The sequence below is a fragment of the Manacus vitellinus genome, unplaced genomic scaffold (assembly GCF_001715985.3).
Source record: "Manacus vitellinus isolate BGI_N305 unplaced genomic scaffold, ASM171598v3 scaffold_67_pilon, whole genome shotgun sequence".
Taxonomy (NCBI): domain Eukaryota; kingdom Metazoa; phylum Chordata; class Aves; order Passeriformes; family Pipridae; genus Manacus; species Manacus vitellinus.
In genome coordinates, this window is record NW_021940737.1 from 2,225,770 (window position 1) to 2,297,858 (window position 72,089).

General features: G+C 39.9%; 2 protein-coding genes across 2 annotated transcripts; both read right to left on the bottom strand.

Moving 5' to 3' along the window:
* Positions 1 to 30,641: 30,641 nt before the first annotated feature.
* GIPC2 (GIPC PDZ domain containing family member 2) lies at positions 30,642 to 55,853 on the bottom strand. The gene is given in 9 exon segments (XM_018083786.2): positions 30,642 to 32,612; positions 40,556 to 40,637; positions 41,573 to 41,682; positions 43,786 to 43,966; positions 48,101 to 48,286; positions 55,606 to 55,632; positions 55,635 to 55,778; positions 55,780 to 55,815; positions 55,818 to 55,853. Coding segments are annotated over 9 exon segments (957 nt in total). The 3' UTR covers positions 30,642 to 32,457.
* A 2,738-nt stretch (positions 55,854 to 58,591) lies between these two features.
* DNAJB4 (DnaJ heat shock protein family (Hsp40) member B4) lies at positions 58,592 to 67,313 on the bottom strand. The gene is made up of 3 exons (XM_008925954.3): positions 67,005 to 67,313; positions 64,189 to 64,763; positions 58,592 to 62,600 (listed from the first exon to the last, which is right to left on the bottom strand). Exons 1-3 carry the CDS (start codon positions 67,213 to 67,215, stop codon positions 62,367 to 62,369), a joined length of 1,020 nt encoding a protein of 339 aa, XP_008924202.1. The 5' UTR covers positions 67,216 to 67,313; the 3' UTR covers positions 58,592 to 62,366.
* Between the last annotated feature and the right edge of the window lie 4,776 nt (positions 67,314 to 72,089).

Sequence of the window (72,089 nt, forward strand, 5' to 3'; positions counted from 1 at the left end):
TGATCCTACCAAGCACAAATCAAAAGAAACAATCCATGAAATCAAGGCCACTGCAAAACATCATTGAAATAGGTACAATTCACAGAATTAAATGTAATACCTGGTGTGAAGTAGGTTCAGCTGTGAGTCTGATTCTGTTTCCTGTGCAACTGAAACACAAAAACAAACAAACAAACAAACAAAAAAAAAGTGCAGGAAATAACTTTATCTCATTTGATTGTACCTGTCAGTAATACATTTAACATTTCACAACATTAATGAGGACATCTTACATAAAAAAAAAGACAGGGAAAACCTAATGAGAAGGTTCAACAGCTCCTCTCATACGAAAAGAGCTGTAATTGAAAATTGTTTTATATTAAGTTGAACTAAATTTAAAGAGTAATATTCTATTGCCAAGACTTTGATATGCCAGGAATGGATCTGGATTTGCAATCAGCCATTAATTACCTTGCATATCTGCACAAGGAGAAATTCAAGTGCTAAGATCTGTTCTTGTGGGACATTTTTAAAATATTAATTTCCCTGTTTTTTAATTCACTCAACCTTTTATTATAGAATTATTTTAATGTGGGGTGCTATTGTGGAAATTTTTGGAGGAAAAATAACTGCAATAGGGCTGATATCCTCTATAGAGACCAAGGGAAATACACTTTGCAGGAGTCATGACTTTTAAGCACAAACACGTAACAATGACTATTTAATAAATTTAATCATTAATTATTTAGCAACACGGGACTATCACACTGAATCTATAATTTTACATTATACTAATAAAGGATTGTCAATGTTTCAAATTTAGTAATAGTCTAAGAAGTGAAAATTATTAAAAAATTGAGGTTTTGGTTCACTGGCTAAAGCTAAGAGCAAAAAAAGCAATTTTTCAGTATTGGTGCAATGATAAAAGCAAATTTTGAGGCTAATTAAGTAATTTAATTCTGTTCAAAGTGTTTCTTTTTCTTATGTTTAAGCCACTATTAACCATTGACATTTTTGACATAGTATGTTATTTCAAAACCAATAAATATGGAAACTTTTTGACACATCTCATCCAGGATTCCTTCCCACACACACACTCTGAAGAAAACTATTTGCAGCATTCAACCCCAAACCATAAATTACCGTGAATCTTACAAAACTGTAACAATTCAAAGAATCTAGGGAATTCCTGATAGGTCTAGAAAGTTATTTGGTGACCCAGGTTCATTGACAGTGGAGAATTTCAGAGAGAAAATTCTAAATTGGAGGTAGTACAGAAATGATGAAAGCAGTGACCTGTACTCACGTCTCCCACTACAGTTTAACCATTAAACTGTAATTTATGCTTCTTTGTTACATTAATAATTTTTTTTCCCAAAAAAACTAGCTCATCTTTATAGAAAAACTAACTTTCCTTGAACTTTTTCCAGGAAAGCTGTTGGTTCGATTGCCTTTATCAAGGAAAAGAACTGAATGTAGATTTATTTTTTTTATTATTCCTGTTTGTTGCTGTACTAAAGTACATTTCCAGGATCAGCACTAATAGGATGCACTACACAAACTCAAGGAGGCAAGTCAGGAACTCAAATAGCCTTTTTGTCCTATCCCTAATTATCTGGCATTACAGAACAGCACTTTGTTGCAATCCTGCATAATCTTCACACAGAGGATATTTTCAAATAAAGACTGAGAACTTCATTTATATAGCTTAGTTTATCTTGTATGATGTAATAATAATAACCTTAAGTCAGAAGCAGGTTAAAGAAAGAAAATATCAAACTGTGCATGGAATATTGACAGAATATATTTATTACTACAGACTGGAAGTCTAGACACCAGTAAAGATAGATTGAAACAATACCTCTCTCAAAGAATAACAGTGTGGTCATAAAACCTCTGGAACCAAGGAACAAAGGTCTTTGAATGAGTTACAGAATGGAGCCACCAATAAATTTCACAGGAACAACAAAAAAAAAAAGAACAAGATTTCAAACCACTGTAATTACTTTAAATAACAAAATAAAGAATTGCAACTATATTCTCAAGGAGAATTGGCCACTTAAACGAGTGGAAACTCTCCCTAGGGAAAAACTTGAAGGAGTGGAACAAATGTAGGATATATTTTTTTAAAAGCTCCTTAAGAAAGCAGGAAGAAATTATTTGGCATTTTCAAGGTACCAACAAGATCTTTACACAAAATTGTTTTGAAAGCTTCAAATTACTGGGGTTTTTTTTCCTCATTGCAGGATTTGCATAAGGACTTAGCAAAATGAGGGCCAAAATGACCAATTAAGCAAGGATGGAAGAGTAAAAACAGGCTGCAAATCCTTTTATTCCTCAGCCTAAAGAATATTTTAAAATAAGGACTCACCTCTGAATTAAAATTCAAGCAGTGAAACAGAACCAATCCCTCTCACGTGAATGAAATGTCTCATGTGCAGCACTTGACTCTTGCAGTCATGCTGGAACCACAATTCTCCATCTTCTTCAGGAAATCATTTTTTTAACTGAAGTCCATCCTACTTTTCCATTAAAAACACCATCGGGAAAAAAAACCAACTGTTAAAAGTGTTTGCAAACTGGCTAATCTTCAAACAGTTAAAAGTTATTCCTAATATGCCTGAGGTTAAATATGTACAAAACATCTGCAGGATTAGGGATTTAGGGAACTGCTGAATAGCTATAGAAAATTTCTTAGCACTTAATGAAAAATGAGCTTTAACGACAAGGTGAAAAAGAACTTTCTGGATAATGGCTTGCTTTTTTGAAATAAGAGAAGATATTTCCCATTATCTTTTCATGAGGCAATGATCTGATTTTTGAGAGCCTGGGTTCTTAATCTGCATCATAAAGCCTCATTGTTAAAGCTGAGAATTTGCTTTCACTTCTTTTCCATTCCCAAGTTTTTTAAAAAGAAAAGATTCTTACTTTACCAAAAGGACTACAGTATAAAATCAAAAATGTTTAGCTATTAGACCATGTTAACAGCAAGTCACTTTTTATCTTTTAATTTTTCCATGGAGCTGCAGTTTGATGGATCCAGAATTTTTCTCCCGGGACATTTCAGAAGTACCAGTGGAAAAAATTACTGGATTCTTCAAGGACTTAATAAATATCTTGTGAATTCAGTTTTTAAATGGTGATCTATCCAAACCATCTGCTCCAGCTGAGACAAATGGCATCATCTCAGACTAGTTATGAACATTCAAAATTACGTTTTAACTCCATTATAATCACCCAATATTTGAGCTGTAAAATTCATACTCTCATTCTTATTTCTTACCATGAACAAATCTTTCATCCACCCACTACATCAAAGAGATACAGCTCACATGTGGAGCCATTTTAATCATGAATGGTTGTAAAACAATATACACAGTGCCTAAGTCCAGAAGTTAATAAAAGGTATTTTCAGCAATTTAAAAGAACTAAGTATCTGATAGCCTTGTATGGATACATACATTACACAAGTGCTGTTACAATTAAAATGTACTTCTGTGGTCAACAATTAACAAAAACAAAACCAACAAAAAACCAACAGCAATAAAAACAAATAAATAATCAAACAAAACCAAACAAGAACAGCAAAATCAATCGAGTATCTCCAGTGTTTTATGTAGGTAAAACAATTGAGAATATTGCCCCAGGCTGGTCTCCAGCCCAGCACCTCCTGACCTGCTATAGCAGGTGGGGTGAGCATTTCCCACCTGCTTCCCTGGAGAGGTACCACACCTCAAACACCCCACAGATGAACTTTAAAGGCTGGTGAAGGGAAATTTAAGTAAAGCCAACTAAATTTTCACAGGAACAGGTGAGAAGCTTTCACACCATCCCCTTGCCAAGATGCACTTATTAAATGTGGTGATCTCCATCTGGCCATTTTATACCATGGCAGATGCTTCCAAGCAATGGCTTTTTTGTAGTTCTCCTTTACAAAGTTAAACCAAAGAACTCCAAGTACAGCAGATGTAATTTATGCATTCTATTTTCCCAATGCAAGTCTGCAGAGAAATATTTTGTTCAGATTAAGCTTTTCCAGTCCTTGTCCACTTTAGTTTAGCACATTCAAAAAAACCCTACATTTTTAAAAAATCAGATAGTATATACAAACTTCACCCACAATAAGAAAATGAATGAATAATAACTGAATACATTAATCTAGGAAAAGTTTTTAAGGAGGACAATGACAAACTCCTAAGACAGTGATGATGTTGAGAATAGCAAAACTTGAAGACTTCTGCTTGAAGATATCAACCTACCAATTCTTGCTCAGAACCGAAAAGTGCATTTACATTGTAAGAAACAGAGTTGTTTGAGCATCAGGCCCCTTTTCCTATCTGTTTGCAATACCAGAAACAGATTTATTGGAGATGAAGGGACAAACTAAGGAGAAAGTAGGTAAAATTCAGTCCATTTTTAATACCAATTTAATACATAGCTGCAGGCTGAACAGCTCACAGTAAACAATGAGCAGTGAAACAAGTACATAGTAAACAATTATAGTAGTAAAAGTAGAATCCAGTGGAAAAATAGGCAACATGTGTTTCTCCACACAACAGCTCTGCTGCTGAAAAGAAACTAAATGTTTCAGAAGAGCAATTTCCCCTCAGTGGAGTTGAATTCAAACTTCCAGAACACACAGATCACAGCTGCAGGCCTGATCCAGCCAGAAGTATGAAATGAATCGTTGCAGTAATAACCAGCATATTCTGCTTTACAGAGTGTATGAAGTTCCAAAAACTGGGGTCTGATAATATTTTAAATTTGAGAAACTCCTGATTCATTTGTATTAACCACAGGCCAGCTTTTTCCTTCCTCAATATAGCCAAGAATCATGTTTCCCCACCTCTCAATTATTTCATAAATAAAAAATAACTCCTCAAACTCTCACCGACAGCAGCTGTACCTGTGACATCCCAGCATTGTGGGGCTCTCACCCTTTCACAGGCAGCACCTCTGACATCCAAGCTGTCTTTCTGTGGCTGCAGAAGTGCAGGAAGGCAGGGGATGGATGAGAACATCCCTCAGCTCAGGGACACGGGCAACAAAACAAGCCCAAGGAAATGGGTGAGGGAAACAAAGCTAACCATAGCTAACATGAGCTTTCATGGACCTTTCCAAGCCTGTCTGAGTCCAAGAAGTGTTTGGACAATGCTCTCAGGCACATGGTGTGATTCTTGGGGTGTCCTGAGCAGGGCTAAGGGTACGAATTGATGATCCTGATGAGTCCCTTCCAACTCAGCATATTCTATGATTTCTCCATCAAAGCATCAAGTATATATTAATTTTAAAACAAAGTCAAAAGTAAGCATATACTTCACTGAATTAAGTTCTTAATACATAGAACAAGACTTTACAACACCGTTCCCCAAGTTACTTTTCAAAGCTACTTCCACAATCGTGGAAAGAATTAGACCCATCAGAGAGGATCCAAAACAACCAGCAAACTACAAAACTGGCTTCTTGTGTAGCCAGGATGAGTTCCAGGAAAGAGCCTTCAGAAAACCTCCCCACACATGGGCTGCATAATAAAATCCATTCAAAGGAAAGGAATTCCTAGGAAGTGATGGTATAAAGACTGAGACCTTTGGAAAACAGCGTAAGGAGATGCAGATGGATCCATCTCCTTTCAGAACGCCCTTATCTCTCCTCCAACACTGTCACTGAGGACAAGGCACAATCAGGAGCGCTCTGCCAGGGCTCTCTGCAGGCTATGACCATTAAAGGATAAGTTGTGTTGAGAAAGCAGAGAAGGTTGTCACCAACTGAGGAGGACAAGAGGAACAGGAGGTGCAGCAGGTGAAGGCAGAGGTGGCTGCTGCTCTGAGGGGAACAGCACATGAGGTGCATGCTGCTTGTTCACAGACTCAGTTTTCAGACATCAGCTTTGGTAAATTCTCCCAGAAGCTGCCCTAAATCAAATTCCAGGACACATCAGTAACGTCCTGCACTTGATGCAGCCAAGGTCCCTTGGAGGCGTGCCCTGAAGTTACTCCACATGTTATCTGTCTAGTTTCATAACCTGGAGGAGAAGCAGTGCTACTTTATCTGGCTAATCAAACAAACTTGTTCCAGAAATGATGGTCACAAGAAATGGATCTAGTCCAGAGCAGCCAATGCCTCCTGTCTGAGCAGCAAACCTGTGAAAGGAGGAAACTAAAAGGTGCAGGTGCAACCATCTACAGGGTTCTGAAGAAGGCACCTACATTCCACCTCAGCCTCATTTTGGGAAGACAAACGTCTGTGGGGGCTCAGCTGTATCTCCTAAAAGATCATAAAATATACAGATATTCCCCAGCACCAAGGAGCTCAGCAGGAATGTTCTGTCAGGCTTCTCCCAGACCAAAGCCAGCCATCCTCATCTGGTAGCATGAAAACTCTGCACACATTCATTCAGAGTCTTGCCTTCAAGTCAGCAAACTGCAGGCCCAGATAGCACCTGAGCCTTGCCCAGATGTGTGAAAATATTGGGTATTTGACACAGCAACATTGTACTTCTGCATCCTAAACAGTGCTTTATAAAAACACTGGGTTTACACTTTGTTGGTGGGTTTTTTTCAGCAGAGCTCAGATATAAATGGTACTGCAGCAGAACAACGTGCATACTAACTTGGGATTGGTTTCCAATAGGCCACGAAATTCCCAGAAATACAATCATTCATCTCAAAGATGAATGATCATAAAACACTATTTTAAACTGGAAGTGTCTGGGGGAAAACTTCAGTGAACCTTAAAGTTTTCATAGGCAAACACACACAGTACTTGTAACAGGGGCCAGTTACAGCTTCTCAAAGCTGAACCCAGGCTCTCTCCAGCACCACAGCAGTGCTCTCCCTCTCACAGGAGCTCTTGGACTGGATCAAGTTCCAGTAGCTCTGAGCTTCTCACACTGCAACACAGTATGAAAAAAACGAATCTCTGAGCGCCCTTCTGAGCTCAAGTGAAACCGTGTCAGGAACTGGAAGGTCTGGCTGATGTGCCAGCCACTCCAAATGTCAAGAACAACAATGCTAATACTCAGAAGTCATTAAAACCAGCACATTTTTAGATTAGATCCCAATTAATTTCTCTAGTTTTTTGAAAATCTCCTCTGGAAGGAGATGATCCCTTTGCATCTTCTCCTCGTCCTGTTTTCCGAAAGTCAGGGTTTGCCCCGTTTAGTTACTCAACATTTTGGCGAAGCTGCTCTTCCCCAGACAAGCTGAATATTTTCCTACCACTCAGATGCATTTATCACCTAGGACAGCATCTGGGTTTTACAGCAGGAATGTTGCAACATCACTGAGGTCACAGCTGATAGACACCCCTGCTTGCTCATTGAAGTTCTTCCACGCTGGTCTCAGAGTGCAAGTCCAGAAATATATTTTTATAAGTTGAAAATAATTTTAAGAAATGCAGAGGTTATTCTGAAAAAGTGACATCTCAAGGATAACTTGTTTACCTTCATTCAGCAATCTATTTTCTTTCCAAAGCAGACTTCAAGATTAAAGAAACAGCACTGTAAAATCTAGTGTGGAGGGAGCAGGTTTTACTAAGTTTTTTTTGCTAAGATCTAGGAAAAAAAAAATCTCATCACTTTAATCACAAGGTAATTTTAATCACTTACCTTGCTCAGAGGTACTGACAGAGATCAGCCACCTCTGCTGTAACTCCTTTATTCTGTGAAGCTTGCTACTCAGTGACATGAAAATGGAATTTAACAACTGTTCTGGCAACGCACTGACAGGGAGTCACTACAAATATTCTTTCATTTTTCCGATTTTTAAAGTTTGAATTTTACAGAGTTGTCTGCTTGCTGCTGTCTTTATTACCCCAGCTGAACTGATTTTACAGTCCCTTGCTGGAAATTTATTTCAGCTCATCTTATCCATCTGCCACTGCAGATTGTCCCCGTGCTTTGTGAGAGTTCTGTCATATTCAATACACATTTTGGTCTGAGCACTGAATGTGAACTTAGTTTTCATATTTTCTTGGGACATTCACAAAGCTGTTATCATACTCACCTAAGCACAGCTTGATATCTAAGAAGCTGGATCAATCCTTAGGCTAACACATCTTTTACCTGCACAAAATAGGAATGACCTGGAGGAATGGGACAAACCTCCTTAGAGAAGCACAGTATAGACATAAGAAGATAGTTTTAAGCTATCAATACAATAAATAAACCTAGTTTTTTCTCTGGGATAGTCTAACAAGGACTTATTAAGAAGGACTACAGCAGCCAAGGCTCAGAGAAGCCTGAACTGAACTGCAGAGCACTGTCACTCTGGCTTCCTAATATTCTAATATTCTTCTGCTGTGGAAACAGAATGGTATGAAATAAAGCAAGGCTGCCATTTACACACAAAGAAAAAAGGCAAACAATAAACCCATTTCTCTTAAAAAAAAAAAAAAAAGAAAAGAAAGAAATATTTCCCTTGCTTATGTCAGCAATACTTAGCTTTTGCCAGCTGTCATAGGCTGTCCTTGAAATAGGCACCTTCTCTCATGATAATTTTGAAATGCCAAAACAGAATCCTAAATGGAAAATCCAACAAGAATATGTAGGAAACCCCAGGAAGCAGAATATATGCTTTTGTACCGTATTTTTCTTGAAGAACAAATATTATTTTTCCGTGACTAGGGACATAGAGGAGCTCTTTCTATCTTCCAGTGTTCACTACACAGCTAGAAAGTCACTTCCCTGCAGAAGTACTAGAGAAGAAAAGGGACTCTGTTCCTCTGATGCAGACTAGATCCCCAGAAGATAAGAGGAAAAATGTTTCTCCTGTGCTTACACTCCCTACAAGTTGTTGTTCTCTTGCTGAAAAATTTAAAGCTGAAAATATGCCCCTTTCTTCATTCCCAGATGCTTCACATACACAGTTTAATGAAAAAAAAAACCAAAAAACCTAACAACCTACTACATTTCACATTTCTGAGCTGTTTTTTCTTAAAAAAAAAAAAAAAAGAAAAGAAAAATGAAAAGGCACATACTGCAGCTTTCAGGAATGGAGGATACTGTCAGTAATAACCATGCACAGTATTATATCCAAGGATTAGCCTATTTGAGGCTTTATCAGGAAACTACACAATAATTAATTGGCCACGATGCCGAGTTTGGAAACAGAGGTCACGTCGTGTTACAGGAAGGAAAGCAGAGTTAGTTACTGCTCCAGAGAGCTCTTAAGTCAGTAGGAGGCTTTAGATCCTTCTTCCTTTAACATAAAACTGATTTCCCACAAGTTTTATATGAAGACTCTTCTGTGAAATCAGCGGACAGTATTTCTGTGTCACGCTGATATTTTCCAGATGCAGGCTTTGATATTCCCAAGTAAAAAAAAAAACAGAAAACCCATCTAATTCAGGGGATCCTCAAACTAAAACAGTGCTGTTTATTTTCTATCACCCTATTTCTTTTGGCAGTGCTACCTTGAACTCACAAACAACAGAGTTGTAACCCAAACAATGCAGCTTGCCCTCAACCACAACTGAAAGCAAGAGGAGTGGAGCACGCTGAGCACCTGGCAAGAAATCCTTCATTAGCACCATTTGGAAAGCCATCACATGAGATCACTCTCTCTTGGCTCTCAAGAAAGAATATGAGGTGGTCCAGAGCAGAAAATGCACCCAAATCAAACACATGTTGACACACACCATCACCCTGCTGCTTTAAATAAAAAGGGTAAGAATGTATTCTTAAAGCCATTCTAGAATTGTCCTGTATTTGAGGTATAATACACTGCTTGTGTTCAGCTGTATGGATTAGAACCATGATAAAAATTTGTAACTAGGTCTCATTCTAAAAAACCCACACTTAATTTGGCATGAATGTCCTTTTTAAAAGTTAATGGCACTGCTTATGTTCCTATGCAAATAGGAGCAAGAAATAAAGAATCACTTGCAGAGTCACTCTTTGCATAAATGAAATGACCCTTTCTTTTTTAAAAAAGGAGAAAAATTATTTGAAAGGAAGAATGTCTAGAATTTCTTCCTTGTAATCAGTTTGTAATTGAAAGCTTCACAAACACGACAGGCTGCCTATATTGCTAAGAAAATGTACATGATTCTAAAACCTTAGAACAGAAACAAAACACCCTGTGATTGTCTAGAGTTTTTAGAAGAAGCCAATCTGCAGTATCTGTAATTAATAACACCCCTCATTGGCATAAGAGAGGGCCAGGTTTTTAAAAAAAAATAAAATTAAAATAATCACATGTTTTTTCTTAATTACATTTTCTAAGAGGAAATAAAGGACAAAAACAAAGCAACTCTAGTTGCAATTTTGTCTCTCTCAAACCTTCAATATAACCATTCTGCTGTGCCATGTTCCTGTTTTCTACTATGACAACCATCATGTGGATAATAAAAGAGTGTTACTTAAGGTAATGGGGTAATTTTTTCAATATGCTGCTTATTTTGCCCAACAGGCCAGTTCCTCTATAAGCTACAGGATGGCTGGTTTCATGCAATAATTAAATGATTCACTGTGTCTCTCTTCCTGAAGCACTTAAAAAATAGAAAATTAAAAAACCCCAAACAGTTCATTTGCCAAAACAACGCTTTCTATGCCATATATTTCATATTATCATATAAATTAAGATTATAAATCTGGCAGAGGGCATTGGCCATCTTGTCTGGATGCAGCCAAATCCTCCTGCTGAGAAATGTTCTCTTACACCTTCACCCTCTGCAACAGCATCAGCAGATCCACCCTCACACCTCAGCTTTTATCAGCTCTTCTCATTAATGTTGACCAGTGTCAACTTTGTTGTTAATGCTGTGAAAAGACAGCATAAATGCATATGGGGTCGGTTTTTTAAAATAAAACTGCAGGTAAGTCAGTTCAGCAAACCATCATTTCAGAGTATAAAATGTACCAATCTTAAAAAGGAACCCGCTCCTGTAAAACCTTCAGTCTATTCAAACTCGGGGACAACATCATTAAAAAAATGACAAAGGTCCCAAAAAGAGGCTCCACACTCCTATTCAAAGGGGTTTTTTGTTTTTATCTGTATTTGATTGGGGTTTTTTTGGAAAAAAAAAATCAATAATCAAATATTGCATGATTCCAATTTAATCAGGAATAATACTGTCACAGTATTGTTGAATCCAGTCTGGGAAGTTACTTTTCATAAAAATACTTTAAAGCTTATTTACCATTTCCTTACTCACTAACTCACTCGGCATCTATTGCATCAACTACTGCAAAAGCAAAAATAAAGCAGGACTTTAAACATCATCATCACCATCTTGGACATTTCAATACTGCTCCATCAACTTCTACCATGTGCTAGTCACAGCCCTACCTAAGAGTCAGCTAAATATTGAACACCCTGGAGGCAGCTGACAAACCAGATTTAATTCTGAAGATGATGTAAGGATGAGGGAAAGGGAGAAAATGGTAAATATCAAATTTTCTGTAATGAAAGAAAACAGTTACCAGATCTATAAACTGATCTTCCTGCAAAAGCGAGGACACAGCGTTCATTTGATCTCTTCCACAGGAAGAGTACAGAGGAAACAGAAGAATATAAGAATTGGTTTATAAGAATTCTTCACATTACTCTGAAGTAAAAAAAAAAAGGTGGAAGAGCTGAGAATGGTAAAGACAATTTTTGTATTAGAGTTATGCTGCTGGACAATTACGACTCTTCAGGACCCTCCAGGCTATTTACTGAGCAAGCCATTAACTGCTGCTAATTTTCATCATGAAAACCAATTTTTTTCTTATATAAACCAGGGAGGCAACTGTTCCTAGCACTGGAAAGTCTAACACACACACACACACACACCCCAGTTGGCTCCGTCGGTGTTTTAACGACGCGACCCCCGGGATCGTGACATTCCTGCCAGGACAGAGCTCCATCAACCCCACACGAGGACCTCCCCAGAATTTCCACCCTCGCACTCCCAGTGTCCCACTCTCAGTCACGGGGCCTTTTCCAACAGGAGGGAATTACTGCTGGATGAGATCATGGTGACACAGCCCCAGAGCGATGCCAGCGCTCCTCCGCTGCTGGGACATCTCGGGCTGGGCTGGATGGTTCACATTTCAGAACTCCTTTTTTTCTTTTATTTTTTTAAGTGAAATGCCCTTTAACAGCGTACCCCTTTCCCAATTGCCTTTCTAATTATAAATGTAGTTGATGGTAGTGCATATAAACTGTGCTGTGAAACATCTCAACTATTTTATAACCAAGCTGAACGTTATGAGAACTCTTGCCAAAGCTGGCTTATACTTTTCTTGACAAGGTAGTTATTGATCAGCCTTGTGTGGGAGAATGCAAATATTAGGCTAAAAATCGAGCTGCTTGGAGTTCCTGCAGGAATGAAAAGTTGCTGTAAAACAGCCCACAAAAGCACAAACAACTTGGAAGTTTGTAAGGATATAAAATCAAAACCGTCAGAAAATTCAAGGTCAAAATAAACCTCGTGAGCTCGTTTTTACCAAACCCAAAGGCCAAACTCTTAAAATACAACTGAAAAGATCTTAAGAGAGAGTATCTCAGAGAGCACAGGATGGTCTTTCTCTCAGCTGAGTGCAGACACGAGACACTGGAACCTGTAGGTAGGTGTGGATCAGACAGTTCTTGCCTCCAAAGCACAAAAGTAAGCAGAGTTTCACCCAACAGGCAGCAGGAGCACATCTTGAGTTTTCTGCTTCATTTTAATGACCTTTCATTTAGTTTGAGAGAAAACACATTAGAGATTCAGCATAACAGGAATAAACATAATGCTATTGCATGAATGCTATTTTCTCCTCTCTAGAGAAAAAACTCAGAGGAAGCTAAAATTAAATTAATTAGCAAAAATTATCGTCTTCAAACTCTCATTTAGTTCTTGATTCCATAAATAAGTTTTTTCACTTGATTACAAATACACAAAGTTGTTATAGAGGTTGAAATTAAGCAAATGCACCTTTTAGCACACTCATAAAGTTTTGAAAACCTTGTGCTTTAAACTGAGAAAATTTTGGTCAGGAGCTGCCAGGTAAGCCAGAAGTTACAGCAAACAGCACTGGCCAAAAAAACCCCCATAACCTAAGTGAAAAGGAAAATAAGGCTTTTAAATGTTACAGTTGGAAATAATTCTGTGACTTCATATTTAATTTCCAACTACTGACCTTTTCCTGTAAAGGGAACACAATAGAGTTGTTCTTTATCTCAGGGACTATCTTCAGAGACCCTATTTTACCATCTGTCTTGCAGAATTCTTTTCCCATTGCAATGATTTCATTGGAGAGGACACTCAGCGTACAGCCAAGAAACCAAGACACTTTCCCTAAGCTCCAGTTTGGTCTTTGGCAAATAATGAAAACTTGAAAGCTTCAGTTGTGCAGCTGTAAAAAAATAATCATTCTGAGGCCTTGGAGAAGAAGTACAAGACATTGATAGTGTATATTGGTTTGTATCACCTGAAAATAGGATTAGAATCTCTCCATTGAGTAAAATAGTTTGTTTCCACTACCTATAGCAAGGACCATTACCTTCCTTCCATCAATTCTCTTCCCCTCCTTTACTTCTTCATCTTCTTGAGGACTCATAATCCTATTCAGAAGTTTAAACTCTGTCGCCACAGTTGGTCCTCATATTCCTGCTCTGGAAATCTCAGTCAAAATGTCTTATTGTTGATTATCTGCCTCCCACCATTCCTGTGCCCAGGAGGAGGTTTCAGTCATTTCTTCCTGCATGTTTTTCTTTTATTTATTTTATTTTTGCTTGGCACTGTCAAGTGCCAATCTCCTGTCAACAGAGATTTTAAACAAGACAGCCACCAGTCCCTTCACTCACAAGGCTGTCTCTGTTAATCAGCAACAAATCAAGGAGGGGCATCTTTTCTGGTTGTCTCCCTCAGGTTCCTGAACACTGAAGGAACAGTAACCTCTTCTCCACTCCATGACACCCATTTATCATAGAACAGAAAGACAAATTCTAGACCTGAGCTCTTCTACTCCAGGCTCTCAGTTTTCCAAAACAATGCAATTAAAAGATCACTGAATATTTTTCAAAAGATGTTTGAGAACTGTTACTCCAGTTCCTCATTTTAAGATACCTTTAGAAATAAATGACTCTTTCCTAAGCCCAGTCTGTACCTGTGACCAAAAGCTGTCACAAAGCTCACCATTCCTTACTCCAGTGCAAAGCAGACATCTCCAGCTCACAGTCTGTAAAAAACCACTCAGAAAAGTTGTATTAAAATCCTACAGATATTTTTCCTAGAGGGGATAGCAGGAGAGAAAGGAGAGAATGATGCAACAGATTTGCTAACTCATTTAAAGTGCCGCTGGAAGTATTTGGTTAGAGTGGCAGACACATAATTAGTTACGTAGGTAATTAGTCTTTTTTTCTCAAAAGGATGTAGCCAAATCCAAGTGCAGATGAACAAAATTAGCTTCATTTTTTTGAATTACAATAGTCCAGTCAAAACCCTTTAAAGCCAATGGAAAGTCTCCCACTCACTTTAATGAATTTAACTTGTCCTTGGACATCCTTTCCACAGTTTGTGAGTGGAAAAGAAAAATAGGTGAATTCAAATCACGTGGCTGAACTAAGTAGACTTCTGAGTCAAAAATAAAAACCTGTCTGCAATTAAAGAAAATTAAAGACAAGCAACAGATAAACTGGAAATTTTTTGGAGCCTGAAGGCTCCAAAACAGCACGACAAAAATATGTGGGGCATTAGAGAAAGAACAACCTAAAAAGACTTGGGGAAACTGTTCTTTCTGGACCAAGAACGTTAAACAGAATTTATAAACCTGTCAATGTGATCTTCTCATAGGACTACCCGTGCAGGTTAGGACTTTTCCTTCAGTTGAGATTTTCATCTGTAGGCAGATCAAAAAAAAATAAATAAATAAAATCTCTGTCCCAGTGAATTTTATTGAATAAAAATTAAATATTTTTTTTTCTAAATTGCCCTATTGTATTTCAGAAAACAAATAAGTATTCTTTGGAAATAAAGTGACACATCATAGTTCGAATGCAGAGAGTAGTAAACAGAACAGGGCAGAAGTTCTGGAATATGGTCTTTGTGAAGCAATTTGCTTTCAGAAGCAACTCAAGTACAGTGATGGGCTGAACAGACCTTTGTCTCTGGAAAAAAATTTGCATGACACGAGTTCAACCCAACCTTGTTTCCCCTTCTAGTCCTTCCATGTCTGACATTGTGAACAGAGCTGCCAAACAACTCAGGCAAGGCAGTGCCCAAGTGTTTTGTTTGGAGCAGGCAACAGGAAGGTCTGAAAGTTCCGAGTGTCCTGCGGGTTCTCCACTGGAATTTGCACAAACCTCAGCTTGAAAATGGACACGGCACTTTATCCAGCTGAGATTCCACACTGTTGGTTTGATAGTTTGCCTTGAATCCTCAAAACATGTTCTTTAACAAAAACCTCAAGACAGGAGTTAGCTGAGAGCACTGGAAGGAAATCAGCAAACAGTGTAAATATGAAAGAGGACAATACAGGCTCGAGCATTTTATGATGGATGGTATCAAAACTTAGCTTTTCTTTACTTCAGTTAGATTTACTGGAAAGAACCCTGGCCTTCATTCAAATTAAACATCTGTTGTATAATAATTCTGCTGCCTGTTAGGTGACAACAGGAGGTGAGCCACACACAGGGGCTGCAGAGTCTCAGAGGTTAAGAAATGCCAGATTCAAGGTTGCCTAATGGAGCTTCTATATCATGATACATGCTCTAACTATGCAATTGCATTTTTTTTTTCCCCCAGACCTCCTGCACATCACAGGATGCACAGTTCTTCTCTCAGAATTTCTTCAGTGTCGTTTTTTCAGACATGTTTTTTCCAGTACCTTCCCTCGTGACTTTACTCAATTATAAAGCCTTCAGATATTTCATTAATTAACCTTTCTTTGCTGCACTCCAGAAAGAGATGTCATTTTACAGTGACACTCACATCAAGAAAGGAAGGAGGAAAGGTTAAACAGCAAGAGCCAGACCTGCAAAGGGATTTCACTCATTTAAATAAATAAGAATTTAAGCAAGTAAAGTAGGCAACTCAAAATTAAAGAAATTATCTATTAAACAACAATAACAAATACTTCAGAGTACTTGGGGACTTAAAAAATTAAAGTTGAAAACTGTGCTGTTACTCAAGGTGATTTATTCTTGCACATTTCTGGAAGAGAAACCATGTTAGCATGTTTTTAAAAGAGATATAAAAGAGCTGCCTCCCCAGTGCAATTCAGTGCACAGAAGTCACATCAATAGCTCATCTCTGGCCCAAGCACTGCTTCCTCTGTGTTTGGTGAGAAAAGGGACAGGTCTGAAGCATCAGGCAGGTTTAACAAGTGCTTTTCAGGCAGCCCAAATGGCCCTGCGATAGAACAGAAACCGTTCTGCTTTTCAGCTGAGATTTTAAATTGTCTTTTTTTTTTTTTAACCCAATGGTCAAATGTAGCCATATCTTGAACAACGTTTAGTACCTTCAACATTTAAATCTCAGTAGCCTTTCAAGACAAAGCCCAATAAAGCAGGAAGAGAGTCAATATTAGCATTTGTTGATCTGGTGTTTCCAGCAGAGAACAGCCCAGCTGGTCAAACACCACAGACAGTGGAGGCAGAGCGAGTGAGGATGAAGCAGCAATGCATTTGTGTTCCGAAAAAGCACATTAGATCCTGTCTCCATCCATCATTTTGAGATCCATCTTACTTCCCACTTAAAAAAAGCTTAACAGAAGCAATCAAATACTATTACATTAAGCATTTATGGCAAAAAAATGAGCCGTCAGAAAGTTGTGCCACCTGCCAAGTTCTGATCTTTTCACTGGTCACGGAAGGTGAAGCAATGAAAGAAGTTTGTGCTCTCTGGAAGGTAAACAGCTCGTTTGCCTTTTGCAGTACAGGCTCCCAAGGCAACTGTATCTGCAGTTCTAAAAGCTTCATATCTTATCAGTAAATCAATGGAATGGAATAAAGCAAGAAAAAGTAGCTGGGAAAATTATAACTTGGGTGCACAGATACAATAATTTGCTGGCGTGCTCTGCTCCTGTAGGAATAAAATCAGAGGTAGTTCTGCCATTGCAGCACCACATGCATGGGAAACAAATGAGAAGAAATCTTCTTGTAGTGAGTCAGCCTATCCACCTGTGTCCCCTTCTTTGCTCTCAAGTAAAGTATATTTGCACGGCAAACTAAATAGGAAGGTCTGATTTATTGACTTTGTTGCTACATGAATATATAGAACCATTAGAAGAGGAAACTTAGGAAGTTATGAAAAGAAGAGCTATGATAGGACCAAGGGAGTTTCAGTGATATAAGTAAGGCCATTTTCTTCATACTAGCAAATTCTGTACTGTACTTAAAGGATGTGACACTGTGGTTCAGTATCACTGCCAAACTGGAACAATTATGCCTCTGAATCACCCATTTCAAAACATAATTCCTGCTTACCTTGAAATGGAAAGAATGGAAAATCTAAACAAATAAGGGCCTGTGGTTTCCTGGTGTTTTTCCATAACATGTAATGCACTGGCAATCAAAGGCATGACAAAGCACAGGGACACAGAATTTAACCCTGAACCCAATTTCAAACGGGCGTGAAGGGTGCAGGGTCTGCTGGCCACAACCACTGAGGAGAACAAACCTGCTTAACAAAAGGCCTCTTATCCAAAATCACAATCTAATGGAATAATAACAAACTGTAAGAAAACTCTCTTGCTCAGCAAGAGAATAGGTTGTTATTCAGAGGGAAGGCAAGGCTGCTCATTGTGTTACTCAGAAGAGATGGACTAACTAACCATTTTAAGAAGAGCTCTCTGCAGATGTTGTAAGAATTGTGGAAGTCACCCTGAGAGTATTTCTGCTTTTGCTCAGCAGAGCAAAAAATGTTGCTCAGTTTGTTTTCAAAAATAAATAAATAAATAAATAAAAAAGCCTGCACAGCTAAATAGAGGAGAAACATGGAAATATGAAGGCAAATGAAAGAGGAAATCTCCCAATTAATTGTGCATGTTGTGGAGTTCTGCATGGATCATAAGTGCACAGACAGAAGATGAGGTACTCACTGTGCACAGATTAGAGTATCTGCTCAGCTTGCACTAGGTACAGAAGGCAAAAAAAGCATGGCTCATAAGAAATGAGATAGCAAATATTGTTTTTTATTTTATAGTACTAGTATAGTATTATATGAACCCTTTATATTAATTATAGACACCACTCTGTGAAATATTAGAAGGCATTGCCATCCAGCATCTACACTGGCTTTCTCAAATTAGAAGATCGGTTTCTCTTAAGTCAATTATCTGTTTAAAATGGGTCTTAATAAGGTCTAGAAAGAACAGACAAGAGCACAGGAACATAGAGAATAATAAAAGACAAGATGGAAAACGGAAAAGATAACAATCTCTCACATCTGGATCAAATTGTGGTGAAAGTAAGGAACAAAATTCTTCCATTTCAGTGACATTGGGACCAAGATGCAAAGTACAGATGAGTGACCACGAAATGACAGAGGATGGGGAGCACATCCCTGACTTCCACCCAGCCCTGCCCAAACCCAAAGTCACCTGGTGTTCATTATTGGTTGCTTGTACAAAAATATGCATAGCTTTAAAAAAAAAGTACAGGGCAAATGATGGTATTTGTCTGATCCAGTAAATCAATACTGTATTTCACATGACTGATTCTGTTCACTAATAAATAAAAACTTCAACCCATATTCAAGGCTAACGCTTTTATTTGAGCTTGTGCTTAACTAACTGAATTGTTCCATCTCTCTCTGTGTCCTGGTCTGCCCAGAAATAATCTACAGGTTATTAAAATTAAAATCTCCACTCAATTAAAAAAAAAATTGTAATCTGTAAGAAAATGAAAATAAACGAAATCCAACACTTCTTGACAATGTATTTGGAACCGTTTTACTGAACTCTTCCATCATCCTGTGTTTTCTTTTGTGGTTTTTTTTTGCTGTCTGACAGCTTTTATTAAAGTCACCTTGTGGGGGGTTTGAAAATTGGGCCCAGAGTCAAACCACGACACCATGTAATTGCCTCTTAAGATGTATGTACAACGTTAAAACATACAATTATCCATTGGATTTAATAACTAATTCACATGATGCACTGTTAAAATAAACTGAATATATTTATAGAAATTTAAGTTAGGATTCCTGCTGCTTTTCATTATGAAAATTTGAGTCATGGTCTGAAGAAGGTTCAAAAGTTCCACATTAAAACTTACATACCTTATGTCTGCTAAATAAACTACTTCATAAGAACTACACAGATCAATGGCAAAGGAATCTCTATAAAGGGTCAAGAAGATGACTCTGCTCTTATTCTTGCTTGACCCAGAATATTTCTATTAAAACATTGGTTCTAAAATTCAGTCTCGACTTTAAAATGACAAAGGGAGAATCCACCAATGTTTTTTTTATGCCATCAGTGCTTGATTAACCTCAAAACTGCCAAGATATGATTTTCTTTGACCCTGAATTCACTTTGATTAATTTTATGCTTCTCTCACTGAAATTTTTTATGTGTGCTTTATACAAACTAGACTGAGAAATTTCTGTTTTCTCTGTGATCAAATTAAAGAGTCTTCACTTCTTTGATCTGCTGAGTAGGAGTTCCTAAACCTCTTAAACAGAGTAATGGGAGACAGACACTCTCCTCTCAGATATTTGACAATCTCTGAAGTACTGAGAAAAGTAAACATATAGCCCATGAATAATTTAGCATTTCTTTTCAAAAGGAGCTAAAGATTACCTAAATAGAAATAAATTATCCAATGGAAAATTTCTGACTGCTGACAAGTGCAAATTCTGCAAACTCACAGCACGTGCACAGATCTGGTTTTAAGAAAACCTGTGAATTCATTCTAACATGAGCAGTTAGATCAAACCAGGCAGCATTATACTGAACTCACGAAAAACATACCTTTTTAAGCACTCACACTCTGTAGCCTTTATAGATCATGGGTTTACAAGCAGCCAGTATAACAATGATCTGAAAACTCTCATATTAGATAAAATGGAAACAACTAGATCAGTACTGTACTTTTGTGTGATCCCAACAAGGGGCAGGCATGGAAGAGCTGGACTGTGTTGTATTCACACCTGGGATTATCCCTGTATTCTTCAAAACATGTTTATGTTTAGGTCTAAAAAAATGTTGCAAAAGAAAAGGGGCAGGTATAAGGAATGTACCTGAATCGAGGACAAAGCCTGAATAAAGACTAAAGACTAAAGAATAAGAATAAAGAATAAAGAAACAGGGTATCCAGTTGCAATAAAACAGGAAGCAGCAGCTGCAGACAACAGTCATCTCCATCTGAAGGGATCCAAGGGCATAGAGAAGACCACAGTCTTCTGGCACAGAAACTGTAAAACAGCTTTACTGAGGGAGAAATAAAGAGAATTCCCTCTGGCTGGGAAATGCCTGGCAGCAATGTATCTTGAGTGCTGAAACACATCTAATTCAGGAGGTTTAGGAATATCCAAATGGGTAACAGTCATTAGTATTAAACATTATTTTTAAGGCAACATGGGATAATGCTGATCTTTCAGAATTGCACTGTACTGTGCTTGGAGTACCAAAACAGAGGTATTTCAAGTAACTAAATTATATGTATTTTTAACCATTAATTAACCTGTTCTAAATGACATTTCTCTAATTAAATTGTCTTTAACACTTACCACTTCTTTTCCAAATTTGCCATGGTTTTCTCTGTTTTGAGGAAGTTTCTCCTACTATCACCTACATTTGAACTCTGTAATAGCAGAGCTTTCTTCCAGTAGCAATCTAGTTTCTGTATTCCAATAGAGAAGCCAAGTCAAAAGCACAATAATTCTCACTGACGTGGATTTTTTTTTTTAATTGCAAAATGAAACTAATAATTGCCTTTTTCATTGTTGCCTCATGCTGGCTTAAGATGCATGAGCAACATTAAACACATTATCAGCTCTTAAGTCTTATGACTTAATGCAACAAGGGAGATAGGGCCACTATTCATTTTACAATAACAGCCAGAATCACAAAAGTGGACTTGAGAGCTCTCTGTTAAATTGATATCCTTGGGGCCTGCTAAAGAAATAATCCTTTCACATGACCAGAGCACACAGACCAACAACTGAGCACTTTTTTTTTGCACAACAGAAGGACAGAGTGGATCACTAAAATCTTCCTGTCTGACCCCCTGAATAAATTGTGCTATAAGACTTTTATGTATTCATCTTCTTAGAAATGGAGTATTTGCTTCAGAAAAGCAAATCCAGTTCAGATTTTAGAATGTCCAATAAGGGGAAATGTATTACAATCTTTATTAAATCATTCCACTGGCAAACCACTCACGCTTTTTAAGATGGGCCTGCTTGGAATCTAAACCACCTAGTCTTAAATTTAATTGCATGGTTCTCGTTTTACCTCTGCCAGCCAGACAGGAGAGATGCTGTTGTTAAATCTGTGCTTCACATATGGGCAAGCTGCTCCTTTATCTTCTCCTTAACAAACTTTGCTGGATCCCACTGCAAAGAAAGGTTTCCAAATCTCAGAGTTCCTCTCTTACACTTCCAGGATGGATAAACTTCCAGATCTGAAGGTGATACTCCAGTAACAATTGTACTGTGGGTAATTACAGCTTGGACAACTTCCTATTCCTTTGTTCAGACAGAGAAAGAATCACCTTTATAATGTTGCACTGGGAACTCCCTCACCCCCAGAGCTCTTTTCTGAGTCATTGCCTCCCAAAACAGCCTTCCTTCATAGAAAAAACACTTCCCTGTTTTGTTTCCAGCAGCATGATTTTAGCTCCAGCCTAACAATATGTACTAAAAAACCACATTTTTTTGGTGATAGCAAGGGCAAAATGCAATCATTATGTGGCTGTGAAGGAGCAGCTGGGCAGCCACATCCACAGCACCTGTATCCAGGAGCACACATCACGCTGTGCTATGGAGAAGCTTCCCAGGAAAGCCAAGCAGGGATACAACCACGTCACCAGACAGTCACATGGAAGCAGGAGACAATTCTCCCAGTCAATCCCTTTGGTGTCATCCCAGCAGAAGGGAAAGTTCAGAGGGCTGGAGATCTCTCTGGTGAGCACAGGTGTGTAATTCAGGACTGCAAACAGCATCTCACACAATTCTACGTCTTAAGCAGAATTGATTGTCCTGACACTGTACTGACCCAAGATGGTTTGGAATCAGCTGCAAAGCCAAAGAAAGAAAGATAAAGCCAAAAGAAATAGTTAAGCAAAGGATGAGCCCACCAAGCTTTGTCTTCACAGTCTTTCAGAGGTGGTAGTTGACAGCTGAAACCACGTCATTTTGGAGCCTTGTAAAAAAAAAAGGAGAAAAAAACTACTCCAAAAATCCCCATTGTGCAGATTAACCTAGCACAGAAGAGTCAAGGTTTGGGGTTTTTTCATTCCTTCAGAGACACAGATGTCATTGGTTTTTTGGGTTTATCAGCCATGTTAAAAATCGATTCAGGCAAAGAGGTAAAGCAGTTTTCCTCTTGAGAGCATGAACTGCCAAAGAAATAAGTAGATTCATAGAGGAACTATAAGCAGGACTGATCTGTGGGAAAGACAAGAAAATGCAAATGAGAACACTGTGGAAAACACTAATGCTTCTTGCACTGAGCCCAGAGCTCACAAAGAACATTCACACGGGGAAGTTCCTTTTTTTAGCCATTTTTGTACTTTGTCACACAGGTTCGTTGAAGAAAAAATAAAGGCCTGCTTTTTAAAAAAAAATTATTTGTTTCCTTTTAATAATGCTGGTTTGTTCCTTTGCTCTGCCTGGAAGCAAGACAGATATTCCACTGTGAAAAAAAAAAAAAAAGGCCATAAAAAAAAACAAAAAAGAGAGGTGAGATACCAGACTGAGGTTAAAATAAATGAGGCCCGGGGATGTCAGTGCTGCCACTTGCCAAGTGATAACTGCAGAGCAGCTCTAATGAGCTGAGATATTTTTCCTGCAGGGTATGAGTTACTCTGTGAGTCAAAGGAGTATTTTTAAGTGACAAATAAAATGCCTCAGAGGAATTAATTGTTGCATTGTTAAGTGCTGATTAGTCACACATATCACAATATGTGTCTGAGTGATGTCACCCTTCAAACTCCCATCCCAAAGGAGCATCATGGGGAGGTGATTACAAGAAGCTGCCTGGAAGGAACCCGAGGGAAGAAACAAGGAGCAGAAACTGCTGAAAAGGTTGTTTTAATCTTAACAGAGAAGGAAGTGTCACTCCACATTTTCCAGGAGAATTCTTACCTGTCTCTCCCTGAACTCTGACAAAGCAGAGCTCACTTCTTTGTTCCCACGTGCTTGTGAGCAAATATACCACTTTTTTTTTCTTGTAAATCACACTAAGATTTGATCACACACATGATTTTGTCTATACTAAGCTAGTCCTGGCTTAGATGATATGCTTTTCAGGACAGATGCTTGAGAGGAGACTTATGTACAGACAGTGGAAACCTGATATGAAAATCAAGGTTTATTACACAATAAAAAATTCTTTTGCCAGACAATGTAAATACATTCCTGTTCCATAAATTGAAGTGTGTAAATAGAAATATTTTTTTTCTCCTTACTTAACTCTGTCATCAATCACGACTCCTTTATAAATCACTCATAGAGATGGGCTGTAGAAAATAAACTTCCCAAATTCATAAAATCTGCACTGTCTGTCCACTTAAATATCTCACAGTATCTGTTTTCTATCTACACAGCAACAGTATCAGGTATAAATAATTTCAGTTTGTCTTTTAATGCTTTTGAGCCAGTTGCCATGGATTCTAAAGAACTTACTGTGATGTTTTGAGAGCTGTTTATGATAGATGAGGATCTTACAACAATTCAAAACTCCAGTCCAGCTTAATTTTTTGGCAATTTTTTTCCTACGTGATGAGATTTAAGAAGATAACAATTTCAAAAGATGCATAAAGAAACAGTATGAAATCCTAATTAGTTATAATTTTAGACATTTCTGTTACCCACCTTCCTAGGTAGAGTAGCAAACAGTGATTTGGTAAACAGGGAAGCCAAGGGCTGTGGAATGTGAGACCGTGGGAGATGCAGTGGCACTGGGAAGAAAGAAGACTGCAATCTTGCAAGTTCACTGTCCAAATGGTTCAAGGTTATCCATGATTTCATTCCCTCATTTATTCAGGTGTTCTCAGCAATGGAAGATTAAAATCTTTCTGCAGTAAAACAATTCAATAAAAGGAGTTTAGTGCTCAGAGTAAAATGACTGAATTACACACATAACACTATTTGTCTCATGATAATCCTAGTGGGCTTTTTAGCTGTTAGGTCTTATTACTGACTCTGGATAAGGGAATGGAGACTTATAAAACTTCTCCAACTCCTATTTGCCTTGGAGCTGAAGCAGATGATAATACAGCAGGATGGCAATTAATTTTTTTTTAACCAGTCAGCTTCTGTGCTCTAACATTGACATGATTTTTGCTGTTGCATTTGTGACGGTGGAAATATTAACGTGTACCAGGCAGTCTGTCACTCACATACAAGGAATAACATCCATAAAAACAGTGTGATAAGACCATTCTTTCAGACTCATTGGCAGGAATATGAGGCCCTAAATACAAGAGCCAGCTGGAAAGAATGGAAGGATGAGCTGGAGTGCAAAGTCTGACAAAAGCTGAGCTGGGTGGACAAAGCGACTCCCTCATTGTTCAGCATTGTTTGGCAAAGCTCAAAGGCACAAAGGAGAAGAATGAAAGCTGGAAGCAAACAAAACTGTCAAAGGCATCATTCTGACATGGAGCAAAGATGAAGAAAATAAGGCATGTTAGAGAAAGCAGTTTGGAAACAATGAGCAAAGCAGCTCCCCCCCACTCTCAAACCACCAGAATGAACCAGGATTTTACACACTTCACTCGTGCCATGAATATTTCTTTTACACATAGTGCAGCAAAGCTGCAAATACACATTCAGGGCCTTCTGCAAGCATTAACCACCTTCATACTAAACCCAGCACTTGTTCATCAAGTTATAAACCCTTATTTTTATGCAATGAAAATTGTCCTCATTAAGGAGGATTGCAAAGGGGTCAGGCTGATTATCACACACATTCCACCTGCAAGCAATAAAGCAGCATGGCTGCAACTCCACTCTCACATTTCCAAATGCCACATTAAAAAAAAGGCATAATAATGATTTGCAAGAAGTCTCGAAAAATGTTCTCTTCTCTATAAATACTATTGAGACAGGCTATTTTCTTGCATATGTATTAATGCATTTAATTGAAAACCCAAGGCAGCTGTTACACTGCCACCCATTTTACTATGGCCATAAAAATAATAGATGTTCAACACAGAGCTGAATGCAGATTAATGCCAAAGCTATTTACTAATCCCTTTTGCCCTGATCATTCGAGAGACTAACCACAAATTTGAAAGGCCAGAAATGCAGGGGGGGAGCACATTGTAGTGAGTTTAGCGGGGTACAAATAGCAGACATTTTTTTTTTATTTACTAGGGACTAGAAATCTAGACAATGGAGAAAATAAGTGTCCTGAGCAACAGTATGCAGCATAACCAACAGACACCCTGTTGTCTGCACCCTTTCTTCACTCAGCCACTGCCAAAAGCAGAATTCAGCTCTTCCCCCTCATATGTCCTTGGCAATTCAGTGCCTACACCAGATGAGAGCTGAAGAGCAGCACTTCTCTCAGCTGCTCCTGGGGGTAGGATAAAAAACTTGGCAGGCTCCTTCTCCACACTCAGAAGATGTAGTGATGACTTTAAGCACAGGTCTAGGACAGCAAAATGAGCGTAGTGCACCAAATCCATACAAAAAACTGGCTTCCAATGCCAATGGAAAAGTCACCAGGACCAGTAGCTATTGTTGGAAATGATTCTTCCTGACCCCCAGCAGCAGTAGCAAGCTCAGCACTCCAGAGACATCTCCTCCTCTGGCACAGCTTCCCTGCTTTAGGCAAACAGAAGGAAAGCCTTGTCTTAACCAGCTCCCTCCACACCTTTGCAGCAGCAACATCCAAAACCCCTACCCTACTGAGAGACCTCAGGGAGACCTTGGCATCACATTGCAATCAAAAAGACAAGTTCCTTCATTTCAGTCATAAAAAAAAAACCTCTATAATCCTGCCTGCCTTTTCCAAATCCGTCCACATTTAAACTCAAATTGGGAAAGTTCGACACATCTGGCATTTTAACACACCCAAAATAATCCTTGGGACTGGAAGGAACCTACTGGAGGATCACATCGTTTGCTGGTGCTCCAGCAACTTTATCATACAGCCTCTCTTCATATAGGCTAAAATTCTGCCCTAAAATTAGCTTGGTTTTTGGTCCCATAACTCTTCCCTTGTGCTGTTCCATTTGTGGTGAGAAATCCTCCTTCGTGTTGCAGCCTGTGGCCACATAAAGCATACCTGTATTTTTGGCAGTGCAGTTGGTCAGCTTGAAGAACTCCTTCCTCCAAGATTTTTGCCATCCTAACACACTTTTTTTTGGATGTGTTTGCTGTACCAAAGGATACAGCATCTTCAGTTTGATCTTTAAAGATTCTTGTGATCATCTTAACAAAGCCTTTTCTTCCAAATCCGACTGGTGTTTAAACAGCAGGGGAAGCTTGCACTGAGCACATGGTTGAGAATAAAAACTCCACCATTGCCCTGGGTAGCAAATTACCTCCCAGCTCCTCATGGGCTTCCTCCCTGTGATGCACACCACAGTCATTTGTTCCCCAGATGCAGCCCTCTGCTGGGTTACAGTCATTCAGTGAATGACTAGTGCATCCAGGTATTTTTCATCTAGCACCTCAAATTAAGAACTTCCCTCAGTTATTAGTCCCTGAAGTTATGACCTTTCATTTTAAACTGTTAAAATTCTATTAGTCAAGTTTTAAAGGCCATCTTGTTGGGCAACATTCCACTATTCTTTTTAGTCATGTCATCCTTCCCAGCCTGTGTCCTCAGCAATCTCCTTAACCTAAGCCTGTTGTTTGTGCCATTTTTCATTTTAAAAAAGAAATCATCCCCAAGGGCAATTCTTGAAAAGTCTTCTGGTAAACTCTCCAGCTCAACAGTCTGACAATTAGCAAAGCTCAAGAGAAGAGCTGGTTCCCTCTAAGGCTGCCTTGGACCTTATGGACCAAATCACCAACCTGAGCTGAGTTTCAGGAATCTTTCCTTGGTGCCAATTCACTCCAACCATAAAACTGCCAAAAATTGCATATTCAGTTGGTAGCACACAGTTCTCTCTACTTGAACAGACAAGTAACATTAAAGTACATTCACTTATCCCTGATATTGAAAGGCATTACCTTATTCTTTACCAAATGAGAAAGCATTTGTACTGATAACTTACTTACCTGGACTTCACCTCAATTCACAATGCTTCTGGTCCTGGAAACAGGTCATACTTGTGACTTCACAACATTTGTTCTGCTCAGAGTTGGTCCCTTTCTTTCCTGGTTCACTTTATGGATTAAGAAAACATATCAACCATGAAACAACACGCAATTTTGGTTTGTTAACACAGAAAGGACAAGGTCAACCTCCACTTTTGCAGCCCTACAGTAAGGATTTGTTCACCACCAAGTTTGTACATGCTAATGACAAACATCCAGTGGGTATTTCAGGTATTATCACCAGCAGAGCTGAAATTTAGGTAATTCTGTTGACCAGTTTCTGTATCTGATAATTAAAAATTCAACTCACCTGTAGATATTTCAAAAAAAAAAAAAAGGCTTACTGGTTTCAAAACAGAAGCTCAGCAAATAAAATCATCTGTGACAACACTCATTGGAAACAAAATCCACAGGGTGAAAATAAGGCTGTTTGGAAAGGATGTGTGAAGGGTTTTGATAGAGATTTCAATATTATGATATCAATGCCTGGAGACCACGACTTGCAATGGATTTACCATGTTTGCTTTCCTGTTTCAGGCCAGAGGGAGTTTATGTGTCTGAAGTACAAATTGGTGCCTTTACTGGAAGAGCTGTCAAGTGAAAGGATCACACAAATTGTTTTTAGGGCATCTGTGTCACAAGCACAACTTGGAACTTGAAGTCTGCCTTTAAAAGCTTTTTCCTCTAAATGAATAGTTCTCCTCCCTGGCTGTCTCACCATTCTGTGAAATTATTTCCCTATTAAAAGGACAAAGAAAAAAGATTTGGGAATACTTAATAAAACAACCCTTTTAGTAAGCAGAAACTTGGATTATTAGATATGGTCAGGTATTGTGGTGCAATATGTTTCTCTAATTAGAGCTCATCTGAAATTCAAGTACCTATGCAGTTAATTAATGCAGTTCATGCTCAAAAGAAAAAAATTAATTATTCATCCCAAAAGAAAACAGGAAAAAAAAAACAAGTCAATATAAACAAATTCGGCAATCAAAATTTCAAATATTAGAGTGAATTTATTTTCATTCTTTCTGCCTCCATGGAAAATTCAGGCATGCAATGGTTAGAGAAACACAACTGAAAAGCTTTGGGGACCACTGTTTGTAACCTTTAGGTTCAGACAAACCCACGTCCCTCCCAGGAGAAAAAAACTACTCTGTGTAGTTCTATTTAAAGCCAGTGTACGTGTTTCAATTAAAAAAAACCCTAAAGAGATGTTTTCTTTACATTTGTGCTGTCTCAATCCTTTTAGTTGGCATTGACTGAATCTCACACATAAACCAGCTTTTTCTGAGGACAAAGTCTGTACTGCAGGCTGCATCATTTTTAATCAAAGACTTTGACTTCCAAGCCTGTAAATTTGATTTTCATAAACTAAATCAGGGATCTTTCAGTGTACACCAACATCTAAAGGCAAAATGCCTTACAAACATAGTGAGTCAGAGAATTGCAGAAAACAATACTGAATATAAATTTCAGTTGAAGCTCTTATTGCCTGAGTTGAGTTCTGAAGTTTGTGGCAAACATACATTTGATTTCAGGAGGGGAAATAGTGAAATAGTCAACACCCTGACTTCTAATTGTTCTGAAAGATCTCCAGGCAAAAAAGAGAAAACTAAAAAGAGTAATATATCATTTTACTACAATAGTCAGACTTTGGAAGAGACATTCTAAGAGCTGTTTTCATGAAAAACAATATGTAATTTGAAAAGCAGCAGAAGTTCACATTAAAAAGCAGGAAGAAAAAAAAATCTAACGAAATATTATAAATCAGGGTGATTTTAACATTAATATTTCACTCTCAAATTCACAAAGAACAAGATTTGCAAAGCTTTATATTACATTTCGCTCAAAAAAAGATGTAATAGACTAATTGTGAAGAAGATAATATACAGAAGTATGAATACATGCATTATTCAAATCAAGGTGCAAATCTGAATAGCAGACAAGACTTTCCTACATATACTGATTATATTAATAGCTCTTTGAATAGCAGCTGCATGAATAGGGTTACATAAAATCAAATTTAACTGAAGCATAATTTGGCATACTAAAGGTGCCACAAAAGAGATATCTGTAATTTGCAAAATTTTTTCCTTTAAAAGTGTAAAATATTCCTCTCTCATCATGTTTTTAAGATTATGAGCTCAGAACTTTATGAACACCAGATTTCATTAAATCCCCTAAAGACTACCTGAAGTCTCTGCATACAGAGAAAAATGGTGGTGTTTTGTCCTGAATAGAGCAGTAAGTCTGAAAGTGAAGTAATTAGTGAAACCACATTAATTTACTACACAAATCACTGCAGAAAGTGAGAGGTATTTACCATGCTTTATAAGGCAGCGTGATTTTCATGTGACAAATTATTCATGGCTATCAGGAAAACACAAATAATGCACTAAACTGGGTAGCAGAACCACTGGAAATAGTGTATGCTGGGAGAACACAGAAAAAATTAAGATATATTGACGTACTTTATTGCAGCAAAAGCCAGTAAAATTGCAATCACTGTTTAAATCTTAGGTCTGAAATAAACTCCACAAAGACAGGTCATTATGGCAAAAGACAGCTCTGTGCAGAATTAGAGCTTCAGAGATTACTTTTATCTCACTATTTTATCAGTTTAATGAGACAAATTATCCCTTGGGGATAAATTGATTGAGCAACATTAATTTCTCAAAATAAAATGAATGGCCCAAACAGCAGGGGTTATCTGCTACAGGCAACATCTCAGGTATTATTTTATAATACAGCTCTTCCAGAGTACTTTTTGATAAAGAAGGAATTCTTTATAAATTATTTTTTATAAATAATTTCAATTTATTTTACAATCAGTAACGTGTTGGTTACTAACATCAGTGTACATAAACATTTCCACAAAATTTGATATTTGACTTCTATATAAAATAATTCGAAACCAACAGGGAATTCTTGACATTTCCTTTTTCCTTTTCACCTGGAACTTTAAAGAATAAACCATATGGCTCCCAACATTTTAACCCTTCATTACCTTGAATATATCAGTTAAAGTAACTCTGTACAAGAGCTGAGTGTGCTCAACTGCAATAGAAGATTGTGGGCTCAGATTTGCAATTATCAAACAATAAGAAATGCCAGACCTTGTGCTCTCTGTCCTAAAACTACACTCCCTTCACAAAATAATATATCCTCAAGGCCCCAAAAGAGCAATGTATAAAATTTAACCACCTCCTTCAATTTCTTTACTTTCAAGTTTTACAGAAAGTGACGTGTTCTTGTAAAATTATACAATTTTACTTCTCATAATGGGGTTAGTCCAAATTTTTCTGTCTGTATTTCTATTTCTATATATTTTCTATCTAATTTCTGCATACAGAAATTGATAACAATCACACCTGTTTGAAGATAAATATAGATTTCAGCCCACACTGGTGATGAGGTACAATGAAGAGAAATTCTGATACCTTGAACTTCTAAAATACCCTAAAATGTATTACCTCCATATTGCTCTGTACCACTCATTAAATAGGAATATCTATATTATGTGAAAGCTTGTCCTTAAACCAGAGATAAAAGAGCAAAACATTCACAGCAGCATTTATAAAATTGGAGATCATCCCCATTCAAAGATCACTGGATGGTATTTATAAGATCTTCAAGCAATAATTTCTAACTAGAGAAAATATTCACTAATTGTTAACAGGTGCAAAAAACTGAAGGGGAGTTTGGAAGCCTTCCTAAATAACCTAGTAAAGTGAATGAGGACCTGTTCTCTCCATGATGCTTCAAACTCTCATGGTTTGAGACCCAAAAATAATCACTGACATAGAACATGTGAAATTATTGGCATAGGTTTTATTTTAAAGAGATGTCTGCGAGACAGTGAAAGACATTTTCCTCAGAAGAAAAGTAACTAGGAAGTGACTTAGAAAACAAAGTTTTGTAATAATTATTATTTTATACTCTTATGCAAATATAAAAATACTAAAAAGCTAGGACACCTTCCCAGGTCAGACCCCACATTCTTGTTTAGTTTCATTTTCTATAATCTCAGATTTATTAGTAAGAAATTAGCAGTTAAACGCTTATGTACAAATATAATTTGAAATCCTAACATCTAAAAGCAGTTTAACGTATTTTTCAGGCTTTAGTCATGCACTGTCATCCAAACCACGAGTGTCTGTGACTTTACAAGAATTATCTCTAGGTCTGAACACCTTCAATCCCTCCTGTGTTTCCACATTGAAAAAAACACAGAAAAGAGGGGAATTCCATAAGATTTCAAGAAATCATTTAGCATATGCAAAGATCAACTAGTCCTAGACTGTAGTCTCCAAAGCCAACTCACAGATATTATTCAAATATATTCACAGGAATCAAAATTAACATTTATTTCTCCATCCACAGTTCCTATTGCAATAATATGGCATCTGAATAAAGCAGCAGCTTCCTACTTTAAGCATTTCTACCCTACTCACTCACCTCAGTAATATCCAGACAGAATGTCCTGTGGCTCAAAGGCAAGTGAGTCTTTTCATTCCAAGACTTTAGTTCTCATCTTTTAGAGGATTTTTTTTTTTTTTTTTGCTGAATTTGCATCCTAAAGAATCAGAGTAACTTATTCCCAGCTTTGTCTACACAGCAAAGACAATGTCCAAGCCAAACTGTAAGAAAACCTGAGGCTTTGGGTTTTTCTCAGCTTTTTGTGTACATGAATACACAGGGACAAAAGGAAAACCAGGGAACTGCAGCATAGAGCTAGGTAGTTCCTCAACAAGTTTATAAACCTCTCTAAAGAGATAAAATAATCCAAACTCCTTGTTGAGTTCTGTCTAAAGCTTTTCAGAATATGGATATATCAAAGTGTCTGTACAATAAAAAATACATCATTTTCATAAAATTTCTGTATAAATATATCACCTTGACACGTCCCTCACAGCGATTTCTGTGTGCAAATTAAATTTTTTAAACGTGCAGCTGTCGAAACTTTGGGTTTATCTTCATGTTTTTATCAGAAACCTTCCTTTGCAAAAGGAAAGTCTCAGACGAGAACACTTTACACAGAGCACCCTGAACTCGTCTCGATAAAGTTACTGATGGAAATAGTTGCAAATCACTTTGTATTTTCAAACAGGGATTGATGGAGTTGCACAGTTCTCATTCCAGTCGTCCCTGCTTGGCATCTCCTATCGCTCCCCACACGTCAAAGACAAATTCATCCGGGAAGGCAAAGTCTCCAAGAGTTTCATCCAAGGCCACCGCGAACTCGTCGGGGTTTCTCTTGTCTCTTCCAGCTTCCACAATGGTTGCAGCTGAAGAGCAACAAAACAGAATAATGGAATCAGCATCAAAGTGGCAGCTAACACACAGGGCCAAGGCAGGTTTTGAACGTCTGTTTTCAGAACCTGGCAGGGTCAGCTTAAGGAGAAGCAAAGTTTACCTGCTGAATTTGGGATTTGAGGGAATTTATGTGCTTAATTCCCCCCCCACTATCTACTAGCTGCTCTGATTGACAGGAGAGCTTCCTCAGAGTGCTCTGTATACATCCTTCTGTTTGTTTGGCAGAGATTTAATTTTTAATTCCATGACCTTTCATTTTAATGTTATTAAACTGTATCCTGTATTCGTTACAAGAAGCATGGGCCTAAAAACAAGGTTAAACTCAACCCCTCTGTGACAATGAGACCCATGCCAGGTCATCACCAACTTCAGCAAGATACGACCTTGCTGATCTAAACCAGAAGATCAGAAGGCAAACTTGAGTGTTTTTCTCCTCTAAACAACACAGAACAGATCTCAGCAAGTTAAGAGTTTAAAGTGGCCAAGCTTTTCATAGAAAGCCAAAAGGTACAGGGTTTAAACATGGAAAACAACACACAGCCTGCAAAACAGGCACATGCAACCAAGCCAGGATGGGTTTGCTAGCAACAGACCATGTTTTACAAGTCTAAATGTTCAAATGTTAAGCATGACCTGCATTTAAAAAGGAGTACTGACAAATGAGCCTAGAGAAAACACTTGAGCACTTGAATGTTTTAGGAAAAGAGAATCCAAATGTGGCTCAACTAATGTGTTGTGTAGAGCACAAAGAATATTAAAATCTGATTTGCTAGGTATTGGACACAGTGTTTTTGCAACTGCCTGAAAGAGGTTGTGTTCTCAGGAAACTATGGTACAACCTCAAGCAGATTTGCTTAATTTTTCAACGTAATTCCATTTAATTTTTAATTAGCTTATTTTTGTCAACAACGAAAATCCCCCAACCAAACCAAACCAAACCAACCAAATGCACAAAATAAAGCCACAGCACCTCCAGGTAGTAAAGAGGCTGAGGCATTTATTGTGGGTCACGTTATTGTCCTGCTTGGACCTACATTTTTCCACATCATTCCAAACTAAGGAGCAATTAATTTCAGTGTACGAGTTTGCTTCAGTTATTATTACCTCCAGCTTCGAAAATCATATTTAACTTATAGTACCCTAGAGGCTGGGTAAGTTTTTGCTTTTGCCTCTGGAAAGTGAAAAGGTTATTTCTGAAAGTCTAAATCAGGTGGTTCAAACTGTGCAAAAGCAAGGGAAAGGCCTTGCTGCTGTAACCAGAGCCAGCAAAGACCAGGAACAGCCTGGTATCGAGGAAAATGAAAGCAGAGGTCTGATATGACAGAGCCAGACTGTGATATCTTAATGCCTTAAACTGCAAAATGTCCCCAATCTTTTGTTATACACCAAGGAACCATCACTTTCTTCATGAACGTATCAAATTCAAGTGTCACACTGAAGGATTTGATAACTTCTAGCCTTTTTCCAGAGGGATATCCAAATGAAAACCACGTATTACAGTGCCTGAGAAAGGGAAGGGAGTCTTGAAGTCACAGGAAAACATCTTCACTGGGACAATCTGCCATCTACCACATGCACTGTATTGAATCCACACAGCAAAGCCTCCCTGATAAAAAGGAAAATAAACTTTCCCTACTCTGCAGTTTTAATAAATTTATTTGATGTTATTTTGATGACCTGAAACTCAGCTCATTGACAGTTATAAACTTCTGCTGTTGTGCAAACTTGTAACAAGCTGTAAGCAAGCTTGAGCCATATTCCACACTGTAAACATCAACAACAGGAGTTCTGAAGAAACCTGAAGTTTTGGGTTTAACTGTGTTCAGACATGAGGCTCCAACCACAATCACAGTGTGTCAAACTACACAGAGCAGTCCAAGGAAAATATCTGTAAATCTTGACAAATAAACTGCTGTGATGGAGACAGTTCAAGTGTAACTCAGCTTGCCAGGCACCACCAGTGGTTCTCAAGGACTCTCAAGATCTCTTTCCCTGCCAGATGAAACCCTACCCCTGTTGCATTGATTCTCTCTGTTCCCCCTGGGAAGTTCCTGGGACTCTTGATTCAGACAAGTCTGGATGGGAAATGGGCATTAAACAAGGGACTCTTGTTCCTGACAAGAGGATTTGTCCCATCAGCTCATTATTGTCCTATCAGCTTATTCCCTGACAACATGGCATAAAAAGGTACTTATAGAGGAGAAATCCTGGAGATAACGAGGTGAAGGGTGTAATTGAAACTTCACAGATTTCTGGATATGAGGCAGGATATGAACTTACTCTGGATAGACAGTGGGAGAAAGTCAGAGAGAGAAGAGCCGTGCAAGGTGACACAAGACCAAACATGGCAAGATATAGTTACACAAAATACTTAAAAAAGCTGCCGTGAACACAGTAAGCATCTAGACAAGTGTTTAAGCAGAGGGGGAACAAAGAATTTAGCCAGTTTTAAGATAAACTGGTCAAGAGACATGAAAGAGCCACATAACAGTGACAGCAGAGATAAAACAAGACCACCCAGCATTGCATCACAGTCCAACTGCCCCAGCTGAGGCCTCAGAACTGCACAGTAAAAAACTGCCATTAACAGCAAGTGTTACTTCAAACACAGTATTCCTTTAAAGGCTGAGCTTCCCGAACAGAAAACCAGAATTTAAAAACTAGCTTATACTTGAAAACAAAAACCACTAAACACAGAAAATCAGGACAACTTTCAACTTAGCCAAGAAAGAACCAGAACATCACTGCCGTGCTAAAGCCTCAAACCAAAACATCTTCATCTCCAGTGCTGTGTCCAGCTCTGGGCCCCTCAGCTCAGGAAGGACATTGAGGTCCTGGAGCAGGTCCAGAGAAGAGCAACAAGGCTGGGGAAGGGACTGGAGCACAAGTGCTGTGAGGAGAGGCTGAGGGAGCTGGGGGGGCTCAGGGGAGACCTCCTCACTCTCTGCAGCTCCCTGACAGGAGGGGGGAGCCAGCTGGGGGTTGGTCTCTTTTCCCAGGAACCATCAGCAAGACAAGAGGGCTCGGTCTGCAGCTGTGCCAGGGGAGGTTTAAGTTGGATATCAGGAAGAAATTCTTTCCAGAGAGGGTGCTCAGCCATTGGAATGGGCTGCCCAGGGAAGTGGTGGATTCTCTGTCCCTGGAGGTGTTTAAGGACAGACTGGATGTGGCATCAGTGCCATGCGGCTGGAACCACAAGCGGAGGTTGGATCAGGGGGTTGGACTGGATGCATCTCAGAGGTCCCTTTCCAACCCAGCTGATCCTATGACTCTATGATCTGCATTGAGCAGCCGCAACCAGCGCTACCGGGGCACGTCTGACGTGCTGTAATTATCAGGGCACACTCCCATCGCCAGGTCCAGCCGCTGGAACGCGATGTTCATGGAATGCCGGTTCCGCGGGAGGCTGCAGGGCCGTGGCTGCGCGTTCGGCAGCGCGGTGCTGACCCCCAGTGCCGGCGGGGCCGCACTGCCGCGCATCCCGGGAACAGCATCCCTCGGGAATTCCAGGCACCCCGTGCCAAGCTGAACCCCGCCTCACTCCTTCCATGCACCCAGGAGCACTAAAAGCTGACCAGCCTTCTCCATCACCCCCCGAACACGTTCCCGTCTCCCCAGGCAGGTGCCGCAGCCCCAGGGCGGCCCCGCCGTGCGGGACAGGCGCGTTCCCACCAGGACATTGCCCACGCGGAATTCCCGAGGCGATTCGAAACCCGCCAAGGCATTTAGCAGACACTTTGCCAACTTGAAGAAAACTCTGCCGGTTCTCGGGGGGGTGACGGCCTCGTGCCAAATTGTCACCACTCCCCTCCCTCTCCCCCAGTGCTTCTGGTAAGAGCTGCACAATAAGTGATTACAGGAATTTCATTCCAAGAGAATACTTTTCCACACTCAAGAGAGCCCCCAATTGTTTTCAGATTTTCTTTTTTTTTTCTTTTTTTTTTTTTTAATTTCACTTCAGGCAATGTAAAAACCTGATAAATTTCTACATAAAATGTGAAAAGTTCGGCAATCTTAAAAGTGATGAAAGGAATTAGAAGTCTTGTCAGCTTTAACAGAGAAGCTCAATATCAGCCTTTCCAGAATCTGAACAAAGTAGTATGCTGGCTTTTCAAACCTAGTCCCTTCTTTAAAATAACTTCAAAGATCTTTCACAAAATCTTTATTTTCACTTTTAACAGACACATGGGGCACAAGCCATGAAAGCTACCTGCTGCCTGCCACTCTTATTATCTACCTTACACTCTTATTATCTACCTTTTCTGCCTATATCCTACACTGTAACTTCTTAACAGAAGTCTTAACAGAAACCTCAATATTTATTTAGCTGTAATGCTATTGGAAGTTTTGCCTTCACCAAAAAGGTAACAAATATTACTATTCTGTCCTGTCAGTTTAAAGCAGAAAATGAAGCATAACACTGCAGTTTCCAATATTCAGCATTACTTGTTTTAAGCTTCATGTTCAACATTATCGTATCTGGCATTTAAGGTACTATTACAAATATTATTTCTTGTTCCTTTTTTTTTAAGTACTAATACTTCTTGAAGTGGAGAAGTTTTCTCATTTAACTGGACTTGCTGCCTTTCTTTTTTTCTGGAAGTTCCCATTATTCTCTCAGAGTAAATGAACAGCCACAACAATACGCCCCAGAGTGTATACAATAAAATCCTTTGGGAAAGGAAGTCTGGTGACAGAAGGAGAAGAAAACAAAAGATCCAGGGAGAATATCACTCCAGCTAAAGCATTTTGAGATAAAAACATGGATTAAATATTGCTGGGTTGGATTTGTGAACCAAGAGAAGAAGCTTGAGTGACAGCAAGGCCTGTTTGCCATCATTTTTCAACCAGCAGCATTCTGGGGTTGGATTCCATTGATCCAGGCTTCCTCCCACACAGAATTTTTGGGATCAAATACAGTCTATAACAATTCAAGGCTTACTGATTTAAAAACTAAATGCCACCAGTATTTTTCACTAACACTGTTCCCTGAGTTGCTCCTATTAATCCACAGTTCAAGCTTCTTTAACAGAAAAGAAAGCATAGAATTTAAAATAACCTGAATTATCTCTCAACTGTACATTTATGTTTTAAAGAAGGCTGAAGTCAAGCCTTCACCCAATTTCTAGTGTGCCCATAAAATGGCTGAGGAACACAATTCCAGAGCCAACTGTCCCTTCTGTGGATTGAATCCAATTTTCAGTAAAAGAGTAAAGAGGTAAAAAGGTAAAAGTGCATCCAAAAGCAGGTATATAAATCTCAGCAGTGTTTAGATCTCTGAAAATAAAAAACTGTACCAAAAAAAAAGAAAAAAGTGCATGCATTTCCACTAATGATTTCCCAGCATTTTGCTCCAACTTAGGGATTTGTGTATAGATTTAGTCAGTCTTTTTGCAACTGTCACGATACTTAACTATGCAAAAATTAAGGGCTTTATCTCACCTTTAATTCTGTCTGTAACTTGACATTAGGATTTCTTTTTCTTTCTTTCTAACTTATGGTTTGAAACTTGAGCACTGTTTTAGAATTCAATCACTCCATGGAAGTGTCATTTTAACGGAGATGAAGGAGCAACACTGACATCCAAGGATTCTGACAAACAGAACTGCATGGGAGTGAGCAATGATTGAGATCTTAATCACTTGTCAGCTGCACATTGTGATGACTTGCATTTTCAACTAATCTGGCTTGAGTAATGAGTGAAATTTTGAGCTAAGTGGTGATTGGCATTCTCTGAATGAATCTTTTCCTCATATTTCATTTTCATGGATGACTGATCACATCCAGTCTATGAAAAACTGACATGTGTTAATTGAGCAGATATGTGACAGGTGATTAGCTCTCCTTTGCTAAAGAGTCTTAGAGCTGTTTAATTGTTTTTAAATTATAAAGTTTTGTCAGCACCATTGGCCGCCGACTCTCAGACTTGAACTTCAGGATGGGGCTTCAAAGGTGCAAACTAAACCCTACAGTCTTTGATTCCTGACAGCTTTTCTTGGTTACACTCCCTTTTGGGGAGGAAAAGAAGAGATGAAGGACAAAACAACCACCCAGTTGGGAAGAAGAGAGTCTCTCTGAGAGCAAAGATCTCTTCCTTCTTTGAGTATTCTTTTAAGGCATTCTTTGAAAGTTTCCAAACTACAGACTGAAGGAGGAAGGGCACTACATCTTTGGGGGGAAAAAAGAAAAAAAAAAATCAAGGAATTCATGGGAAAACTCTACCAGGTGCTTGGCAATCAGCTCAGTCATATGTGTTGATAGCTGAACTTCTCAGTCTGCTGTGCCAGAGCCATCCTGTTACAGCCCTGAGAGCCAAACCCACAGGGAACAGCAGTTCCCACAGCACTGTTCCCATGGACACCAAAAGCAGGACACCTCCAGCTGGTTATTCCTGTCGGGTGAGGAGCCTGGAGACCTTGGCAGTAACCTGCAAGGACAGGAGTCTCCAGAAGCCCAGCTTAAGCCAGGACTGCAACAGCTGCAGGACAAAAACAGCTCCCAGAGGGACAGCTGGCAAGAGACTCAGGGCTTTGAACCTGGAGCCAGAGATGGACTGAGGCACAAAGGCTGCAGGAGAGGGACAGGCCATGGAATCCTCCCCAGCCTAAACATGGCTCAGTACCACACAGGGATCCCAAGAGCACATTACATGGCAGCAGCATCACATGTTAAAGTTGCTGGGAACAGGAGTTTTGAGAACTTTTATTTTCTGGGAATAAGAAAGTTTAGACGTTACTTAAAGACCAGAACTCACAAGTTTTGGGGCAGCTCTGCCCTCTCTTCTATGTCAGGAAGCTCACCTCTACCTTAAACTGAAGAAAAATAGTGTTTTACCTGCAATTTTTCCTGAGAGAAAACCAGCAGAATCTGCCAATCACATGCTGGTTGGCAGGAGCAGCCACAAAGAACTTTTGGCTATTCAGATAACCTCCTTTTGTTCTCACTCCTCTGTGCTAACTACTGCCTTTCCAACCCTGCTTCTTTGCCCTTAGTTTCATGCCAGACCTATTTTCTCTTCTGCTCTTCCTTCTCCACTTCTCTCTCACAAAAGCTTTCTTTTCCAGATCACTTTCCATTTAGCTTACCCTTTTCCTATTTCTTGGCTGATTTTTTTTTTTTAGGTATTACCATAACAATAAACACCTTCCTCTTTATCTCAGGATCAGCAGTTCCAGAAGATCCCATGAGGAATACACCAGCCACAGCTGGCTACAGTGGCACTGCTTACTCAGCCAGACTGCAGCTTCTTCCCACACAAACAGAAATTCCTACTTAGTTGTTGTCAGATCAACAGAGAAAAGCAAGGACAAGTTTGGGGCACTTTTAAGGAACTTATGACACTTAGTTCTTTCATTATAAATTGATGATTCTGATAACTAGTAAACATTCTGCAAGTTTTCCCATGTTCTTCAGAACACAGGTTTTAGAGAATTTGATAAATTGTACAATTGCTCTGTCAGTTCCCTTGCTAAATAGCTGCCCTTTCACTGATGAAGATCTCAGATTCCAACTTCAGCAATCAACTGTGATGTGTCCAAGCCAAGGGGCAAAAAAGCAAATAAACTTATCCTTAAGAATCCTTAAATGTGGTACACACAAGATCCACTAGAAAACATGTGCCAGAAAGAATACAGTGTGACAGTTATGGCAAACAACTTAAAAATTCTTGCAGCAGTGTGTAGGCAATGTGAAGAATAGAGGATTAATTCATTATATCATAAGGATTGAAGTGGGAGGAAGATTCTTTTATCAGACACACACATTTGCAGAAATACAGGCAAGTTTTTGAGGCTGCATGCTGGACAAGTTTTGCTTCATTTACATCCAGAGACTAAAGTACTCAATAAATTTTAGAGTGCATTCAGAAAATGAGAAATTGCTTAATTTTGTAGTAATGTATTTGCTAAAAACTCACCTAATTCATTATCTCTTATCCCCATGTATGTTTCAAGAAGCTCATCCACTTTATTAATTGCGTTTTCTTCAACTTCAGTTGGCTTTATTGAAACAAAGGGAGAAAAAGAACAAAAGTATGATTATACCAGCAATTTGGCAGTGATTACCCTTACTCCCATCTTGGCCACCTGGATTTACAAAGTCTACAAATAAAATTGGTTATTCCACTCTCTTTCCCTCTTCTCATAAACCTGAGCCTACCTCCTGCCATCAAAGCCAGGCAGCTCACACATTCAAACTAAACATCTCCTGGCAATACAGATCTTCCTCAAACCCTCAACAGATTTAGGAGAACCCAGAATAAATAACATTTCTTCACCAAACTCTAATCCTGGTTTTACACATATTCATGCCCATGTAATTAGTCTCTCCTAACAACAACCCTTACACTGGTCCCACACACTTTGCAGTGTCAGAAATGGAAACAATTCTTCAACCACCCTCCCTTTTTCTTTCCCCTTTCCCTCTTTGGTCTACTCTACCTTAAATCCATCCATGTAATCCATGGATTCCAAAACCTAAACTTAGGTTTTATGCTTCCAGGTTCCTCAGCCCCATCCTATCCCTGATAATCTTCAACTTCCTATAAGCATTTCTCCATGCAGAAGGCAGTCTTTGTCCCACAAGCTTTTCCTTCCTATTTTGTGACATCCAGATTTTTCCTTCCTATTTTGTGACATCCAGATTTTTCCTTCCTATTTTGTGACATCCAGATTTTTCCTTCCTATTTTGTGACATCCAGATTTTTCCTTCCTATTTTATGACATCTAGATTTTTCCTTCCTATTTTGTGACATCTAGATTTTTCCTTCCTATTTTGTGACATCTAGATTTTTCCTTCCTACCTGGTAACACCCAGATTTTTCCTTCCTACCTGGTAACATCCAGATTTTTCCTTCCTACCTTGTGACATCCAGATTTTTCCTTCCTACCTTGCCAGATAACTGAACCACTGAGGGGCCCCAAGGTAACCATACCATCTCCTCCACAGTAGCAGAGCCTTTGGTTCTCAGGCGAAGTGTTTCTCTCCCTTTGGAGATTTTTGCCTCTGTCAAAGCTCCACTTTTGGACCTCGGTTCCAGCTTTTCTAAAGGCAAAAACAAACAACAAAAATAAAACAACACCAAGCAAAACTAAGTATATGGTACATCAGAATATGATGTATTTGCTTTGGTTATTACATTATCTTCACTGTTTATTCTAATCAAGATGTAGAAGTATGTAAAAATTATAAATTAACTATATTTTAAGTATTGCTTTGCTGACAGTTTCTGGTCTTCAGACTCCAATATCTGCTCGACCTCACTGAAGCCAGGACTTCCACTGACCAATGTATCTAAGCAGGCCTATGGCATGCACTTCAATACATGCACCTTGTGCAATTTTATTTCCCTATTCTACAGAAAACTGTGTTTATTCCTTAATATTATATAACAGCTGCAAGTCACCAGCCAACTGCTGATTTATTCTGGTCTTTACATGGCAGGTTTAGCACTGCAACATTCCCATCTTCCAGTGCTGCAGTGGTGCAAACACCCCCACGAGCCACACTGAGCTGAGCAAACAATTTGATTCCCAGCACTCACACAGGGGAAACCAACAGGAATTCAGCACCTGCTTGTCCAGCAGGACCTGGATCTTGTTCCTCATCTCCTCTGGGGCTATTCTCAGCAGCTGCAGCTTAAACACTATCTTGAATAAATTTGTGCCTAAAGCCCAACTGCATCTCAGGCTGGAGGCAGGATGTTCTAACCTACTGCAATGTGCAAATTGATTTATGTAGGGTAAAAAGGTGACATGCACCTTCCAAAAATCTGCCCACAAACTCTGATAGCCTCTTAATTCAATGTCAGATCAAAGGTATTGCCATGAAATTAGCAGGTCTCCTCTACATCACAGGCAGACTAAAAGGTATCTTAATCACCTGATCGAAGTAAATACTATTAAATAATGGCTGAAGTCATCAATCAAATGCTGATTTACCCTGGCCTTTACAAACAGACTGTGGAACACTTTCAGCATTGAATACAAATTACAGGCTCATATTAAAAAAGGGTATTGCTGTGTTACTAATTGCAATAGAATACACATGTAATACTACTTTAGCATAATGTATAACATACACATTTAAAGTTGATACAGGAGTATCAGCTGATATCCAAACGCTTTAGAGATAAACTCAGAACCCCCATTCTTCACGGAAGCACCAGAAGCAGAAAGAAATCATTGCATTTCTCACATTTTCAATTTCTGCTGCTATTCTGACACCAAGTGTCAAGACTGGTGTATGACATTAGCTGTAAAATATTAACACATAAAAGAAGATTTGAAAAATAAACATTTAAAACTTTGGCTGCTGTAGGGAAGATGGTGATTTTGAATTTCCCATTATTGCAGCTGCACAAAAGGCCTCATACAAACTTATGATTTAGCACTATTTTGAAGTTCTTATTACAGGAAAATGCTACAAAATTTGAGGGGATATAAAAAAACTGAGATGATAAAAATGATAAGTCGATCTCTGTTTTGATTCCCTGAGTTAAATATACCGGGGGTTTTTTGTTTGCTTATTTACCACATTGATAGAATTAATATACATAAGAATTCACAGTAGATATGCATTCCTCTTATATTTAAGTATAACTTGCTCATAGTATGCAGGTGGCAAGTAGAGACAGAGTTTTGCCATGTTGCTTCCTTCCAATTCTGAGTATCCCTGCTGTATGATTAGAGATCCACAAAACAGTTGGGGAGAGGGAGAACAGACAGGCAGAGAGGCAGCAGAGGAGGTGCTCTGGGGAATCTCAGTGTTTTCTGCAGCCTGGAAAAGTCTGACACACAGATCAACAGGGAATATGTATCAATAGAGGAAAAGAGGAGTTTTGAGGGTCAGCATATTAGTGAAGTGATCCACACTTTAAAAATGTATCTGTGATACAATTCCTGCACTTATTTTGCAGCTTCATGCAGTGGCAAAAGAGACTGAGACTAAACCCTCAGGAGGATGACTGCTGGAGAAAGCAAGGTGGAAGAAGATCCATTCATAAATTTTCCACTTCAAAGAAAAAAAATTCATGCACAGCTAAAAAAATAACATGACAGCTACGGTACCTTAGGGGCACATTCTGAAAACAAACTTACAATGCAGTGCAACGTGGGATTTTGCTATCCAGTGAACAAGGGCACTCACCAAATGCTTTCAAAGGCTCTATCAACTCCAGCTTGAACATCTGACCTTTCTCCAGGTCTTTCAGCATTTTGGCGACTTCATAATGCCGACAGTCCGACACGTTTTTGCCATTTATAGTCTCTATGTGGTCGCCCACGCAGACAGTTCTGGTTTGGTCCATAAGGCTGCCTTCTTTGATTTTCTAGGATTTAAAAAGAAAAACAAAACAGCATTAGGAACATTCCTTTAAAAGGTGACACCTTTTCAGAGGTGACACCACAGAGTTTCGAGAATGTCAGTGAACAACATCAGTAGCACTGAGCTTGTTATTCCAGCAGGGTGTTTGGTCTGTAAGATTTTCATAAAACGTATTTTGAAAAGCATTATTTTTCAAACTAAGTATTTTAATAAGCACTGAATAAAAAAAAAAATCAGCAGAAAAAAAAAGAATGCACAGATACTTTAGAAATTAAGGGTTCTGAATAAGCTAATATCTTTTGTGCTTTAAAACTGAACATAGGACATGTCACTAATGTGAATGTTTAATCATTTTTTTTGTTTTATTTGGATTTAACAGCTTGACAAGCATAGGAACACAATTTTTCTCTTAGCAAGTATGGTCCAGGGACATACAATAGGTGTGTTATATATAGTAAAAAATGACATACTAGAAAGGGTAAATCTCAATGAGTTCCACCTCTAGTGGTAAAACTATCATTTTCTTCATCAAGCTATACAGCTGTATATCAAATAATAAAGAAATTAAATAATAAAGAATAAGAATAAAGAATAAGAAAATCTTCTAAATGCCACCTCATGGAAAACACACACGGTCTAAAGGTCGTAACAGAAGTCAGCATTTATAGGTTTTGTGAAGTGGAATGTAAAAAGTGAGGGGGAAAAAAAATCTTTAAAATAATTTATCACACTTAAAATTTCAGTGATTGTTTACTGTTGTTACGTACTTGTTATGTATTTGTTCCTCATGTGCATACATCACATAAGCCGTTATTCTTTGGCTATATAAGAGAAAAGCTGTGACACAGTAAAATATCTTATATTTAGCAGAGATACGAATTCCATTTGAATGTGTTCCTGAATAACAATCTTTTCAACAAAGCCTGACGTTGTTCAGGCTGAGTTTGACTGAGGTAGCAGGGAGACAAAGCACACAAACATGTTGCCACCTACTGCAGTGACACCCGGCCCAGCTGCACAACCATCCCCAAACCTGCTCCTGCTCCGCGTGCGCGTGTGTGAGCCCACACATGTGCCTCCATCTGAGAGGCAGTGGGAAGTGTGAGAGCATTGCGATAACGCACTGCCACAGTTTGAAGCTTCAGGATGAGTTTAACTCTTTCCAGCAGTTTTTTCTTTAATCTAGATCAAAACCAAACTTGTGCGCTGTAAACCACCTGCGACTCCTGGAACGCTTCCATCAACGCTGTCCCCGTGCAATCCTAAACATCCACTGGTCAGATTATGTGACCAATACATCTGTTCTAGAACAAGCAGCAGTCACAAGTATTGAGGTCATGTTGCTGAGAACACAGCTGTGCTGGGCAGGGCACATCTCCAGGATGAAGGACCAACCACCGCCTCCCTAAGATCCTGCTTTATGGTGAACTTGCCACCGAAGAGAAGATACAAGGACTCCCTGAAACAACATCTCAGCCTTGGCCATATTGATCACCATAACTGGTCTACTCTGGCCTCCAATCAGGAGGTCTGGAGACACACCATCTGTAATGCTGCTGATGCTTTTGAGAACACAGCAGGATCACCCTTGAGGAGAAAAGGCAACGCAGAAAGAATCGTGTCTTGCAGAATTTACCACCTAAGGAGTCTTTCTGCTGTGCCTTTTGCAACCAGACGTGTCTGTCTCATATTGGCCTTTTTAGCCACCAGCGTGTTTGTAACAAACGTGGGTAGAGCCCTTCCCAAATCTTGGTTTGCGAAGCCCAGCCATGATGATGATGATATCAAAACCGAGCAGAAGCCTCGTGGTGAATGAAGAGGTGGGTGTTGCACACACGCCAGAAACCAGGCACCAAATGCATTTCTGTTACCAGAATTACCAGGATTCAAAAGGGTGCCCACCAGACTTCAGTTAATGTTTAGTCTATGTGTTGAACTCCTATTCATTTAGCTGCTTTCTTTCCTGGGATCCCAACAATAAAACTGTTTCAGCAATATTCACTGGCTGTTATTTGTGTCATATCAAACATTTTTTCCCTATGGCTTAGTTTTTATCATCACTCCAAGTGACCTGAGACAGCAGAGCAGCATTGTCACAGCAGTTAAGGTGCAACTGCTAGGCCTGTATTTCAAGTGCTCTACAGTCCAGTGAAAAGCTGTGAGGATCTACATTTCCTATGTAATGTCTACCCTATTTGATAATGTCTCCTTATACACCTCTCAGTCACACTTCAAGTTTTCTGCTATTCTTTGAATGCTAATTTGATTCCACAATACTTCTTCCCATCTGGCCATGTACCCCAAAACCAAATTTGAGAAAGTAGAATGACACCAAGTTTTGTTCTTGGCATGGCAAAAAAACCCATCAGATTTCATAGGAAAAGAACCTGCAGTTCAGTGTCAGGTTTGAAACTGGCTGGGTTATATCTCAGACATAGAAAGTACCCTGTTGTTCAAAATGCAATAAAACTACTACAGCCCATAACAACTTTCAACAACCCACCAATCAGTAAATTTAATATTAACTTTTAAGTAAGATTGGAACATAGTAAATTTTCAAGGAAAATATTTTTATATGAACAAAAACAATTCTATCAAACTTTAGAGTAGAAACAGCTTAGCCTCTGCTTAGTCATTCACCCAGACAACCAAGTATAACAAAGATGCAGCTTTGACTTTTGCATATGTGTTTCCTATGCTGCTTTTAAAGATCCATTCTCTACATGTGCAACAACAAAGCTCCTGGAAACTTCCTAAAATTGATGCATTTCCATGAAGACCACACCATTTTCATGGCAATGCTTATTATTAAACCAGTACGAGTAAAACCGTGTTTGTTCAGAGAAGTTTTACCCGATTTACTGGAAATTACAGCTTGCCTTGCTTATGTGGTGAGGGTTTTCCAGTCTGCTCCAATTATGCAGCATTCTGTGTGCTGGCTGCTCTCTCCCTGTGTTCCCAACCAAGCACAGAGAGGGTTTCACTGCACAGTGCTGCACACGTGAATGCTGAGCACCGAAGCACTGCTGTCAATGCCTCCTTTTAAAATGCCACATAAGCAGCAGCACGACTGAATGGTATGGGCTGCGTGGATGCCATCACCAGAAATTCACACTTCTCTGTCTTTAAACATAAAAAAGGAGGCTGTGGTTTTGCCAAAATGCTCACTGAAACCTCCACTGCATCTTGACTTTCTCAAACACGATCAAATTTTTCCACCACAACGACAAGTGAAGCGATTTCTAAATCGTGTCTTGTTTTATATCCATGGCAGTGAAGGAATGAACAGAAAATACAAGCTCTCCTCACAAGAAGTTCTGTTTACAACAGCAATGAGAACAGCAATTGGGACAGCAGTGACCGAAGATAATTGCCAATGCCTCGCTAATAGTGGATAATTGGAGTAGATTAGAGCAAAGAATCTAAAAAAGGCAGAAAATGTGATTAAGGTTCCTAACACCTAGTCTAACAAGAAGGGTAGCATCATTTCCTCAGCCTCTACTTGCCTCAAAACATACTATCTGTAGGTCCTCCAGAAGAGGAGAAGGGAAGCAATTATGATTAATATATTGTGCATGTTACTGCCCATAGTTGCTACTCAAGTTAATTGTGGTAAATTGTGTTAATTCATATCCTTTTAATTCACACTACCTAAGGCAACACTACTGGAAAGCTGAAAAAGCACTATACTTGCCCCTATTCTAGTGCAGCACAAAGGCTTCTGCCCTGTGAACAGGCAAAGACTGAAAGAACATGATCTCATTATCACATGAGCGTTCTATAAGCACCTAATCAATGACATCAGGAAATCACTTTAAAATAGGAGGGGGCAGATGCAAGCAGGATCTAACACCCACCACCTCAGGGTAGGTCGGGAAACACAATGGTCACATTGTAAAGCTGATACACATTACAGAAGCAATGAACAAACGAACTAATTTTGAATGACATGCTGCACAGAAATAGCTGAGCTAATCTTGAATGATGTACCTAAAGGAAAGCAACTTTATCCTTTACTTACCATATTTATGATAATAAAAGATTTTATAGTCCTGAAGGATCATTAAACCAATAATCACCTTTTTATAGTAACAGAAGCTTCTACAGAACAAAGGATTTCACTGGTAATTCAGCTTACCTTTATAAATGCACAGCCAGTCCCATTGTCTGTAATAGTAAGTCCCAGCAAATCCTCAGTTTTAAGAATTTCCACTTCTTTCCGTTGTCCCTTCACGTGGGCAAATATGAAATCTTCAAGGCCAATTTGTGCACCTAAGAGCTTGTCCATGTCAACTTTATGAGTGTTCAAAGTGCAAAACATGATCTGTGTGGGAGGAAAGCAAACACATTAACAGTATATTAGGTTTGATGAGTTTGATAGGAAGATAAAATGAGAGCATGGTGCTGGCCTCTGACAGATCCACAGGTGAAAGGAGGATATCTGTCCTTCTCCAGCTGTCCCAGGAGAGGTGACAGCCTCCACACATGACACGACAGAATCCACAGGATTCAAAGATCACTAGGGACTACTTAAAACACGATTGCTTAAAAGCAGTTTAATGGGAAAAAAAAGAGCTTATCAAAACCAAACGGCCATGAGAGAGCACGAAATGTTTTGTATTGCTCCATGTGTTCCCCCATGAGCTCAGAGCACATTGCCTTCAATGGGTTTGCTTAGTTCCTACCCTCCCTCCAGCATGACTTGGGGTCATCCCTGTCCCAGCTTAGTAAAAGCAAGGCTTAATAAAAAGGGTAAATTTCTTTTTTATAAATCAGCTTTTCTGAGGGATTTCCCTTCAGCACTGGGTACCAGGCACTTCTTTTTCTCCCTGCATTTATGGCAGTTCTTCAGCAGGGAGGCTGATTGTCCTGGGCACAGGGAGGGTGAGAGCAATCCAGCTGTATTGCTCCAGGACAGAGACGATGCTTTTGCCCACCATGGTGTTGCACAAAGGAATTTGGCCATTCCAGGCAGGCTTTGGGCTTTCTGCTCTTATAGGCTGCCCTGAACAACCCAGCCAAAACAGAAAAACCCAAACCCAGCATCCCCCTCACAGCTCTAGTAACTACACCTGCCCAGTGCCTTTCCAAGCTGGAGTGGGAGAGGAGTGAGGGCCAAGGGATTCCACAGCTCCTCCTGCACAGCAGCCAAACCAGAGGAACTCTGTGCTCCAAGAGAAACCTGGAGAATCCCTAAAACCTACTTGACCAAGGCAAAGAGTACCCCCAAAGATCATCTTTTACATGCAACTGGAAGCAGAGGAAGAGGAGGAGACTTGCCACTCCGTTTGTCCCTCCAGCACGGGTGGCAAAGGCACAGCAGCAAACCATCCCACAGAGGCTCTGCTGCCAGCAACGTGCACACGGATCTGACAGGACAACAGATAAGGGCAGATACTTTTCCACTCCCTGCCTATATCTGCTGGATGTTATTCTCCTTCAGAGTGCACCTTGGACCCCCCTCGCGCTCCAGCGTCCGCTCCAGCCCCAAATTAGGAAGTGGAAAAAGCAGTGCCAGCACATTAAAAGGAGTACACAGTGGGAAGCCAGCCTAGCATTCAAGAAAAACAGCAGCAGGGTGTCACCCCGTGTCCTTCATCTGTGCCACCACGCAGGTGGCAGGCCCTGGGGAGCAGTCAGCTGCCCAAAAAACCAGGCACAGAGCTGGGCCTGTGGCCTGCTGAACCCTGCTGTGCCTTGCTGGAGAGGGAGGGTCTCTTGCCTTCCCAGCTTCCCTCACCATCCTCATAAAACATACACATTTTCCCACACTAGAACACTTCAAATGCCTTTTCTTTCCTTCTGGCATCCCCTGGATGACAGCAGAAAAATCGAAATGAAAGTCTTGTTTAAGTTGATTCCAGGTCAAATGAGGGGTGGATACTTTTTACTAATGTATTTCACTGAGGGCATTTAAGTTTCTGGAGCTTTCTAGAAATTAAGATTCTATAATATGGGGAGTTTGGTTTTAAAAACTGAAAGTTTAGTAGAGAGATGGTGTTTCTGGAGGGAGGTCTTGCTTAGTTTTTAAAAACAAAATAAACAAAAAAACCCCCACCAAACAGCCTGGCTTCAAAGGCTACTTGCTTATCTCACCTAATCCATCCACTGCAATCTAACACCTTATTTAACAATGAAAGTCGTAACAGCACACCCCTAACACACATTAGTTTTATTTGCTTAGGCAATGCAATGTTTTTCAGTCAAACAATAGTGAAGCAGTAATAACACCTAGAGAACTTAACCTAGTTTTAAGTAGGAAGTTGCATTCTATTTTGTAAATAAGAATAATCTCTAAGCATAAGCTTTTTGTAAAAAAGAATTCAATTCGAACAGATAATATCAAGTTCACACGCACATCTTCTCTCTCAAGCTACGTAACTTCGCCAGTTTAAAACGGCAACTCAGTTCTTTGTTCATTGTTCTCACAATGAACAACAAGCAGCCTTTACATTTTAGACATTAGCATCCTTCATCTGACCTTGTCAAACAGACAATCATCTAGTAAATACTGTCACACCTTTGAATAGATAAAATTGGCAACAGAGTGGAAATGTGATATTTAGAAACTCGATCCAGAGCTTCTCTTTTTAGACTTTCATCTGGATGGCATTCCTACTACAGCCTATAAGTCTGCAGAATTTTTTGTGAGTCAGTTCTGTGCTAACCACAAGGCTGAGAGAGCATCAGCCGGTCAAAAATAAAACTTAAATCATTCTTCATCCTCTTTAGTGAACAACTGCTTTTTCTCAGAACAAATACATGCAAAGAGTAATGTACTAAAGATGTATCTCTCCAGGATAATACACCATTACACCATCTACCAGTTACAGCACAGCTTTATTCGTACACAACTGAGACCTGTAAATTCAAAAATTATATTTTTGGTGGATTTTACATAAGTTTAATATTGGTACCTAATAACAGATTATATACTTAAATACTTAAACAACAGCTTCCACTCACTCCAATTTTGGCACAATTTAACAGTAATTTTCTCATCCAAAAACGATGCAAGAAAAAATTCAATGTGCAATTTTCATTGTTAAGCCTTTCCTCTCCTTACCCTAAACCTTCATATGCATTTGATCTTTAACTCAGCATACCAGTGCTGTGATATTTCATGCCAACTTTAGCAAGATATTATAAATCAGAACTGTTACATCAGTCCCAGAGTATCTAGGATACCTCCTTCACCCAGAGTTATCTTGTGCAGCACACAGAACAAGGAAATTCCATTCAGTGACAGGATCTGGGGGCTTATGCACAACCTTATAAAATAGATTATAAAATGGATTATGTCCTGCATCAGTATTTTCAATTGGAAGAGACCACATTAGGCAGTAAAAACCAGGGTTACACTGTGTGTTATATAAAGAAACTGTATTAGCTCAGAAAGAGAGGGTTACATGATGTGTTATATAAAGTATATATGCAGCACCATACTGCATATCCTATGTATTTATTATGTTCTCATCTTCCCTATTAAGCCTACACCTTGAGATCTCAGATAGCTTTACAGAGGAGATCATAATCTTCTTCTCTGTTTAAGAGCTAGGGAAATGGGAAATCTAATTCTGAGCAAGATGTGACACCCACTGACACCAACTCCTCCAAGTTCTACTGTGCTTTTGGTACTGCATCAGGTCTGCAACTTTGCCTCCCCAAAAACATTCAAAAGTTTTATAAAATAACCATTCAGTTTGGGGTTTTTTTAAACCCAGAGCACACATATATGAGTTCTTCTATACCATTATTTCCATACTCGTATTTCAAATACTTTCAATTAAACTGTTTGAAAAAGACACTGTTAAAACAGCAAGCATCACACCTAATACATTTAAGTGACATTTAAGCACTGCTTAGGGAAACAGCAAGCAAACAATTGCTGCTATAGGGTTGGGAGGAGGTGGTTTGTAGGGAGTGTTGTTTGCTCACAAAAGCATTCAATCTGTAGGCGAGATTGTGAGCACAATTTGTTTCAACGGATAAGCAGATACAATAAAACTTCCAACACTGTGGTGATGGGGATGAAGATTTCACAAGCTGACCCTTTTCTCTAAAACACACTTTAGATTTAGAAGGGCAGTTTTGTTCAGAAACCTAAGTTTCAGCTGTGGCTTGTTGCTTGGTCAGCAGTCTTCCATAAAAGCTTAAATTGAACAGGTTTAAATCAAACACTTTCAAGAAAGTTGAATGTGGCACAGCCTCACAGTGTACTTGACTGTTTAGCATGAGGAGGCAAGGCCTGTGGAACAACAGCCCACACATAAGCTCAGGAGCTGACTCTTATTGGAAGAGACAGAGGGAGCTGCATTTCTGCCCTTAGGGCTGCCAGAAAGGGCTCTCTTTTCCTGTATTCCCCTTGTGAAGCAAAATTCCTGCCACTGTGAAAGAAACTCCAACCTCCACTGGCTCTTGAGAGACACCCCCACTGAGCATTCAGCTCACCTCAGCAGCCCCACCACACTTCACCTTTCCAAGCACCCAAAATCATCAGAAGCACCAATTAGGAGTACACAACCCAAAAATCCATATAGCTCCTGTGGTTTACCATTCCCTCCTCATCTGATCAAGAAACAGCCTTGTTACAGCTGCACTTTGATATCCAGGTTCTCAGTGCCTGATTAGCTACTCTGAATGCTTTAAAGCCCTACCATGTGCTCTCATAGGAGCACACCATCACCAAATGCTTTAACAGACCCACATTGTCCTTCAGTCAGTGCTGATTATTTATCATACAGGCTGCACTTTAGCACTTTCACCCTTACAGGGAACATAACATTCCCTGTTACATTTCCCAATAGTCACAGTGCAGTGGTAATCCTAAATGGCCAAGACAAACGATAAATACTTTTTCCAACTACTTTTCCTACTTCATCCTTCATAGAAAAAATAGAGGCAGATACTTTTATTACTCATGCAAACAGAAACATGTGTAGTTAGTTAAGAATTGCATCTATCCATATAATTTTTTTAGATCTGTGCTTGCTTGTTGAAAGCCTGTTGAAGCAATTAAGTTAAAAGACAGGAACAATGTGATCTACCTCGAACAGCACTCATACTAATGATAGAGGTAATCCATTGCTAGAAACTACATCCACTCCTCCTCCTCCCTGTGGAAAGAACATTAACATTGCACCAGGAAAAGAAGAAATGCTGGTCATAGCAAAAGACAGAGAGGTAGGCAGAAAGGCAGGCTAAATATCAGATTCAAGAGGAATAAGTGAGATATATTCACCTAGGAAAGTGGATGAAGAATAAAATACCTAGACAAGAAAGGATGAGTAGAGGAAAAGCCTCAGAAAGCTGCTGTTATGTCTCACTCCTCCATAGACATCCAGCAAACATCACAGGAGTGAAGCAGCAACCCCTTTGAAGCATCCCCTGTCTTGCCCTGTCCCCATCTGACCCTGCCCATGATCCAGGTCTGCACAGAAGTTTCTGTCAGTGTCTGTGCAACAAAAACCGTGTTTTATATAAACTTCTCTCTGTCATCGTTGGCAGTCAACCACAGAACCTGGAAAGGATTCTCCAGCAGAAGCTGAACTCAGCTGGTCCTGTGAGATGTGATCCAAAGAGGGAATGAGGTGCTGTAAACCATGGGAAGTCAAAAGGAAAAGTGACAGATTACAAGTGTAGCTCGTTCTCAATCTTATTAAAACGCTCAGGCAGGAATTTATCCGAAAATGCACACCCTTGCCTACACTCCACTGAACTCACAGATCATATTAAATGTATTCACTTCTGCAAAAGTTCTCTGAATGGTCTCCATACCAGCCTCTCCTCCTCCCTTCCCCCCCACTATTCCCACCTCAGTCACTCCCAGGCAGAGATCCCTGTGGTAGTGCCTGTTTCCAAAGGCAGTGGGGTGGGCACTGCCCACAGGCTCCAGCACAGCGAGGTCACAGAACCTGCCCTGCACAGGGAACACCTACAAACAGCACCTGAGCAACTCAGTGTCTGTCAGCTTGATGAGATGTAGCTTCTGGCATTATTCTTTACACCAGACTATCTGTCCAAAAGAAGCTTTACCTAACAGAAAATACCATTTAAAATAAATTCTAATAAATTCACACTCCAGGGCAGTTCTTGCTGTTCACTGATCTATTCTATTTTATCTTGTCTGTCCAAACTTCTGTTGCAAGACCCTCTGGCCTAGGTTCTTCACTCTGCTGAGCCACCTTCACAACATGAAATATTTTTGATCATGATTTGCATCTCGTACAACTTAGTTTCTTAAAGCCAACTGAATTTACAGAATGAAAGATTTAAAGTTCAGTGCCTCCAGGAATAACTCTCCATCAATTTCTACCAGAAACCACATTAAAACAAAATAAAACAAACAAATCAACCACAACAGAAAGACCCAAAAAGCCACACATAGCAATGGAACAGCGGAGAGGAAAAAGAAATAAGAAACTTCTCTAGTTTGGCACAAGGCTGGCAATACATGCCCATGAAACATGTGGTGCTTCCTCTAAAACCTTTGAGGGTGTCAGATTATACATTTAGCAGGAGAAACAGGAGAGCACCATTCATACAAAATTAAGTTTCCTTATGAATGAACACTGTTCTTTCTCCAGTCAGTGGAGCCGAAATTTCAACAGTGAAAGGAAGAAAACTAAAATAGAAGACAATCTGGCAATTAGGAGAACTGGAGAGTAAAAGGTCTGAGATGGAACAGAACAAAAGGGGAACAGCAGCTCAGTATGGAAAGAAAACAAAGCAGCAGGTCAGAAAGCAGCTGGGAGGATCTGGAAAATAGGTGCATTGCCTGGCAATGGCACTGGTACCTCTTAATTACTTAATGCAACAGCGACTGGTTAAACTGTACCCACTGCTACTGCCACTTTTCCTTTACAATGTACTGTTTGAAATGCTGCTACCTCAGGCCACAGCAAACTCTCAGAACTTTTAAAAACGCCAGTGACAAAGAAGGGAACAAGTAAAGCTGTACAGCCACACGTAGGCGTAATGAAATGTTAGCACTTTGTTTCAGTTTCCCACTCAGAGGTCAAGGTTCACAGAACCACGTAGGAAGAACTTGATAGGGCCACTACCTTTTAACCAAGAGAAAACAATGCATTTACAAATACAAATGAATCATTATCCAAACAAATGTTTAGAACGTGGCTCAGGAAAAAAAAAAAAAAAAGAAAAAAAGATCAAAAAGGCAGCAGCGTTAAAAAAAAATGAGTTTGTTACAGACTCAAATGAAGATCTCAGAGGTCTTTTCCAACCTGACTGATTCTATGATTCCGTGAACCTCACTTGAACAGTGAGGTTAAAAATAATTACCTGATAATTATACACCTGATAAAGCAGAAAATTTTCTAAACATCACACTCAGCTGAAGTTTTAAAATGTAGTGAGATTTAGGGCACTTATACCCCCTCCCGTTTTGCCTCCATTCTGGGTATTTACCCGCAGGGCCCCAGTGCCCCTTCCCTGGCCCCGAGCGCAGCAGTGCCCGGGAGCTGTCACACCGGTTACCCGAGACACCGCAGACCCTTCGGTCAGGAGGACCACTGCTGTTTCCGCCTGTGTCTTTTCCCGAGCGGTAACTCGGAACAGCGAAGGGAACGCCTTTCCTCGCAGAAGACGCGAAGCAGCCGAAGCTGCCCGCGGGGGCGGCCGTACCTGCGCGGGGTCGATGCCGAAGGCCTGGGGCCGATGCTGCCGTACAGCTCGCGGGCGCTGCCGAAGCCCTCCACGCGGCCCGTGGGCTGCCCGTGCGCCAGCTGCGTGTGGAAATGCAGCCGCGACGGGGACGGGGCCGGCGCGGGGGACGGGGACGGGGCTGGAGCCGCCGCCCTCGCTCTCCACCAGCTTGAAGGTCTCCTTGGACTTTGTCCTTGCTTCTTCTTGCTCCGCAGCCCCAGCGGCATCTTCCACGGCTCCGGCCGCTGCCGCCCGCGCTCCGGAACTCTGCCCCCGGCGCGGCACCGCCCCGGCCCGCGGCCATCGCGGCCGCCAGGTGCGGCCCCCGCCCCGGCACACACGCCGGCCCGCGGAGCAACGGCCGAGCCCGAGGGTGAGCCCCGGGCCGAGCCTCCTGGCCGAGCACCAGGCTGAGCCCTCCCCGCCCGGCCCCGCAACAGCTGCGGCCGAGGAGCCCGCCCGAGCCTGAGGGTGAGCCCCGGGCCGAGCCCTGCCCGCGTTCCGACCCTGCAGCCGCAGCGGGGGCGTTCGCCACCTTCCCCCTGGCTAGTTCACGAATTAGCAAAGATGTTCACTTGACAGGAGACAGCTGCGCTCCAAACTACACTCACCTCCGTGGAATCGCCCTGTTTTCACTGGAGTACTCACTAGTTCAGGAATTAGCCAAGCACTGGGCAGGGTACGTCTCAAGGATGAAGGACCAACCACCCCCTCCCTAAGATCCTGCTTTATGGGGAACTTGCCACCGGCTGCCGCAAGAGAGGAGCCCCAAAGAGGAGATACAAGGACTCGCTGAAACAACATCTCAGCCTTGGCCATATTGATCATCATAACTGGTCTACTCTGGCCTCCAGTCGGGAGGTTTGGAGACACACCATCTATAACGCTGCTGATGCCTTTGAGAACACACACAGGGTCACCCTTGAGGAGAAAAGGCAACACAAAGAATCGTGTCTTGCAGAATTTCCCACCTAAGGAGTCTTTCTGCTGTGCCTTTTGCAACCGGACATATCTATCTTGTATTGGCCTCTTTAGCCACCAGCGTGTTTCTAAGAAACATGGGTAGAGCCCTTCCCAAATCTTCGTTCCCGAAGCCCGGCTATGATGGATGACTTACTAGGTTCAGGAATTAGCCAAGTACTAAGTATTTACTAGTATTTACCAGGTTTATATCCAGGATATAAAAGAAACCATGTATTAAGCATTTAGGATATTAAAGAAACCATGTACTATAAGGACTTCACCTAAACCCTGCTTATTTACCACAACTGTACACAGAATATCTATGAATCTTTAAGGGTTAATAAAGCAACAGCCACATAAGCAAAGTTTAGGAGCCTTCTTATTTCCAGCTTTGACACACCAGGAATTAACACAGAAATATTGGAAAAGTGTAACATCTAATAAATTTGAAATGTTTCCTTTTCTACCATGGAATACAGGAACGTATTGTTCAGTTAGATGTTCACATCACAGGAGACAGCTGTGCTCCAAACTACACTCACCTCAGTGGAATTGTTTCCACTGGAGTACTGAATCCACTCCAGATGTGAAGAGTGCAAATTTCATGAGGTGACATCCAGCACCTCTAAAGGAATCGGCTATGAAGCTGCACAGAGAAGCAGCACTGCCTTACCACATCATCTTTCAGAATAAAAAAGACAAACCATTGCAGAGAAGAAGGATTCTGGCACATGGAGTCAGAGCAGGCAGGCACAGAGAATGAATTACTATGAGGCAACCCAGAGTCAAAAGTTCTGACCAGATCTAATCAGAGAGTACTTAGAGCATAAAAATTTAGTCTTGGTTTTGGAAAGAAAAATAAACCATGTACTAAAAAAAAAAAAAAAAGAATCAAACAGTCACGTTACTGGACATGAAATGCCACTATCAGCACATAAAGAGTGTTTCACTATACATGATGTATCTATCTGGTATCTGAGTGCTGGCTGGGTGGGGTTTGGAGTTTTTTGAATGTAAGGCAGCAGGGCTGTGAACATGGTAATTTGCCCTCGATAAAGCAATCAGGCTTGACTAACAAGATTGTTGTTGCAGAGCTCCTCCCTTGGGGAAGCCAGTAATTCCAGGGAAACAAAACAAGCATGGGGCACTTATACCTTCTGTGCCCAAGGGGATCAACAGTAGATCTCTACTTTCACTCCTTAAATAATAGAACAATTAACTGGAGAAGCCTGAAGGAAACAAATCATGCCATCTAAAAGTCCATTGCTGAGCAATTTGACAAATGAAGAGCTGAGATTCTGTACTTCCTGAGGAGATCAGTGTTGCTGTTTGCCCAGTTTGTGTGCCAAACAGTAAGGGACCTTGTGATGAATAGCCTGGTTCTATAGGATTTGTTCAGTAAGCAATACAGTAAGAACTATTCAAGTCAGCTGCAAAGGAGGACTAGCATTTAGTGACTGAAAAGCAAAGTTGACTCAATATTTACAGTAGCATGTCCATCTATTTTTTAGGTCTAGCAGATGAATTCCTGTGCACAGAATTTCACCCTAAGTTATAGAAAATTTCACTGGTAAAATCTGTTTTTCCTCTCAAGTATGTTACCAGTGAGTAAGACTAGCACATAAGATGCACCATGCTAGAAAGGAACGGAGTAAATTTGTTCAACAAGCCACAAACAGGCTTCAACAAGCTTTCAGCATAGCTAATACAAAACTGGCTCAGCAGGAGAGGGGAACACCAGTCCCCTCAGGACATCAGAAACCTGCTGTGGAGCAGTGGGAGTTGCACTGCACGGCTGTGGAATGGCTGTAATGGAGCTCTGCCCTACTTTCCAACAGCTTGAGGTTACCCTAAAGACTGATGATGGGGAGATTAAAAAAGGATCTTTAGAAGCAGAGCTTTTCATAGCTTTGCTGGATGAACTTCAAAGCAACTAAATGACTTTTACTTTCAATGGCACCTAAGCAGCCTCCAGGAGACCAAAAATCCTCCTCATCCCAACTTCATGAATGACCATTTTATTTCCATGTATTTCAGTAGTTACAAATATAGCAGGTGACTGAGTACTTGCTTCCTTCTCCCAAGTAGCCTTTATTAAATAATCAAGTGGGTTTTAAAACATAGCTTTTAAGCACATTTTTGATTAGAAAAATATTATTTTTTGTGAATCCTGGATTAGATAAGATATTAATGCTTCCTCTCATATTTTGAAGTAGTTCTACATGCTGTTTTCTGAAACATATACTTTGTTAACTCTCCATAAGAAAAGAAATACAAGCATTTATTTCATACCAGTCCTACAAGTTTTATATTTTGAGCTTGAAAACAGTTGGAAAAGTTTAGTTTGCTATACATATATATATATAATCTATATACACCTCTAAATACACAAGATACTGCAATTCTTCAATTTAACACTACTCCTCTTGCCTGAAGATAATTACAAAAAATAGTCCTAGTTGCTGTAACTTTTTTTTTTTTACAATTTGGACTATCATTACAAGATCCTGGATTACAAAATGCTCGATTCTATTAGCTTTTAAACTGACAAACAGGTATTTTAGGATGATACGCTTTTGAAGTCGTGTAGCTCGTAGCGTTTACCATCATAACAAAATATAAGAGAATGTTAAAAACCAACTTTACATTTTTTTACTTAAAAACCACATAAGAAATGCAATACGGAACATACTGAAATGGAAATTTTTTGAACAAACAATATATAGTGTTAACAATATGCAGAAGCACTAAGCAGCAATTTTTTTTTTCTTTGTGATACTGCTCCAGCAATTGTTTCCTTCCTGTAGGATTTAGAACTACAACTAACTGATATGACATGGAAAGATCTGCAGTCAAAAAATTGATTTGAACAATATCTCCCAGAAATTCTATTCCTTTGAGTAACAGAAATGGGATTCTTCTTGTGCTCAATAAGCAGTTATTGTAAATTAAATCCCAACTTCCATATGATCTACTTTCCTGCAGAGAATCACATATGTAACACTGCTATTTCTTAAGCTACTTAAGAGAGCAGGTAACTTCTAAATTTCCACAGGCAAAAGGCTGACAGCAAATCTTACATATTTTCTTATGAAAAAAACAACAACAACAAAAAAACAACCCCCTTTGAAAGTATTGTTAAAGCACTGTATTATGGTTTTAAACTCAAGTAATAAAGCATGCCCACAAGGCATTTCTTTCAGCAATACCATGCCACAATCAAGGGAACCAGCCCTATTACTGTATTATAAAACTAGACTATTACAGAGGGCTCTCCATCTCTCTATGCATCTTTTAAACTATAAAGACAACTAACTCATTTTGTATTCAAAAAAGACTCAGTTCAAGCATATGAAAGTTTATGGGCAACCCCTATCCCACTTTGTGTTTTAAGCAAACTCTCCTTAGGACCTGGGCTCTTCCTTCTTCTTCAAGGGAGTAAAATTTGGCCTCTGAAAATAATGAATGCTTGAGATCAGCGTGATCTTTGAACACCTGCCCAAGCCAAATGCTTTTAGAGGGTCCTTTGTGCAGCTTTCCACTCCAGCACAGACCTGCTCCCCAGGCCCTGGTCACGAGTACCCCCCAGCTTGGGGCCAAGCCTCCTTTGCAGAACATGGCTCAGAGCACCGGCTAGTGAATAAAGTGCCAAGTCCAAGGTCACAGAATGATTTAGGAGGCAAGAAACCTCTTGGCATGACGTAGTCCAACACCCCAGCTCATGCATGGTCAGCTGGAGCAGCTGCCCAGGACCATGTCTGCTCAGGTTATGAGCATCTCCAGGGATGGAAACTCCTCAACCTCTCTGGGCAACCCATTCCAGTGTCTGACCATCCTCTCGGTGGAAAGGTGTTTCCTTGTGTTCAGATGGAATCCCCTGTGTATTAACTGGTGTCCCTTTAGTCCTGTCACTGAGAGCTACTGAGAAGAGCCTGGCTCCTCTATCTTCATTCCCTCACATCAGGTACCAAGATCTCCTCCAGGCTGAAGAGCTCCAGCTATCTCAGCCTCTCATACATGGTTCTGTGCTAGAGCCACTCCACTAAATTTGTATCTTCCAAGGACTGGGGAGTCCAGTACTCGAGCTGTATCCTCCTCAGGGCTGACAGAGATCACCTCCCTCCATCTGCTAGCAAAGCTCTGGCCTTTGTTGCCACAAGGCTGCACTGCTGGCTCACAGTCAGTCTGCTGAGTTTGCTGGTCAGCTGCTCCTCAGGGAGCAAGACTTTGCATTCCCCTTTGCTGAACTTTGTGAGAATCCTCTGTCCAGTTCTCCAGCCTGCTGAGGTCCCTTTGAAAGCCAGTACATCAGCCACTCCTCCCACATTTTATATGGTTTGGAAACTCCATCCCATCATTCAGGTCATTAATGATGCTGAACAGTATTGGCCCCAGTACTGAGCCATAGGGTACACCAGGACTGACTTGTCTCCATCTGGACTTTGTGCCATGGATTACAAGCCCCTGTGCCCACTTCATTTGGCCAGCTTTTAAATCCACCTCACTTTCCACTTCATCTAACATGTACTTTATGAGTCTGCCTCCAGATGTAAAAGGCAAACAACGTGGACTGTTCTCCTGCCATCCCCAAAGCTCATTGGGGATGGCAATGAGATTGGTAAAGCAAGATTTCCCGACTGTACATTGATGCTGAATATTCCTGATCACCTTCTGGAAATGCATTCCAGGGGGATTTTTTTCCATCACTTTACCATGGCTTGAGGTGTAGCTGACTAACTTCCTTCTTGTTCCTCTTGAGAAGTGGTATTTTCTCTTTTCCAGTCTATTGGAACATCTCTCAATCTCCATGACCAAAGATAAGTAAGAGTGGCCTTGCAGTGGCATTAGCCAGCTCCCTCAACACTTGGGGGCAACCTGTCAGACTCACAGGCTTCCAGTTCAAGTGCACCCTAACCTGGTCCTCCACTGCCAAGCTTCCAGACTTCCCCTCTGGTCTCAGGGACCTGGAATTCCTCACAGCTTGTTTTACTGGTAGAGACTGATGCAAAGAAGGCACAGAGTAACTCAGCCTTCTCCGTGTTGTCACCGGCTCCCCTGCCCCATCTGACAGCAGGCCCACTTGTTACTTGTGGAATCCCTTCTTGCTGTGCTGCCTGAAGGCTGAGGAACTGTCCCACAGCAAATGGCTCCTCTGGCTCCTCAAGCCATCTGCCCTTTGCTAGACTCACAATGCAGTCCTGACATTCCTGGGGCAATAAAGAGAAGGCTTTCATTGCACTGGGGGGAGGTTCAGGAGTCCAACCTGATTTTTCCAGCCTATGCTTTGTGCAGTGGAAGGCAACATACTAAAATGATCTCTTTCATGTTTTGCTCTTTTAAATGTTTATATATTTGTGTATTTCTACTACTATCTCCAACTTTTGTATAAATGTGTAATGTTACAGACAGGGTAAGGATATAAGAAAGAAAGTACTTGGAGGCTCAAGTACTGTATCAGAAATATGCACTGGCTTTGTAAAAAATTACTGCATTTTATATTAAGCAAAATAATGAATAAATTTTGTTGATTAGGAAGATTAAAACAAAATGAGTGGTTTTCCCTGTAAATTTTACTGCAGAATTCACCTGTATGACTTGTACTTGAATCCTTTTCTTCTCATGCAGCATTACAGTATTCCCCCCCACCCATCCCACAAAACAAAAAGAAACAAAGATTCCACTAGTTGTTACAGATTGCACTTTTAAAGCACAGACTTGCCAGTCTTCTGCATTTCCAGTGTCCTATTTTAATCTGTTGACATACACAGTCTTCCATTTTATGAAACTGGAAGATTTCGCCTAAGTACTTCTTTTGATGCTGGAGAAATGTTATCTGGGAAAATCACTTCAAACTCTATAATTAAGTCTCCACGTTGGTCAGGATTTTTGGGAAGTGGTAAACCATATCCTATAATTCTTCTTCTCATCCCAGGCTTTACCACTTCGTTTACTGTCATGGGTATGGTTCTTCCTTCTATGGTTGGCACGTTGAAAGAGCTGCCACACAATGCCTAAAAAAAAGATCATAACAGGAGAAAAACAAATTGGTCAGAACTTCTTTTGTACCTTCAAGTGAATTTAGATTATTTAGAAGTGACTAAAATCCTAAACAGTGTTTCTAGTGTGCACTACTGAGATGCCAAAATTCAAATATAGTGTTCCTTTTTTAAAAAGAGAAGGTTTCAATCGCTGAATTTACAAATCTCACACAATGTCCACTGGAGGGTAATTGAGCTTATATGTCCTTCAGAGATTTCATCAAATAATAAGGGAGCTGAGCAGAGTGGAAATCCTCACTCATACTTCTCTAGAGATGTCAGTCTTCTAAGTTGCCATTGGAAATTCAGAATCCCATTTCATTTTTTGTGTGTTTACATTGCACAGGGGGTTATTCTAATACACTACCAACCTGTATCAAATTGCAGAAAGACATCTGAGTGTCTATAAGCAATAGCATATCCAATTTCAGAGCTGTGTTCAGTGAATATTTGTGATACTCAAACAAAAACTAACTATTATTTTGGTGAACCAAAATTAAAACATTAAACCTCCTGCTTAATCCAACAGTTTGTTTTCAGTACTAGGATCTCTGATAATAAGATTTTGATTCCTCTAGCTTCACTTGATTCAGCACACTTAGTCTACACTGATAATGTCCAATTTACATAACAATGTAATGAGTCTAAATAGGTTTTTATCTATGAAGAAACTGTATTACCCACATTAACATTAAATAGTCTCTTCTCCCTCCCTCATACTACTTCAAGTGCTTCACCCTAGTTCACACTTATTTTAGTTCAGAATCCTTTAAGAAGGGAGCCTAATGTACACAAAGAGCTTATAATGCAAGCAAGAGTTTACTTCTTAACCTGATACTAATTAAGAAGAAAAAATACATTACACGCAGCCACATTATCTTTTAAATGATGATTATGTTGAGGCTCCAGACTCTTAAGAACTCTGAAGTTGCCTTTCTGACTTTTCCTTCAGAAAGCCAGTATGTTTTGACTTGGAATGGAATTTTAAAAAGCTATACCATTTTTGTTGTTATACATAGCTCCTCTTACACCTGTTCACAATTATTTATCTTCATGAAATCAATCTCTGTGTAGTTTGAAATCACACTGAAATGAATGATGACATAAAAGGGGAGACATTGAATTTGCTGGAAACGAAAATACTTAAGGCATTTCTGCTTTATCCTCCAGAAATAGCAATCATATCCCAGCAGCAAGGAGCATACCACATAGGATTTGTTAATGTGTCTGTCACTTCTGCCTAACACATCATTAGCTAGAAAGGTAATGTCTGAAGATTTAAGACATATCACCTGTGCTCTTACCCTTCCACCTTTGTACACTTCCACTTCTACAGTAAACAGCTTGGAAATAATACCCCATTTTTATCAACACAGTTATTGCTTCCACTATAAATGACTGTGCTCTTAAGCCACACATTGACAAAAGCAAAACTCTAATTAAAAAAAAAGACACCCAAACCCCAAATCCTAAAACTTCACAGCTGCCATGCAGCTTTTAGCCATTGTATCATTTGTTAACAACTTCAAACATTTAGAGCTCTTCCAAAAGAGAAACTCACCTCCCTTAAATTGATCTTAACAGGATAGATAATATTTGATCCATCTCTCTTGAAATGAGAGTGAGGTTTATCTTTAATGATAAAAACAATATCAGCTGGAATTGTGTTGGGGGTTTCATCGCCTTCTTTTGGAAAAGTGATTTTGGTGCCTTCTTTCCACCCCCTCTTGATCTCGATGGTAAGAATTTTGTCCTCTGTTCGGACACTTCTGCCATCTGGGTTAAGCCTTTTCCGTGAAATCCTCATTCTTTTCGTGCAGCCGTGGTAGATCTCTTCCAATGACACTTTGAGTTCGTGGATCACAGGGGGATCTTGTTTACGACGTAACTGGCTGCCAACTGTATTCCTTTCCCTTGGAAAACCATTCATGCTGAAGGTAGTGAAGGATCCAAAGGGATCACCATCCACCTCCATGTCTTCAGTGTCTCTGCCACCAGGCATCCTCCTTCCAAAGAAGATCTCAAAAGGATTTGTGCCCCCAAAGAAAGCTGCAAATGTGGCGTGTGGGTCGCCGTGGAAGGAGTACCGGAAGGTACCGCCCTGTCCATCAGATCCTCCAGCTCCTCCTTTCAGACCTAAAGGAGACAAATAAGCAAAGTTAAAACCAAAATGAGTATTAGTATAAGCTTTTCTACTGTAGAGTGTAATGACAGCAGAACTGATGAGTCAAAAAGATATTCACAGTAGAGTCAAAAGTCTCCTTCCAATGAGGACTCACCATAAGAATATGAAGTACCAACCAGTAATTCAATAGCTTGAACAGCAGCAAAGTTTCTGAAGCTCTAGAAGGACTTCAGAAGAGCAGGTATTCTGACACTGCCAATTTTATTTCATACGATTCAAACTAGTTATTTTAACGAATTAGCAGAGGACAGGTCTGCTTGACTTGATCTCTTCTTGTTCTGCAAAGTCTGTAGGGAACTGCAACCTTCCACAAGATCACTTCTGGGGAAAATTATGCACTCTCACATATGCAACATTTAGCACAGTCTCTATAGTTCAGCATTAGTTCAGTGTTAATTAGTTTTACCTCTGTTTTCCTGCAATGCATTTTCAGTATCAAAGCAGCTACAAACCACTTGGGTACAAAAATCTTATGTACACTATCACTGTCTCCGTGCAAAAAATCAAAAGGTTCTCAATAGCTTTGTTGTATCTATTTCATCTTCCGCAAGGAGAGATCTACATCTTGTTCCTTCCTGCTAAGACTTCCTGTACAATTCTGTCTAAACACTCCCTTGTACTTCCTGAGCTCCCATTCAAAACCCAGCTAAAAATCAATTTTCTTCAATGCCTCTTTCCCAACAGGCAATCAAGTATTTTATTTCCTCGTAACAGTGCTCTTCTACTCTGACCATTTCACGATACTTTCTCAAACATTTAAGATAAAAAGACTGAAAGTCTTCTTACGGGACTTTTATTTCTAAACTTACAATGTTGGGTTTTTTTGTTTGGTTGGTGGGTTGGTTTTTTTTTAAATCTTAGACCAACTCAGAACTACAGCTGCTCTCCTACCTCCACAGCCACAAAAATGGGAAGGCTAACATTAATGAAGCAGGATTCCCTAAACCTTAAATTTGAAGGAGGAAAGTTTGTGGGGTTTTTTTGTCTCAGTGTTCTAGACCTTTTATGCATAAGTTAAATATCAGGTACCAAGAGTATCCAAGTAAGACATCAGAATGCCTTCTCCATCTCACACCAGATCATATCAGAAGTCCTTAGCACCATGTAGTAAATCCTTCTGTCACAGCACTGTTAATGTCAAACAAGTAGATCAGGGATTCAATCTGTGACAGCAGAAGGACACCTCCTGGAATAGCTGGCCAAAAGTTCTTGAAGGTACATCAAGTTCTTGGCTGTGTAAACACAGTCTTTCCTCCTTCCCACAAAACCCAACCCTCTGCCTTTCCCTTACAACTACTAATTACACTCTCAGATGCAACTGAAGAGCTCAGAGAGCAACTGAGGCATGAGGAGATACCTCCAGATACACCACTCTAAAAATTCACACTTTGTACCTTTCTTCAAAGTGCCTTTATAATGGTAACAAATTACTTCAGTGTCCTCCTGTATAACAGTAAAACCCATGGCCTTGAGTGAACAGCAACAAGCAGACAGTTGTCACAACGGAAGCCATTATTCCATATGGAATTTCTGATACCATACATTTATGGCAAGGGATGTTAATGACTTCCTCTGTTGCTCAATCATAAGACTGAAAGTCATGTTGGTCAAAAATAAAAAAAAAGCCATCCTCTCCAGATAACCATTTTAGGATAAATATGACATTTCTGAGGCCTCATTCTCTTGGCATGTTATCACTGTTTACAATTAAAGCTAAAAAATTGTTCTGGTATTTCGTGACATCAGCCAAATTCTTTCCTCTCCAGGCACAAAGCCAAGGACAACTACAGACTGGACACCTGGGCTTCTGCTCAGAAGGACTGCCTTGCCTGGATCAAGCAGACTGCCCTCAGGCAAAAATATAAAAAAAAGAATACATCTCTTTTGAACTGCATCTCAAAAGTGCTCTGGTAGGGTAAAAGATCCAGAAAGCTATTTATGAGTGATACAAACTTTTTCTGTTTAGTAACTTTTTGCCCGTTAAGTACTTGGGATTTATAAAATAAAAAAAATTAAAATAAGAAAGTAAAACTGTATCAGCATTAAAACCCAGCAATGCATTTTACATTTAAAAAAAATTGACGAGCCAAATACACTGCCTAAAAATCAACACATACTGTGTTTTCCTCTATGTTTTGTTTCATTCCACATAATGAAATTAACTGATCAGAGTAATACAGAGACATACGTACCTTCCTCCCCAAACTGATCATAAATGTCTCTCTTTTTGGGATCACTCAGCACTTCATAAGCTTCTGCAACCTCTTTGAATTTTTCTTCTGCGTGGGGAGATTTGTTCTTATCCGGATGCCATTTCAGCGCTTGTTTCCTGTAAGCCTTTTTGATATCCTCGTCAGAAGCCCCTTTTTCAATTCCCAGGATAGAATAATAATCTTTCCCCATCCTGAGTGTCGGAGGAGTTCAGATTTTCCTCGCTATAAAAGAGAGCAGCGTCCAGTGTCTCAGCAAGGTGGAGATGCTGGAGGAGGAAAAACACAAATCAAAGATTTGTTCTTATCCGGATGCCATTTCAGCGCTTGTTTCCTGTAAGCCTTTTTGATATCCTCGTCAGAAGCCCCTTTTTCAATTCCCAGGATAGAATAATAATCTTTCCCCATCCTGAGTGTCGGAGGAGTTCAGATTTTCCTCGCTATAAAAGAGAGCAGCGTCCAGTGTCTCAGCAAGGTGGAGATGCTGGAGGAGGAAAAACACAAATCAAATCCGGAATCCAAACAAACGGCACCGCCGTAAATCAGCAAACTCTCCGATCCATCTAGAAACGCTGGGCAGCTTCTCCCGTACCTCCTTCCCTCCCCCGCTGCTCATTTATAAATGATGACACCCACAGCAGGCACAGCCCTCTCCTCAGAGTCCTCCCATGCCCACGACGTGTCTCGGCTCTTTCTAGAACCACAAATAATCGCGGACGTCACTTCCCCGCTGGCCCAGCTCCAGCTCCTGCGCGCGCACCCCCAGCGCTCCCTGCTATTTTCTCCCTCCCCAAACCTCCAAAGTGTAAAGGTTAAATCAGAGTGACACCACAGGGCCTTTCACCAACAGCGTCCAGCCCCAAACACTGACTGGCCCCCAGAGAGAGAGAGAGAACTGCAGCGGCCCAGAGGAAGTAATTATAGCGTTTTACTTCACTGTTTCTATAGAGACAGCGGTACAGAACCGCCTTCCAAATATATCAACGGGCATTTGTACCCTTGCCAGCAAAGGCTAGCAAGTATTTTACACCCAAATCAACTACAAACTTCATTTCTTTAACAATAAAATCGAGCTGCCCCCCCCACACAAACAGCTGACTGCAGTCACGGACTACTGAGCAGAAAGAATGAATCGGAGCAAAAAAATACCACTTTGTTTAACACAACTCGAACCACTAAATTAAAACAGACCAAAACTCTAACTCCCATCACAGCCTTCTTCGACAGAAGAGGAAACATCGAGACTATTAGGCAAGTACAGCAATACACCAAGCAAATACCTTCCCTCTGATGAGATGTTAGTAACAGAAAAACATTTGGTTCTTATACATTTGTTTTACAACATCCAGTGCAAATTTTACTACTGAAGTATTTCTCATGCTCTGTAGGGAAAACGCTATGAAGTTTTAGCCTGCAAGATTTCTTTTGTATCTCTGCTAAAAGCTATAGGTCAAGAAACTATCCCCGCTTATCAGTAGGGGAATAAACTTCAAGACTGATTAATACAGTTTGAAAAATTACTCCTCCCTGGAACAAAGTATTAAAACACACCAGTTTTGGTCATATCTAGAAGTTACCCATATGAAGACATTTCTAGGCTCAATTATGAAGTTATTACTATGAAGACAACTAAACTCAACTGCCTTCCTTCCAACAATAAAACCCATTAATCCTCTGACTCAGGGAGCACTATATGTGAAGTTGTTTTCTAGGACCTGCTCTAACTTAGAAGGGGCTGTTCAGAAGAGACAGAAAATGTCTCCTTAACCAGAGATTTCTAGAAAAAGATCCGTATCTTTTCTTTCTCTTTTTAAACTTGTGTCATTCCCCCTAATCCTCACATCGTATCTATTGTTTCCCAATTTCTGTAGTAGAATTTACTAGATTCCAGGATTTGCTTAATTATTTATTGAGGGCTTTTTACACTCCCCTTTGGAATAGGGGTAGAAAAGATGAAGATTGAATAAAGCCAAGATTTCACCAGAGTATTTGAGAAAGCAAGAACTTTTGCATATATGTAGATATTATTTCAAATGTAACAGAGGCCAAAGGGTATTGAAAGTAGGAATCAGCTCCCCTTGCCACCAAATCTCTCAGGACTTACTTGCATTTTTGGCACACTGGGAGCCACAAGGTTACAGAATCAATTATCTTTACAGCTGAAGGAGGAAGCTGTTGCTGAGTTCCACATGGAATAAAGCTCTAAATCACCCTTCTCATCTTTATTTTGAAAGTGCTACTTTAGTTAATTTACAGTTAGTATTTCAGATAGAGTCTGCAAACCCCACATCCTAAATTTAAAATTTTCTCCGCTGTGGAGTTCTGAAAGCAACAGGTCAACAGCTGGAATTACAACAAGACTTCAGCAGATTCCATGTGAAGCAAAGAACAACTCCCTCAGGAGCTACTGCACTTGTATGTTTTACTGGGCAGTTTTAAGCTTTTGACAATATTACATTAAACACATGTCTCCTTTTAAGTATCAAAAGAATATTCAAGCAGTGCAATAAGCAGGGTTTACTGACCCATCCTCTCCCCCCCTTTTGTAAAACGTATTATTTAATTTCACAGGCTACATTAAAAGCCACAATAATGAGGATTTCTCCTCAAATCAAAAGTTTCTTTACCTTAATTTTCAATCCTTACAGAACAGAGTCTGTAACAAAGTCACACAGGCACTGCTTGCTGACAATCACAGTGACTAAGTGTTCAGGTATCCTTTCTCTCCCTATAGAGAGGGACATGCTATTCTGGCCCAAGTGCTGAGTTATACCCTAATTATGTAAGATATTCCCTAAAAACTAAATTACTTAAGATTGTGAGTGGGATGTACAGCAATGACTACATTACTTCTACTTCCTGCCCTGCACGAGATCTTCATTGTCAGAATGAATTTATAGCCTGGAATCTCATATCTTCTAAGAGTCAATGGGTAACTGAAACATCTCCTTCCAGAAAGCATATTCCTTCTTTTTCTCCACATTGAGACCTTCCTTTTATCCTACAAGCAGAGATCTTTTGGAAATACATGTAGGCTGCAGTTCCTCTCACATGCTTATTGAGTTCTTTAAACAATTTGTAACAAAGAGATGCGACTCTCTTAGAAGTAGGGAGAACTTTTTTTAATGTTCATTATTGTTAAAAGACTAGTGTGCACAAGATGGACATCTAGTTATCATGCTAATTACAGTTTGGGTATATCTGATCATACCAGCACTTCTTCAGACAGTGAAATCCATCTGCTAAGTGTGGTAAGTTTTTACATCTTCCAAATCTTCTCTCTTTAGAGCAGTTTCAAGGATAGATAATAAATCACAGATTTTCAGAACTCCAAATATCTGATATTTGCAATTCTTTACTGTTCATTTTGTTATTTTATCCCATATTCCTCCTCAGAATTATTATCAAAAGAAAAGGAAAAGCCTTCATGTACTGGCACTGCAGTCCCTCCAAATAAACTCAAGTAAACAGGAAACATAACAGCCTTAATAAAGTACAAGTAAATATTTAGTTTTACTGCTACAGTCATGTCTTCCCTGTTACCATATACACCTAGGAAAAACTCTTCTAGACTGAAAAAAGATTTTGCTTCCAATATGCTGGAATACTTGTTGTTTAAATGCCTGAATAAGCGTCCCCCCAAAACCCAGACAAGGTCATTACCTACTGTGCAACATATGAACTCCTTTATAGGATTATTTTGTTCTTTACAAGTTTCTGCATTTCTACCTTCTTGTCTTCCTCTTTTGCAGCAGAACCTGGAAACCCCACAGGGCATTTTGTCAGTAAGGCCATTTCCAGAGCCCTTGCATTTCAGTCACCCCTGCCTGCAGGTTGGCACCTCATGCCCAGTCCCTGAGGGCCCTGCAGTGTGTGCAGCCCTGCTGGTGCCCAGTTCTGACTGGCACACTGGATGTGTGCCCCCCTTCGCTGTGGACTTTCACCTTTAACTGGAAGGAGGGGTGGTGCTGGGATGTGGTTTGGGCAGCATTACCAGCACCCAGCCCTGCCCTGTGCCCTGGAACTTACTCGAGCCTCCCAGAAGCAAGTCACTGGACTACCAACCTATCAATCAGTGAGCCCATAACCTAAGACTTCATTAAGCTTGCTCCTGAATGAGTGCTAAGTACCTTTTTGGACACACAAATCCAGTTGGCTGTGAAACCACCTCAAAAACAATTATGTTTAGAGATAAAAACCTTCACCATCCAAAAGCTTTCTTCCTAATTCAACTACATCTCTGACTGATATATCAGTTATGACTCAACCATCTGTATCATCAGTTCTTTGTTCATACAGCCTTCAAATACAACAGCTACATTCCATTTCAGCATACACAGAAAAATGTTATCATCAGCACTCCAGTATCAAGTGGTATCTCTGCAGCTTTTACTTATAGTCAGTTCTGGAAAACCATTTTCTGCGAAACTGGGCAGCCTCAGACGTGCCTTCCTGTTCTTAGAAACTACTTTAGGGTAATGTCATGGTACTCTTGTTATGCAATGACAAAGTTTACAGTCCAGTGTTCAATACTTCCTTTAAATTAAGCCATTTCTTCTGCATTCCTCACCTATTAAACCTCAGAAACAAAACTGAGAAGGACAGGACTAAATCACAGAACAAGTTAAAGAGCAAACAAAACCACAAAGGCAAATTCCAGACAGATCACAACTATAAATACACATGTGCACGTAAATGTCAAGGCAGAGCAGCCAAATCCCTCCCCAGGAAAAGCTTTCACAATTAACTATCATAATATTTGCAAACCCACATTCATGAATGGAATAAATTTATATTTGTCTACGACGGTTTGAAGAAAGCACACCCATACACAATCAAAGTTTCCTGTAAGATCATCCATTATTTTCCCAGGGAAGAAAAAAGAAAAAAAAATATTTTGACAATGACTCTTCTCCCCACCATCTTTAACTGTGAGGTATGTTTATATTTTTATATACTTTATACTACGACCTTGACCATGCAAACCCCATTCATGAATTCATTAGTTTCACTACAGAACTATTCAGTAGCTGGTATCACATTCAGAAATAAATTTGGGAGTTTACA

What these genes read in the sequence shown, in the direction of transcription:
- DNAJB4 (XM_008925954.3), bottom strand. Translation starts at nt 67,215, where the DNA reads ATGGGGAAAGATTATTATTCTATCCTGGGAATTGAAAAAGGGGCTTCT. An exon ending in TGATCAGTTTGGGGAGGAAG is followed by an intron (nt 64,764 to 67,004) that starts GTACGTATGTCT and finishes TGTCTCCTTTAG; the next exon opens with GTCTGAAAGGAGGAGCTGGA. An exon ending in TTAAGATCAATTTAAGGGAG is followed by an intron (nt 62,601 to 64,188) that starts GTGAGTTTCTCT and finishes TCTTTTTTTTAG; the next exon opens with GCATTGTGTGGCAGCTCTTT.